General features: G+C 44.7%; 1 protein-coding gene and 1 pseudogene across 1 annotated transcript; both read right to left on the bottom strand.

Annotated features, from left to right (window-relative positions):
* Positions 1-17800: 17800 nt before the first annotated feature.
* Positions 17801-24360, bottom strand: Klf10 (KLF transcription factor 10). The gene is made up of 4 exons (XM_047523948.1): positions 24050-24360; positions 20858-21091; positions 19841-20753; positions 17801-19375 (listed from the first exon to the last, which is right to left on the bottom strand). Exons 1-4 carry the CDS (start codon positions 24215-24217, stop codon positions 19116-19118), a joined length of 1575 nt encoding a protein of 524 aa, XP_047379904.1. The 5' UTR covers positions 24218-24360; the 3' UTR covers positions 17801-19115.
* A 10339-nt stretch (positions 24361-34699) lies between these two features.
* On the bottom strand, positions 34700-35999 carry LOC124991743 (alpha-enolase-like; annotated as a pseudogene).
* Positions 36000-71815: the final 35816 nt, after the last annotated feature.

Below are 71815 nucleotides of genomic sequence, written 5' to 3'. Positions count from 1 at the left end.
TGGATTGAACCCAGGGCTGCTTTACCACTGAGTCACATCCTCAGGCTTTTTTATTTTGAATCAAGATCTCACTAACTTTAGGGCCTCCCTGAGTTGCTGAGGCTGGCCTTGAATTTGCAATCCTCCTGCCTCAGCCACCAGTTGCTGGGGATTACAGGTATGTACCACCACACCTCGCCACCTAGAGTCTTTCTATTAACAATCTGCTGTATATACAGTTGTTCCTCATGTCCACAGGGGATTGGATCCAGGAACCTTGAAAATACCAAAATCTGAGAATCTTAAGACCCTTAGACAAAATGGTGTAGTATTTGCATATAACCTACATATATTCAGTCCCCTGTACTGGGGATTGAACCCTCCTATATACTTTAAATCTCTGGATTAATTATAATATCTAATACATAGTAAATGCTTTGTAAATAACTGTTAAACTCTATTGTTTAGGCAATAATGACAAAAATATGTACATGTTCAATAGAGGACATATTTTTTCTTTTTAATATTTTCAATGTGAGATTGATAGAAGCAGTAATGCAAAACTCATGGATATGATTTTCTTCTTTTTTATTTTCTTTTGGTACTGGGGACTAAACCCCGGGGCACTCTACCACTGAACTAACCTCCACAGCCCTTTTTTATTATTTATTTTGAGGCAGAGATTCATTAAGTTGCCAAGACTGACCTCAAACTTGCAATTGTTACCAGCCAGCTCTAATACAGGCCAGGAGGAGGAGGCCAGGCGACAAACCCTTGCTGCTCCAGGAATCCAGAGTTGAATTGGTCGTAAAATAGATTTTATTCAAAGCCAGCTTTGAAGTAAGAGAGAAGAAGCTTTGGGGGTCAAAGTATTCCATCTCTGAAATTCCTAAAAGTGGACAGAACTTTTTTTTTTTTTTTTTTTTTTTGTGGTGCTGGGGATCGAACCCAGGGCCTTGTGCTTGCAAGGACTCTACCGACTGAGCTATCTCCCCAGCCCGTGAGCAGAACTTTTAAAGAGGAAGAGGCAGTGGAGTGAGACAAAAGTTAGGAAACGTACCTGTGTACATTTAGTTAGGCTGTGCCCAACAGGCCTGGGATGGCTGCATTCTCCATTTTAAAAAATTGGTATTATACTGAGAGAGTCAAGGACCCAATGACAAAATGACAAAATGACAGATACATTCTTGGACCTTAATTCATAATGTTACCTTCTAAAATCTTTCACTCTTGGGCCTCAATTCATACCCTTCACCTACCCTCCCACTCCTACAGTGTATGGAATGTTCCTTTTCTCACCCTCCTCTTAGCCAGACCAACCGTAAAGGCCAGGTGTAGGGCAATGTCGGGAGATATTCCTAGAGTTTTCTACAAGAAGTGCCTTAAAGAACTTATCATAAAAGTACTAGACCCTTACCCACTTCTAGCTACTTAGTAAGAGATTGATCTAACCTTCTGTCCTTCCTTCCTTCCTGTACTGGGGATTGAACCCAGGGGTGCTCTACCACTGATCTACACTCCCAGGTCTTTTTATTTTTAATTTTGAGACAGGCTCTAAGTAAGTTGCTCAGGTTGGCCTCAAACTTGCCATCCTCCTGCCTCAGCCTCCCAAGTCACCGGGATTGTAAGGGATCCCACTGTGGCCAGCTGGCGACTTCTTTTGCTGGGGGTGGTGCAACACGGGTTTCTCTCCCAATCCTATTGTCCCCCTTCTCATGGAGAAACTCTCCCCCGCTTTAATCTTTTCCTAATTAAAGCTTTGCCTGTATGTTCACGCTCACTTGACTCAGCCCTTCTTATTTTAAGACAGATCTCACCAAATTGCTGAGGGTCTCGCTAAATCGCCCAGGCTGGCCTTAAACTTGCGATGCTCCAGTGGCAGCTTGGGAGCCACTGGGATGACAGGTGTGCAAGAGGGCACCTGACTGAAGAGCGTGACTTTTAAGGACTCCCAGAGGCTGGCATCACTTGTCTGTGCCGCAGGCGCCATGCGGAGTGCTGAGTGATCTTCAGAGGTTTGGACACCCTGGTGGCTACTGGTCATTCTTATAGGCCTCTGTGGTCCCTCCGTGTATGTATGAACCTGCTTTTTATGTTCAGAGGCTTCTCCACCCAGCGAGACAAACCTGCCTCCTCCCAGATCAGAAGCTGGGAGCAAGACTCATTATCTGGTGTGTGTGTGTGTGTGTGTGTGTGTGTGTGTGTGCGTGTTACTGAGGAATGAACCCAGGGTCACTCTACCACTGAGCTACATCCCAGCCCCACCGTACCTGGCCTTTTAAAACTTAAAATAGCCAGACTTCATCTGTTGCTTATAACAATGAACTATGACTGATTAAAAAAAAAAAATTATGTTGTTTTGACATTTGACATTTTAAATTATGTTGTGGCCAAAATCCTTGATGCGACTCTGTACACAGCTATTGCCTTCCCCTGGCACAAATTCCTACAAGTGGAATTCCTGAACTGAAGTACAAACATTTTCCGGGCTCTTGATAAATACAACCAAATTATATACCAGAGAACCAGGAGTTTATAATGTCCTTTTGCGGGGAGGATACTGGAGATCAAATCCAAGGGTGCTTAACCACTGAGCCACATCCCCAACCCATTTTATTTTTTAGTTTGAGACAGGGTGTTGCTGAGTTGCTTACAGACCAGTTGCTAAGGCTGGTCTGGAACATGTGATCCTCCTGCCTCAGCCTCCCAAGACTCTGGGGTTACAGGCATGTGCCACCAGTCCTGGCTATAATGTCCTTTTTGTAGTTGTTTTTTAGAGTGCTATTTCTTTATGTAATCCCCTCCCCCCACTTTCATTAATTCATGCAACAAACACAATGTGTTGGGCACTTCGTGAGGCCCTTAAACGTAAGCATGTGTTTAAGTGCAGTAAGAAGTTAAAAGGACTGGAGTAGAGGTGTTGGGAAATTTCCAGTCTCAATAAATAGCAGCCACCTTCTCAAGTAAACAAAATGAGTTGTAAGACAAAGGAAGTCATATAGAGTACAAAGTCATGTAGAGAAGCTATCACCTCTATTAAAATCTGGCTTACACATGAATCCTCACATCAGGTAGGAAATGATCATGACATGAAAAAAAATCAAATTATGAAATACCATAATGCCAAATAGTTTTTTAAATTTCTGTGTATATAATTCCAGCAACTCGGGAGGCTGAGGCAGGAGGATCACGAGTTGAAAGCTAGCCCCAGCAAGTTAGTGAGGCCCTAAGGAACTTAGAGAGACCCTGTCTCGAAGTAAAAAATAAAAAAGGGCTGAGGATGTGGCTCAGTGGTTAAGTGTCCCTGGGTTCAATTCCCAGTTTTAAAAAGAAAAAAATCTGTGTAGATAGAAATAGAATCACAGACAGCAGACTGTTAACAGGAGAACTCTGGGCTCTTGTAGGGGAACTTGGCATTGTAAACCCCTTAAGGCAAGAATGTGCTCTGAGTCCCTGCTGTCTGTAGTTCATGGGAGACAGTGGTAGTGAATGGTGCTAAAATAGGAGTGTCCATGTTTCAGCACACTGGGAGTGAGGTATAATAAACACTGAGTGAAAGCAAAATTCAATATTAATGCTTGCTACATAACATTTCAACTTCTCACTCTTGTACTCCTCAACCCACTCCCCTCCCCACAGATCCTCCAAAGCTGGGACATGGTGTGGGTGACTGGTTTCCAATGGACCCCTCAGCAGTCTGGACGTAGTCTTTTGCTGCATGAGAATTGGCCAATGAAGACAGAGGTCACCGAGGGTAAGGATTGGAAGTGCCATGTCTGATGGTTGAAAAAAGTCCATTTCAGTCACACTGACAATGTCACAGCACCCTAAATGTGTACTCCATGAGTATAGGCACAGGACATCGGGCACGGGTGCCCGCTGGTGGCTCTATTAGCAATGAGCTCTGCCTCACAGCTAATGAGGAGGAGATTTCAGGACAGCAAGGTTCTTCTAGAATCAAGCTTTCCCTCTCTGCTCTTTTACTTCCTCTTCTTGTGTGTTCTGAGGAACAAGTTTGTGGTTCTTTGTTATGGCAGCCCTAGCAAACTAATACAGACTTTTTCTGAGTGGTTCCAGGATGGGTCCTTCCCCGCCCTGCCCAGCAAGGGGCATTAATAACAAACAAGCTCCATAACGATCAATGGAGAAGAAAGAGATATTTCCAGACAAGAGGAGTAATGTGAGCAGAAACAGGCACTGATGGACGGGACACTCTTGGAAAGGGAAGGGGAGGTGGGTGTTAAAATAATAATACTAACATTTATTAAGCACCTCCTACCTTAGAGCTAATTTGTACACAATACATCTACTCATCCTTTAAACAGATTTGTTTGAGGTAAATATTAATATCATGTCCATTTTGTACTTGTGAAAAATATGGCTCAAGAAAGTTAGTATGTCCAAGATTAGGTAAGTGGAAGCCATAGTTTGGAACCCAGGATTGCAGTTGTTTTCAACTATCCAAGGAGAGGAGAATGGAACTGAAGCTCCCGGGCTCTGGCTGATCCTCCCTTGGGATTTAGCCTGGGACTGGGCTGAGCCTCCTAGGACCAGCCTAACCTGAAGCAGTTCAGGCCTATTAATTTCCACCCCAGATGCAGCCACTGGGCAGATCCAGGGCTAAACTAGCCAAACCAGATCAGAGGAGCCAGGGCTAGGGCTGAGTTCTCTGGCTCCAGTTCTCTTCGCAGTGGCTGGAGGCCACTGCAGGGACCACCCAGGTTGCCTGCTCATTGGCCAGGAGAGGCAGGGTGGTTTGGGTGTGGCCACATGTGCTCCCATTAAATTTGCCACACAGCTGCTGGAGAGAGCCTGAAAATAAAACCATCCAAAAATCTTGCAGATTCAGAGAAAAAGTCAAATACCCTTTGCCCGGGCAACAGAGCTGGGAGAAGCCAGCTCCGAGTTCCAGCATGGGAGAGTCAGGGACTCAGCTGTCATACTTCACTCTAGAGTCACTAAGATCAAACGCCACTTGTGAAACTCCAAAAGCTGTTTCCTATCAAGTCCTCCATCAGAGCTCCCTTTTCTGCCCCTAAAGACAAAGATCCCAAATAGGCAGGTCAGTCTTATACCCAGACAGGATTCCGTGGCTATACCAAGGTGGCCATCCTCATCCTCGTTGTTACCAAAAGCTCTATCCTTGTTCCCAATGCTGACCCAGTAACGAGGAAACACTTTTGAGAAAAAGGAAAAAGAAGTTTTATTGCTTTGCTAGCAAAGAAGCAGCAGAGGGGACTCCTGCCCCAGAGGCTGTGATTCTCCCATCAGAGGGAACAGGGGTGTTTTAAAGAGGTGATGCAAAGGCTATTTGTTCTGTTCTCTGTCCGGAATTATAACTCACTCGTTAATCTGGGAGATAATAATTTCTGAGATTTTTCTAGTATCATTGCCAAACACTGAATTACTTCGTGCCTGAGGTGGGCGTGTGCTCAAGGATAGATATTTCTGCCTAGGGTGAGGAAGAAAAGTAATCCTATTTCCCTTTAGGCATGGGGAGAGACTACAGAGGAGGAGGAAAAGAGAAAGAAACTTGTCTTTTTAAAAATAAGTCTCCCCTTCAACGGATGGATGGATAAAGAAAATGTAGTATATATATACACAATGGAATATTACTCAGCCTTAAAGAAGAATGAAATTATAGCATTTGTAGGTAAATGGATGCCGTTGGAGAATATCATACTAAATGAAATAAGACAATCCCAAAAAACCAAAGGCTGAATGTTTTCTCTGATATGCGGATGCTAATTGACAATAAAGAGGGTGGCAAGGGAAGGGAATAACAGAGGTACTTTGGATTAGGCAGAGGGGAGTGAAAGGAGGGGAGGGGGTATGGGGTAGGAAGGTAGTTAGAATGAATAGGACATTATTTTTTATTTTTATTTTTAAAAATTTTTTATTTTATTTGTTTTAATTAGTTGTACATGACAGTAGAATGCATTTATACATTTGATAGATCATACATAAAGAGTGTAATTTCTCATTTTTCTGATTTTACATGTTGTAGGATCACATCAGTCATGCAGTCATACATGAACATGAGGTAATAATGTCTGTTTCACTCTACTATCATTCCTAACCCCATACCCCTTCCCCTCCCTTCACTCTCCTCTGCCTAATATAAAGTAACTCTATTCTTCCCCATCCCCTGCTTATTGTGAATTAGCTTCCTCATATCAGATTAATCAGACTTTATTACCCTATGTGCATCTGTGACTACACGACCGGTGTGATTCTACATCATGTACAACCAAAAGGATGAGAGATTACACTCCATGTACGTATGATGTGTCAGAGTGCATTCTACTGTTATATATAACTAATTAGAACAAATTTCAAAAATAAGGCCCAGGGGCAGAGCAGCCAGGCTGTCTTCAAAGCATGAAGTGGGCCACTGCTGCACCACGGGGACCTCCCGCGGGGCTCCCCATACCCCTGCCAGGTCCCCAGTGCTTTAGATGTGCCAATTCACTTTATTCTCAAACTCCACCCTCACTTGCCCAAAGTCACATAGACAGTCTGTGGGGGAATTAAAATTTCAAACCCAAGAATCCGGAGATGGTGCGTGCTTTTAACCTCTATACCACCCTGCCTTTCCTGCAGTGTTTGGGGAAGGAGATCAGCAGCTTACCCATTTAGCATTTGGAGTGACCCCCCATCACAAGCCGGCAGGCGGCAGCGCTGGCTCTGTGCCTTTCTTTCCCACTCCTTAAAGCAGCTAAGTGCAAACTGCCGGGAGCACCTCCAGAGGGTCTGTCCTCCCTACACATGAAATGCCTCAGGTGAGAAGAATGAATACCACCATGCAAAACAGGCAATCCCCAAATGAAGGCATGAATTCCAGAAGGCGTCATGAGATGGTGTCATCGTAACTATTAAAACCTTTACTTTGGCTCAACAGATCTCCAAGGTTCTGGTAGAGTGTGAGGGCCCGTGAAGGCAGCTTCCTTCTCTGGGTGGACTGGGTAGACACTACACTACTTGCTTTGCCACAGGGCTTCTTTGTTCAAGAGCCTGTGATGTGGAGCTTGGGCCTTCTTATTTATAAAAGGTAGGATGCCAACTGTCATGGGGGAGGAAGGAGTTTAACAGGTCTTTTTGTTCTTCAAAATCGGTCACAGTCCAATCCCCCTTCAATATCTCTTGATGTGCAGAAATGATTCCTGGAAGGAAGGAATAAATTCTCTTGGAGCAAAGCAGCTTATAGGCCACAAGAATATCAGTCCGAATGCATTGTATGAGTCAATTATTTGTGCTGTAACAAATAATCCCTCAAGCTGCAATGTCTTCAAACTACGAAAATGTAGTTCTCATTCAAACTTCCTTGTTATACTAGCTCTAGAATTAGGCTGACTGGCCAGAATATTGCTGGTCACCACAGTAAAGAGAAAGAGCTCTGAAGGGACTAACTTTGGAAGTTACATCCTGTGGCCCAGATGTGAACACCATTTTCATTCACATCCCATTGGCCCTACCTGAGTGCATGACCCTGTCTAGCCACAAGGGGGAAGTGCAATGCTGTCGTGTGTTTTAAAAGCAGAATGTGAAATATTTGATGAACCACCCAACGTTGGCCTTTTCCACTGTTGGGGACTCAGGTCCCTTTCTGTTTGAAAATCATTGTTAATAGAACCACACTGACAAATAATAGAATGGATGATGAATAGTATCAGAAGGCATCACAGCCAGGCTGTAACTACAAACAGCAAGGCTGAGTAGGGCCTTGACTAAAATCGTCTGTTATACTAGATTTATTTATATATTTTTTTATTTTAATTTATTTGTTCTTTTTAGATATATGTGACAGTAGAGTGCATTTTGACATATTATACATACATGGAGTATAACTTATTCTAATTAGGTTCCCACTCTTGTGGTTATACATAATGTGGAGTTTTACTGGTTAAATTTAAATTTGGAACAAGACAGGTGTAGTGGCCCACACTATAATCTCAGCTACAGGGAGGCTAAAGCAGGAGGATCATAAGTTGGAGGCTAGCCTCAGCAACTTAGTGAGGCCCTCAGCAACTTAGGGAGACCCTGTCTCAAAATTTAAAAATGAAAAGGACTAAGGATGTAGCTCAGTTGTACCTCAGGTTCAATCCTCAGTACTTAAAAAAAAAATGCTGTACAGTTAGAACGCTAGGGTCAGCGTGGAAACTGACAAAACTGAATATGGCCTTTCTGTCAGAGCTTGGGGTCTGATGCTTGCCCTATAGGGACACTTTCCTGCTTGGATTAGTTATCTATAGTTAAATCTGTATTAGCAAATTATTCCAAAGTATAGTGGCTTACCACAAGTATACACATTCATTATCTGGCGGTTTCAATCCTCAATCCGTAGGCTGAGGATTGAGGCTGAGGCTTAGTTGGCTGGTTCTGCATATTGGAAGCCTGGACCAAGGTTGGGGGTCTGCTTCCAATGTAGCTCTCACATGGTTGGTGTGATAGTGCTAGTTGTTGGCAGAAGGTCTGGTTCCTGACCATGTAGAACTTCCCAGTGATCTGCTTGAGTGTCCGAACATTATGGCAGCTGGCTTCCCCTGAGTGAGCAACCCAAGAGAAACAAGCTGGAAACCACAATGCTTTTTTTTTTTTTTTCTTTTTTTTTTTCCAGTACTGGGTATTGAACCCAGGGGCACTTTTGCACCAAGCTAGATCCCCAGCCCTCCCCCCTACCCCCAGACAGGATCTTGCTAAATTGCTTAGGGCCTTGATAGGTTGCTAAGGCTGGTCTTGAACTTATAATCCTCCTGCCTCAGCCTCCTGAGGCTCTGGGATTACAAAGATGAGCCACCGAACTTATTTATTTATTTTATTTTGCTACCAGGGATTGAACTCAGGGGCACTCAACCACTGAGCCACATCCCCAGCCCTATTTTGTATTTTATTTAGAGACAGGGTCTCACTGAGTTGCTTAGCGCCTTGCTGTTGCTGAGGCTGGCTGAACTCGAGATCCTCCTGTCTCAGCCTCCCTAACTGCTGGGATTACAGGCATGCACCATGGTGCCCGGCCCAGATTTATTTTTAAAATAGACTTGTTTCTTTCTCTTCCTCTTTCCCTTTTCCCCACTACTCTTTCCTCCTCCCTAATCTCAGGGGAAACAGGATTACCTTTCTTCCTCATCCTAGGTAGAGTTATCTGTCCTTGAGCATACACCCAGCATAGGATGAAATAATTCCAAGTTGGGGGATGGCACCAGAAGATCTCAGAAATAATTATCTCCCAAATTAACAATTGAATCACAGCTCTGGACAGGGAACACCTTTGAATCACCTCTTTAAAACACCCCGGTTCTCCCTGATGGGCAGAATCACAGCCTCTGGGACAGGAGTTCCCTGCATTTCTCCTTGCTAGCAAAGCAATAAAGTTTCTTTTTCCTCTTTCTCTAAACCATGTCTTCATTATTGAATTGGCATTGGGACAAGGACTGAACTTTCGGTAACACTTGTGATCCTCCTGCCTCAGCCGTCTGAGTTGCTGGGATTCCAGGAGAGTGCCGCAGTGCCTGGCACCAGAGTGTCTGATGAGCAGTTTTGGAAACGGCACATTCGAGCGGTTAAGCAGCTAAGCCCGAGTCAGTGCAGGGGAGACTTCACGAGCATATGAGCACCAACAAACAAAAATTGTTGTTTGGAAACAGGCACCACATGGCTTCATCCCAAAATTGTGAACACTGGAATTTGACCTTCCTTCCCAATAGGGACCACATCATGACAATTGCTTTCCTGACACTAGATTACTGGCCCTGGCTACAGGGGCCTTTGGTATCCTGATAATTGATCTGTACTGTGACTTGCAATGCCCACCACTAAACCTGGGTAACCCTCTCCAAGTTTACTATCTTTCCCACAGTTTCCAAATTAGATTTGGAAAGCAGATCTGATGAGCATTATAATCTCCACTTTATAGCTAATAAAACAGAATCATGAAATAGTTAAACTGCTTCCTTAGCTCATAATTACAGTCAGCACAGAACTGACATCAACACACAGACCCTGTGACCCCAGGAGAAGTTTCCTTTCCCGAGGCCACCCTGCTTTACTCTGTCTCCTGGTAATAAATACCCAAGGCTTATATTTATCTTTTTAGTGAGACTGTGCAAACTAAAAAGGGGTGCTTTTTTGAAATTGATATTCAAGGTTCTGATAATCTAATCAGAGAAATAGGAAACTACTTCTACCAAAGACTACCACTGGGTCATTTCTTTCTCACTTTGTGTTATTTCTGAACTTTTCTTTTTCTTTCCAGAATTTCATGCCGATTTTTCCAAACCTAGACGTTGCCTTCACGCAACCAGTAATTGAGTTTAAAATTAAAAATTGAATTCTTCCAAGAAAAACATTTTTAAAGTATTGACTTTTTATATTTTGGAGTATTGCCCCCTCTCAGTATCTTACTGCCAAGCAGGTCAATCCAGGTCAAACTGGGGTTGTTAGCATCCATTGAATAGAGAGCTATGAATTTCTAAATCTCTGTCAAGAGCAGGATGCCAACTGGCAGTGGAAGCTTAAAACAACAGATAGCACCATTTAGTTTCATTCTTTCTGCTAGAAAAAGTCAAAGACAAGAGAGCTGTGCTTCTTGAGACTTCTGTTTATCGAAGCCACATGATTTGGGCAGACCCCGTACGGATGTGACCTGATCATTTCCTTGGGGGAAAGATGTTTTTGTCACTCATGCTGATCCTTGTACCCCTGGGATTTTGACTCAGAGCTCTGGGCATAACTTCCTGCCATTTTTATATGAAGTTTGATGGAGCATCTGAGATTGGGCAGTTTATCATGAAGCAGCTATGTTCACACTTGGAGAATCCACTCAAGCAAAGGTCATTACAAGGTGAGCAAAGGGGACTTAGTGTACTTGTCATATATGGCTGCTTCTGTTGTAGCTCTGCCCAAACTTGCTGGGGTTTTTGTTTGTTTGTTTGTTTGGTTTTTTTGCAGTGGACTGAACTCAGGGACCTTTTACAACTGAGCTACATCCCCAGCTGTGTCCCCCTATCTCTCAACTTTTAAATTTTGAGAAAGGGTTTTGTTAAATTTCCCAGGTTGGCCTAGTTGGCCTCGAATTTGGGATTCTCCTGCCTCAGCCTCCTGAGTGGCTGGGATTACAGGCATGTACCACTGTACCCGGTCAAACATAGACTTTCTAATTAAATATTCATGGGAGAAGAGATGTCTCCAGAGACAGATCCAAGGAGTTTCCAGAGGAGAAGGGGAACTGAACTCAGGACCTGCAAGGTTCTTGGCCTGTGTTGAAAAAGAATTTCAGCACAAGTCAGACAAAGTCATAGACAGAGGTTTTTTTTTAAGAAGGTAGCTCTACATTCAAGGGAGAATATGGCCTGTCTCAAGAGCAAGAAGCAGCCCTGACTTGGGCTGGGTGTCCAATATTTATAGAAGGGCTATATCAGGGGCCAGACAGGAAGTGGATCTAGGTTGAAGCTGAACAACTTTGCCATTTTCCTGGTGCTTGCGTATTTCCTTCATTTTACAAGGGCATGGGCCAAGGGCATGTGGCTCGAGATTGAGATTTATGGCTATGCTCTATGTCTCAATAACTTAAGGGAGTTTCCTTTTAAATTCAGTATTTCTCTCTCCTTATCCTAAATCTCTACCTCAAAATGAATAGTATCCATGCTTTAGCTCTGCTCAGCAAATGACCATGCTTTACACTTTTTGTTTTCCTTTCCATTAGAGTCACTTAAACAATTAGAAATGCAGGTAAAAGTGTAGGAACCCTGGGTATCAAAATGATCTGGTCATCAGTTGGGCATGGTGGTGTACCCCTGTAATCCCAGTGACTTTGGAGGCTGAGGCAGGAGGGTTGCAAGTTCCAGATCAGCCTCAACGATCTAGCAAGGAGGCTGTAAGCAACTTAGCAAAATTCCGTCACAAAATAACAACAATAACAACAACAACAATAATAATAATAATAAGGACTAGGAATGTGTAGCTATATAATCATCCAATTCTGGGTCGCTTCCTTTTCCAGAATAGGTGACTACCCTAGATGGGCATTCCAGGGCATTCCAGTGCATTTGCTACCCTCAGGTGTTATGAGACATGGACACTACCACAGTGCCAGGAACACAGAATGTATTATACTTTCCAAGGGCTTTTGTGTACATAATCTTTGTGTGTGTGTGTGTGTGTGTGTGTGTGTATGTGTGTGTACATAATCTTATGTGAGTTTGTCAGTAGCTTTTTGAGCTAAATAAGGCAGATGTATTGTATTTGGTCCCGTTTTTAAAGATGGATACTGAGGCCCAGAATAATAAAGCAACTTGCCTAAGCAATAAACTAGCTACCAGTATATCTGAGATAGGAGGGCCCTTGGGGAGAAAGAGACCCTTACTAGATAGAGACCTGAATTTACAAGCATGACCAGCTATGCTTGTCCCTTTAGTTAGATGAACAAATCCTCTGCCTATGCTTGTAACAGATCAGTAAGAATGAAAGCACACTCTACTTGAATGTCACCAGATTCAAAGATTTACACAACATACCCGCAAATGAGTTATGTCTATACTGCTTGAACAAAGAGGAACATTCTAATCAAACCCAAATATCAAATGATTGCCATGGGATTTCAGTTTCAAAGAAGCTTGCCTGAGAGCCTGCATGTTTCTTCCCAGTAAAATCATACATGTATTCAGAGAGCTTACCCCTGGGTGCATCACCATCTTCTCTTCTCTAGGAGGTAAGGGGTATCCACACTCTGCCTTTGGGGTGTGTACTTTGCTGTCCTTACATAAATCTTTGCTTGGGCCTTGGTTGTTTTTTGTTTGTTTGTTTGTTTGTTTGTTTGGTACCAGGGATTGAGATTGAACCCAGGAGTTCTTAACCACATTCCCAGCCCATTTTATTTATTTATTTTTTTAATTTTGAGACGGTCTTGCTAAGTTGCTGAGGCCAGCCTTGAACTTGCAGTCCTCCTGCCTTAGCATCCTAAGTTGCTGGTATTACAGGCTCTTGGAGAACCTTTGTTGTTGGTGGTGGTGGTATTCTCAGTGCTGCGGATGGAACTCAGGGTTCCATGCATGGTAGACAAGTGCATTTGAACTGTACTCCCCACAACTGGCGTTTTTTAAGAGGTTAGAAGGTGGAATGTTCCTTCTAGCACTAGCAGAGAATGATGGGAGTTTAGAAAAAAGCCACCTTCAGTTTTTCCTTGCCTGTCTGTCCTGGGTGTCATGGAGCAACTTCTTAATTGTCTCCCTCTGAAACCAGAATTTCTCCACTTCTGCAGGAAGGTGGGGTTTGCATAAGCTGCAGGCCTCTGCAGGCCTCTGCAGTCCAGAATCCTGTTGCAGCCCAGAATTCTGCAGCCCAGAATCTTAATGGGCTATGCTCTCCAGTGTTGCTGCAGACCACAGCAGTTCACTGCCAACTTCTTTCCTGGTTCTTGTCTTGCAAATCCAGAGAAATATTCATGGACAAGGTAAGAGTAAAAGGACCCAGGCATGGTGGCACACACCAGTAATCCCAGTGACTCAGGAGGCTGAGGCAGGAGGATCATGAGTTCAAAGCCAGCCTCAGCCAGAGTGACTCAGAGAGACCCTGTCTCTAAAGAAAATACAAAATAGGGCTGGGATGTGGCTCAGAGGTTGAGTGCCCCTGAGTTCAATCCCTGGTAGCTGCCCCCATTCCCCCCAAAAAAGAGTAAGAGGAGAATTTATTCAAGAATAGAAACAGAACTGTCACGAGGTGAGAAGGGGGCTGATAGCATGTTCCCACTTCAGTGAACTAGTCTAGGGGTTTATATAGCACTTGGGTCAATGCTGTTGGTCCAAATTTATGCTAATCAGGGTTTGGAAGAGTACCAACACTGTTGATTAGTCTGAACTTTCTTAGAGTCTGAACTTTCATTCAGGTCTGCCCCATTTCCATTTTCTTGCTGTTCACTGCATTTCCAGCTTCCCAGGAAGTTGATGTCCATAGATGGTGGATGTCTGGGGGTTCAGAGCAGCTGAGCTGTGCAGAGCCAGCATTCACACTGGCCCACGGGCCACCACGGAGAGCCCACCCTGGCTTGCTTCAGAGCTGGCTTTTGGAACCTCAAGCCTGCCACCCTGGTGGGCTCGATGGGCTCCCAACAACCCTGGCCCCACCCCGGCCTGCCCCAGTGCACCTCTGGTGCTCCCCAGCTCCAACCCTGTTTCGCAGTGGGAATTAGTGACTGGCTGTGTTATGTGGTGGCTGGGGAGCCTCCCTACAATCACATGATTCCTCCTCTTGGTTCAATTTCCAGTTTGGCAAAAGTTTATCATTCCCTGCTATGTTGAGCACTATCTGGGCTAGATATTGGTGATACAGGAATAAGCAAGACCCACAGGTTCCTTGTCTTCATGGTGTTTCAGTCAGGGGAAAAAGACATTACACAATTTCACTAAAGGATAATGATAATTAGGATAGTGGAAATGTCAGGGTAAAAGGGCAGGGGAAGGGCTTTTTCACAGGAAAAGAAATAACATTTATGAAGATTCACAGCTTGGACACAGAGTAGAGGATAAGGTGGAAAGAGGAGTCAGAGATTTGTAGGAGCCTGTTGTGCAAGAACTTCAAGACCTGCTCAGGGCAGGAGAGCAGCCACTAGCCCCTGTGGCTACCAAGCATTTGAAACATGACTGGTCCCAACTGAGAGGGGCTGGATTCCAAAATCAGTGCCAAAAAGATATAAAATATGTCATGAACAATTTTATGTTGATTCGATATTTAAACCATAATGTGTTGGATATATTGAATTAAATTAAAATGCTAATTTTTTTTCTTTTTTTACTTTTCCAATGTGTCTACTAGAAATTTTCAAATTACATATGTAGCCTGCGTTCTATTTCCATTAGGCAGCACTGTTCTAACATGTTGAGAAACCTAGACTTTATCCTGAGAGCACGGGGAAGTTTTTGAAGTACTTTAAGCAGGGAAGTGACATGATCAAATTTCCATTTTTAACAGACTGAAGTGAGGAAACTAGATGGCAGGAAGACAAGACTAGAAGACAAGACAAGACTAGAAGGGAAGCCAAGGAGGATGCTTGTACTGGTTCAGGTGAGAGATGCTGGATTAGACTGCATGGTAGCAGGTAGAAAAGACTTTTCAAAAGTAGAATTGCTAGTACCAAACAGCTCTCATTTCAGTGAGAAAGGAGAGGTTGAACCATATAAAATTCCCATCTTTGCAAATCAAAAGTGGACATGGTAGTACATGCCTGTAAACCCAGAAACTTGGGAAATTGAGGCAGGAGAACCATAGGTTCAAAGCCAGCCTCAGCAATTTAGTGAGACCCTGTCTTAAAAACAAAACAAAACAAAACAAAACAAAACAAAACAAAACAAAAAAACGGGCTGGGGATGTAGCTCAGTGGCAAAACATCCCTGGGTTCAATCCCCAGAACGAGAAAATAAATAAATAAATAAATAAAAATAAATAATGAGAATGATTAGGGAATTAGCATTTGCATGTTAAAATTGTTAAAATAATCATCACCTCAGACAAAATCCAAATAAGGATACTAAAATGAGTAGAGGAAAGTCTAAGCAGAAAAAGGTGTTTTTTGTTTTTTGCATTAAGTATCTCCCTCCAAATATTAGTAATTACAAAGAGAAAAGTAGTAAGTTTATAGTGGAAAATTTCAGCAGACATCACGTTGGCCAAGTGAGGTTGGCAACATAGCAATGCAGATCTTCCCTGGTATGATGTGCTGAGGGCATTTTTGCTCTGTGGTGGCTTTCTCAATTAATACATAGCCTCAGTCTAATCATGGGAAAATATCAGACAAGACACAATTTGAGGGGCATTTTGCAAAATTACTGACTACCAGTCTGAAACTACCAGTCTGAAAGTTAGAGTCAGTACAACTATGTGGCATTATAGATAATTGTAGGTCCTGTAATAAGACAGTAGAAAAACTAATGAAATCCCAATAAGTTCTGGGTTTTAGTTAATAGTATATGGTTAATTTCTTAATTTTTCTTTCTTTTTCTTCTTTTTATTTGACTTTTGGTTTTTGAACACAGGGGTACTTTACTTTGCCACTGAACCACATTCCTATCTCTAGCCCTTTTTATTTCTTATTCTGAGACAGTCTTGCTAAATTGCTGAGGCTGACCTTAAACTTGTGACCCTCCTGCCTTAGCCTCCTCCGAGTAGTTGGGATTACAGGTGTGCACAATGCACCACCATATCTGGCTTAGTAGTTTTGGTAAGTGTGCTCTGGTTATGTAAGATGTTATCATTAGAAGATGAATGAAAGATATACATATAGGAACTATTTTTGCAAATTTACCTAAGTCTAAAATTATCTATAAAGACTTGTTAAAGTGGCTACCAACAATTTCACCTTAATATGTCAGACGGAAATCAAATCTGAGGTGATAAAGCTACACTAATACCTTAATATGTTAAACATGTACTTGTTTTCTGAGCAACTTGTTTATCAACATCAGAGCCTGCACCAACATTTAAATCAAAAATACTCTTTTGAGTGGGGCGCAGTGGTACAAGCCTGTAATCTCAGGGGCTAGTGCTGAGACCGGAGAGTCTGGAGTTCAAAGCCAGCCTCAGCAACTTAGCAAGGCCCTAAGCAACTCAGTGAGACCTTATCTCTAAATAAAATACAAAAAAAGGGCTGGGGATGTGGGTCAGTGGTTCAGTGCCCCTGAGTTCACCCCAGCACTGAAAAAAAGAAAAGAAAAACTTTTGATTTACTTACAAGATTCCTAAGGAGCTGGGTGTGGTGGTGCTTGTCTGTAATCCCAGTCACTCAGGAGGCTGAGGTAAAAATATCACAAGTTCCAGACCAGCCTTAGCAATTTAGCTAGGCCCTCAGCAACTCAGTAAGACCCTGTTTCAAAGTAAAAAGGGCTGGGGAGGTGGCTCAGTGGCAAGGTACCCCTGGGTGAAATCCCCAATGCCTCCGCCATCACCCCCCAAAAAAAGAGATTCCTGAGTAAAAATTCACATGCCAGCTAGGCTTGGGAAGAACACAGCACCAGGTAGCAGCTCCACTGGTGGTATCATCACAAGCACTGGGCATTGGGATGAGCAGTCTTTCAACCATTTTCCTCCATCCCCACTTCTTGAAAGCAGCCACCCTGAGGAACTCCAGGGGAGGGAGGCTGGTCCAGATCTTCTCTCCAGCAGCTGCGTCCTTTGTAGGAGTATAGTTTCCAAGACAATAAGTAGTAACAGGTGCATAGATGACTAGAACACTTGTCCCACAGACAGTGCTGAGTACAGCGACCCTGACTATGGTGTTCAACAGTAAACCAGACTCTAGGTCAGGTTAACTTGGGCACTATACATTATATTCCTTAGACCAACTAGCTTTTCCAGTCCCTAGCCTTCCTACTGATGAGTGGCTAACAAGCGTTTCTCTTCAGAAGTGGTGTTGCCTTTCATGCTACTTGAGTACCAATATGTTTACTGTGTTTTAGGTATTACTGATCTGAGTTTGACTTCTAGACTCTTGGGATAACAGGCCAGTCTTTCCAATTGCCATAGCAGTCTCATTACTTGTAATAATCAGATGGCATTCCTTTTACCTTAAATGCTACTAGAAAAGGTTGCTGAAAGTCAGGGGTAAATTTCAACCTCCAATCAAGAATGTTTCTTACAACTGGCTGGCTAACCTCATTCAACATGGATACGCAACCTCACTTTGTATATTAAATTGATTCATGTCAAAGACATACTCCTATAGTTTCAACTGAATGAGACCCTGAGAGAAATTCAGACCCGAAATCCTCAGATAGTATGATTAATATCAAAGCAAGAGTTAAGAATGGTTTTTAACAAATGCAATGAACCAATTATATATACCAAAGGAAATTTTTTTATTGTAAACAAGATATAAAGTACAACAAAAGAAATATTGTGCAAATTGTCATGAGGGTTTTTTTTTTTAAATGAGAAAACTATTTTCCAAGGGTCCCAGTCTTCAGAAATCTATACCCAACATATAGGACAATTTTAAATGGGAAGATAACAATGACATTTTCCACTATATTTCAAACTTACTTCTGTGTATATCATCCACTATACAACAGAATATAACAGAAATACTGTTAACAAAAGCGAATTTTCTAGTAATTTTTCTACCTACCTATTTCCATATCCCCCCAAAACTCCTATAAATTAACAGGACATTTGTCCATGTGTGAATAATGATCACTAGCTTTCTAATTCAATAAAGCACACTGTATTCTCATAAGGGTTCTTCACTGATGACATAAGTCATCTTTTTCAAGGAGTTATCTAAAATTCTTGATATCCCTTCTTTACAATATATATTTTCATCTTCAAATTTTTTTTCTAAACAAAGTGCAGTGTATCTTAGAGTCTACAGAAAACATGTTGGTATACAGTTTTCAAATCTACACAAGAAACTGCAGGCAAACTAAATTCCAAAACATAATAAAATGCCTAAATACAATCATTTGTTAAACTTTCAAACAAAAAATGCAAAAAAAAAAAAAAAATTGTTGCTATTTTTCAAAGCAATTAAATTAATGAGGATTCCAATTCTTTGGGCCCTCTTTAGCAATGTACAGCTGTTCAATCCCAAATATCAACAATAGTGTAAAAATGAGAGTTCTAAATATATTTAATAACTACACCCACAAAGTTGACTGGATAGACTAGGAATAGCAAACAAGATAACTCTAAGAAAAGATGACGGTATTTACCTAATAATACAAACTGATTCTCTATCTTCATTCTGTACCGTAATATTTCCAGTCTCTATATACTCTTGAAACCAGTGCTTTAGAAGAATCACATTGAAAAGTTGGTCTCAAGTATAAACAGCAAAAATAAAGTAACAAATGTGCACACAAATTCAAAATCTGTGCTACCTGTGTTGACCTCATCTGAAACCTTCAAAAAATACTCAAAGGAATAAAAGCCCTCTCATCTCTCTTATAAGAAATGAAACCTGCCGTTCTGTGACCTGCCTGTGGCTGAAAGCACTTCTTGTCATCTAACCCAGGCTGGGCCTTCACCTCAGGCTGTGTGACTTCTGCTTTCAGCCCCCACTTGAGGGCCACAGACTTGCAGTGGAAGCATTTGGACACCACCACTGGCTCTTGGCTGTGACCAAAGTTAGTTCTGATTCTTCTCCTTCCAGTCTATCACTGCGTGGGTGCAGGAGTTGGAGGCAGAGCAATGTCATTTAACTTGCTCACTTCCATTTGCCAATTTGGGAGCTTCTTGGCGGACAGGTGACGCCGGGCATGCTTGGTCAGATGGTCACTCCTCATGAACCGCCGATCACACATGGGACAGGCGAATTTCTTCTCCCCAGTGTGGGTTCGCCGATGTCTGGACAGTTCATCAGAACGTGCAAACCTCCTGTCACAACCCTTCCAGCTACAGCTGAAAGGCTTTTCCCCTGAGACAAAGAAATCAAGGTCACTTTTCCTATATGTTTATTAAATCTGTATAAATTAATGTTCAACCATGTCTAAAGGCAAGAGATACTTTTAGAATATTAAAAGTCAATAAACTACAGAACTAACACAAGAATTGCACTGCTCCATTTTCAATTTCCACTCATCACATTTATGAAATTTCCCCTCAATAAAAGCTGAAACCAAAAAGGTTTTCTGACCACAAATACGGTTTAACAGTTTTAAAGGTATTTTGTTAAAGAAACTACTTGGATATTTAAAGAATCATCATTTGAGAATTAAAAAAAACACTAACGAAGTCTTTCAGTGGACCTTGCACTGGTAAATACCACCCACTGAACTGGCTTCAATATGCCCAGTTTATATCTGTAATCACAGTGTTGGGGGACACCTCTTCATTTACACATTCACCCTAAAGACATAAACAGCGAATGGTTGGTACCTACCTGTATGTGTTCTCATGTGGGCCTTTAGATGAGAACTCTTAAAGTAGGTCTTGCCACATCCTGGGTGGCTACAGATGTGACTTCTTATCCTGGATGAATCAATCTGAGAAGTGACTTTAGCTGCTGATGGGGAAAAGCCAGGAGCAGGGGCAATGGGAGAGAGTCTGGTGCCATTGGGGCTCACCACTGGAGGCTTTGGGTTCTGCACAACAGGCTGGGGTACCACAAACATGACAGCACCTTTGGGCACCTGAGTACCCATGAATACCACAGGTGGGCAGACAGCTGGTGGCTGGCTGGGTGGAGTGCTGGGAACAACTGTTGTCATGACAGGGTTGCTTGCAGGCAGGGGAACCATCTGACAGATGACCGGCATAGGTGGCACTCCCCCAGTGGATACTGCAGGTGGAGAGACCAACACAGACTTCTGCTGTGGGGACGTGGGGGCTGGCTGAGACCTACAGATGACTGTCTCTGAGGAAGGCACAGAAAAGTCATAAAGTGCAGTGCCTGCTTTCTCATCAACATCTGCCACTGCATTTCGCTCACATTTGGACCTGTTTGGTGACACAGCTGCACAGGGTATGTTTTTTCTTGCAGTTTCAACATTTAGGTGGGTTCTTCTCCGAAAAGAATTGTCCTGATAGTTGAGGATGCTAGCTGCTTTCACAGGGCAGGATCGGTGGTTACACAGCTGGGCATCAGCTGTATGACGGATCACACTTGTCGCTTGGGCCTTGGGGAGTTTGGGGGCAGACACTGGACTCTTTTCTTCCTCTTTGAAAGGTGTAGCACTGTGAGGCTTGGCAATATCTGAGAATGATTTGAAGTGTCCGGTAGATGGCGCTGGTGCCATCAGATTTGACACTTGAGAAGGTTCAAAGTCAGAGGGACTGTAAGGCGGAGTCAAACACTAAAAGAGAAATGTACAAGCAATGGTGTGAGAAACTAAGAGTTTATTAGGTAAATGGTAAGAAATTCTATAGTTTACACCACTCTTAAGAACATAATACTTACAAATGCCGGGATTGTATGAAAATCAGGTGTCCCTGGAAGCAGATTCTCTTCCTCAGACATATCAGATACTGGTGTGACAGGTCTGTTTTCAAGGTATTTCTTAAAATCAGACTTCCAACTACAGCTCATTGACATAAGTGCTTCTACAGCTTCAAAATCACTTTTCTCTGCATTTTTGTTCCAGGAATACATACTCTCTTTTGACCTTTCAGAAATCATTTCCATTCTTTCCTCCTACAAAAACAAAAGAATATGATTATAGTCATACTTTATCTTTCAAATGAAACACAAAGGGATATACTAATACTTTTATTTACAACTCCACAACTCCAAGTTAGAGTTTGAAATATATGTACACACACACACACGCACACACACACACATATATATATATATATTTTTTTTTTTTTTTCTTTTTCCCTAATCCCTACTCTAATACTTAGAAAGTTTGGCTACACTTGTCAAGTGACCCAAACGTCATGGTAATAAAATCTTTTTCATTCTTCCCCTCATCTAGTTTGCACCAACACCGACATCCTTGTAAGGTAGAAAAGAATACCATGTTACCATTAGAGGGACCAAGACCAGAGTTGTCAATGCTTTTGTGTTCCAAAAGAGAAGCACTTGGCTTAGAAGAAAAAGTATTTTACAGTTTTTGTAGTCACCTACAACAAGGATCAGTCAACTAAGGAAGGTCTCTGCAAAAAGTTCTTTCTTTTCAATACTAAAAGTATGCTACAAGGCTTGTGAGGCATAAATTCCTAATAGGGGAAATAAATAAATAAAAGCCAACTTTATTATAAAGTATAATGGACAGAGCTCTGGCCTTTTGTTATGGGTTTGTCCTAATCAGGGATCACCAGGGTTTCTTCCAAGTTAACGTTATTTGAAGTCTAAAAGGGTTTGAAAACTTGATTATCTACGGTAGAGATCAAGTGAAATATGTGGGGAAATTTTCCAAGCGTAATTTTAGTCAAGTTTCAACCTCTTTATGACTGTGTTCCCTTTTACTGGATCTATATTTTAATACAATGGCTCGCTAGGGAAAAAAATCATGACCAGCAAACGCAATACTGAAAACTGGATAATCAGGTATTATTCTCAAAGCTTGTTTTTTAATATGCATGATCCCTTCATACTGATATCCTAAGAAAACGAGCCATTGCTCTTGAAGTATCACTTAACAATGAAATTGCATAATCGAGCTTGCATTTATGAAGGCTGTAATGGGCAGAGCATGTACGTGTAAAAAAGCCTTCTCCAAGACACCAATGCAGAGACAGGAAAAAAGATAGGCAAGTAGGAGGAAGGAGAGCGTGAGCCGGTAAGAGCTAGGAAGGGAACCGGAGGGGAGGAAAGGGAGTGGGGCGAGAGGCAGGAAAGGGAAGCGCGGGCGGAGGCTCGGATGAGGGAGGCAGACCGGGGGCGGAGGCGGGCAGCGGGGGAGATCCTCGCTGGCTGGGACCGACCGATGGGGCCGCCCCAACCTCAGTGAGGCTGCCGGGTGAGTCACTGGGAACATTCCTCACCGCGCGCACGTCCCTGCGCCCCTGCCCCCGCCATTGGCCAGCCGGCCGGCGGCCCGCGCCAGGATTGGCTGGGAGGCCCAGGGTGGGGGCGGAGGAGGGGGCGAGGCATGTGAACAAAGCGTGATCAGCGGCTGCTCGCGGCGGCTCAGGAAACGTGAACTGGGAATTGCCGCGCCGTCACCTTTCCCCTACTTCCTGAGCCGGGGCCCCCGCCCTTGCGCCGGCGGGGAGGGGCTGTGGGTGCAGCCGCCAACCGCCCGACAGTGCGCGCCTGGTCGCGGCGAGCGAAGGAGAGAGGCGGAGAGGGGAGGAGGGAGGGAAGAGGGAAGGGAGGGGAGGGGAGGGGAGGAGCGGGGCGGCGCCGGCTCTGGAGGCGCCCGCCCCTTCCAGCTCTCCCGAGCCGCCGTTCCCTTAGGAACAGACAGCGAGGCCGAGCCTCGCTCCCGCCCCTGGCGGGGGCCGGGGCTGGGTCACTCGGGGACGAGGAGCTCCCCGGGCACACCAGCTCCCGGCCCACCCCCGGCCTCCGCCTCGGCTGCGGAAGGAGGCGCTGGGTCCCCGCGGAAGCCGGGCCACCGCCCTCCTCTCGCCCGCAGCCCCGGGGGACCCGGCGGAGCCCTCGGCGCTTCCCGCCCACGCGGCCCGCGGGACCTCAGACCACCCCGTCTCTCCCCGCAGACGCGGCGCCCCCTCCCCGCGGTTTCCGGCAGCCTTCGCCCGCCACCGCGAGTTCTCAGACGTGCAGCTCCTACAGGCCCTGGTTCCAGACGCTCAGCCCCCACGGCCGCAGCTCCCGCCTTGACACGCGGCCCCCGTGTCTCGCAGCCCCGGCTCCCCCGCCCACCTTCCCGCCCAGCTGCTGGAGGCCGTTCTCCACCCTTCGGCCCCGGAGGCAGCTCCCTGCCCCCTCCAAGGAGTCGTCAGAAGGCGGCCACCTGTCTTCGCCGGGGATGGGTGTCCCTCTCGACGTCCGCGGGGTCTCTTCGTCCCCCTAGGCGACCACAGGCTCCGTGTGGCATCCCCCACGCAGATGCCAGGCACCCCTTCCCCCAGCCCCGGGCTATCTGTTGAGCAGCCCGCTCCTGGGGGTCCTCAGCTGGCAGTCTCCGTCCTGCAAGTCTTCGTTCAGACCCCCTACGATGAGCAGCCTCTTGCTGCTCCTTTGGACACCGGCCCCTCGAAAGACTGCGCGCAGCCGTTTCCCACCATGGGTCGCACTCCTGGTGCAGACAGGGGCATCTCTCCCTAGTGCCAGGTGCAGAGTGCCCCCCCCCTTCCCTCTCTCCAATTCCCTTCACATTTTCCCCAAATCTCGGTGCCAGGGCAGCAGCCCCTTCCCCACCACTCCTCGCCCCTCAGTAATCCTCCTCTTCGCCAGCCTCCTTAGGTCTCCCTGTGGAGCTGCCCATACTCCTCCTCAGTACATCTAGGAGCATAATTCCTCTTCCCGGTCTCCAGGTCCCAGTCGCATCTTCCGACCCTCTCTGCAGCTTACATACCCTCGCTAATGCCCACAGCCTGCAAGCAGAAATTCCCTTCCCTAAGACTCCGCTGCAGTCCAGGTTTTCAGGCGTGGCTAATGTCAGGGGCTAGGGGTTCGCACCCCGCTGGCCCCTAGACACCGCAAGGAAGGGAAGGACAGGGGCATCCCCAGGTGACTTACCGCAGCCTGCTGGAGAGAAGCGCCGAAGTTGAGCATGGTTGGCTGCCTGAACGCAGGCGGCGAGGTGACTGGCGGCTGGGCTGCTGGCTGCCTGGCCACAGACGGGCGCACAGAGACACTCGACGTCGCTCCCGCCGCTGCGCTCCGCGCCGTCTGCCCCCTCCCCATTCAGGTAGCCTCTCCGGCCACCCCGCGCCGCGGGCGGGGGCGGGGGCGGGGCCTGCGGATGGCCAATCAGCAGCAAAGGTGTGTGAGGCACCGGCCAATGGGCTTCCGGGGCCACGCGTGATCAGCGGCTGCCCGGCAGCGTGAAGCTGTGTCAGTGGAGCGTGTACACAACCCCCGGCAGCGTGTTCCCTCGGCTCAGCCCTGGGGAACTCCCGTGGCCACCTGACTCAGTGACGCCCCTCGCCCCATCTACACCCCGACAGCTTGTCTTCCTCCCCAGCTTGGGGGAGAGAGTTGGTGCGGGTGGGGGCCTAACGGGGAGGCGCGGTGGCGCGCCCAGGCACTGCGGAGGGCCGGGCCCACGTCGGGAGGGTGGGAAGGGATGCCCGCTCCGCCCCGTCCCCTTCGCGCCGGCCGGGTCTCAGCCCGCCACGGAGTGGGCGGGGCGCCGAGCGGGCGGGGGAGGCAGCGGCTGGAAGCCCAGGGGCCGGAGCCAAGATATTTGCATTGGAAGTGCCGTCCTCTTGCGCGTCTTGCGAGAAAGGGGAGCCCAGTGGCCAACTGAGCTGTATATCTGGAGCATTTGCTAGGTTTTGCCTCGCTAAGCCGTGGGGAGCACCAGGGCTGGGGGCTGGCGGGGAGCCCTGTAGCCGAACAGACACCTGCTCACGCACCCCCCGCCCACACCCGGCAGCCGGCACAGGCTCGCCCTCCCCATCTGCGGCGCCGGCAGCAGTGCCAGCCCCTGCCCGCCCCGCCCATCCCTCCTCCTGAGCGACCGGGAGGCTGGCTTGGGGACTGCAGGAAGCCCCGGCAACAGGGCCAGAGGCGTAGCCAAGAGCCGTAGACCTGAGTTTTTTTATCTTTCTCTGGCGCGGACACTCGGCTTGCGGAATCGAGTTTGGTTTCGGTGTAGTCGAAGTTTAAATTACAGTCTACAAGCTGTTTCAAAGGTAGACCTTCACCCCACCCCCACACCCCACACCCCACTCCGGGGCCTTCGGAAACGCCCTGCCTGAAAACCGCTTTGTGGGGATAGGGTGAGGAGGAGTCTGCAGCCTCCAGCCTGGGGGCGCCTGGAGGTGGAATTCCTGGCCGGGTCCAAGACACACCGCCCCCACCCCCACCCTAATCTTACCCCCCAGCCTGTCAGAGGCAGGCTGGGTTTCTGAAAGGAAAACTGCCTGTGTGTTGCAGCCGGTCCCGGTTAGACATCCATGGCTCGGCTTTGGTTCCTTATTCACCCCCCAACCCCCCGCCTTTTGACCATTTGTGCGGGTTCACAGCAGCTGTTGGAGAGCAGGGCAGTGATAACCCGGCTTAAAGCAAACCGGAGGTTTATCTTCTCCTCTGAACAGGCCGATTTTGAGTCGGGATTCGTTGCCCTTCCTGCTAGCTGTCTAATTTCTCTGAGTAATGGAAAGGCTAATAATGCAAGTATCCTTTCTCAATCACCTCGGATGAGCATAGAATGGAATTAATTTTTTTAGAAACCGATAAATCTATGTACAGCTTCCAATGACTCCTTCTGGTATGCCTAAGGCCCTAGCTAGCAACAGTAGTAATGATAGTAATAATACCATGGGCCAGGGCCAGAGAGGACCCCTGTGGAAGATGAGAACTGAGTGTTACCCCCTCTCCTGAACTGCTGGAGGAGTGCCAGCTCAGCAGCCCAGGCAGCTCTTCCTGCCTCACTCCACCCCATGCCCCTGCTTCTGTCGGCAGGGGTGTCCCTCCCTGCAGGCTTCCTTCCGCTTGGGCTGTCCCATCCTGTTGATCTGAGCCTGAGGGGCTGGAGCAGCTGGCCTGGGCACCTGCTGCAGCAGAGGAACCTCCTGTGTGTGCCCAGCCAGCAGGCCAACCTTCCTTCCTGTCAGGGAGCTGCCTCCCTGGGGTGGTCACAGCCAGACCCTCCAGGCCTAAACCTGGTGCCTTCCTCAGGAATGTGGGGCCTGCCGGCATGGTGTCCCAGCATTCTGAGCAGAACGGAGCATTCATGACTTGTGGGAGTGATTCAAAACCGGAAAGAAAAGAGAAAGGGGTAGGAGGAACAGGGTGGTAGTGGCACAATTCCTAGATATTCAGAGAAAGCCGTCCCCCAGGCACCTCAAACCCACTATCACCAAAACTAAAATTGCTGTTTCTACACCTGCGTGGGTTCCTTCTCACCCATCCAACATTCACCTTCCTCCCTCAAAGCCCTGGATCCAGTTAGTACCCAGGTCTCTGCAGCTTTGCCATAGAAGTGTCTCTTTTCTTACTATTTCTACCCTTCAATATTGTTTTAGGTCAGTCTGTCTTCAGTTCTTGCTTGGATTAAACGATCCAACCTCAACCTCCCCCTCCCAACCTCCACCCACATACCAGCTGTTTTTCCAGTGCCCTAAGTCCTTACTGAGAATGGCTTTATTAAGTCATATCCAATGATGACACTTCCTATTTAAAAATGATCCTTGACTCCCATAGACTGCAGATAAAGGGCCATCCCATTCTGAGTTATCAGTCTGTCCCCAAGCACTCTCCTAATTCTTCCAATGTCATCTTCCACCCAGACCTTCCCTTACCCACAGTCATAGCCCGCAACGCCTGTTTCTCTACCATATGGTACATTTTCACATCTCTATGAGATAAACATTGCATTGCTCATGCCTTTGTTCATTAATCCATTCCATTCAACAAATATTTGTTGAGCATCTACTATGTGTTCTAGGCACTAAGACAAAGCAGTGAAGCAGACAAGTCAGGTTCCTATTCTAAAGAAGCTTGGATGGGGAGACAGACAATTAGACAACATATGTGTCTGTGTGTTTGTTTATATATATACATACACAGAAGTATCCCTAATGCAGGTAAGGAAGTTCCCGGTGGTACATAGAATATAACTGTGATATGGTTGCTCCTGGGTAATGGGGGATAAGAAGAAACTAGCTCTGATATTTTTTTTTTCTTGGTTGTGATGGGAATGTGTGTTCTAACAATCCAACCTTGAGGAGGAGAGTTTTAAGCTGAAAATCTAATGACACTATGAAAGACGCAGAGAAAGTGCTAGTGGGTAGAGCAAACAGCAGCACATAGTAGGAAGGAGCAAGCCCTGTAGAGGCAGTGTAGCTGGTGGTAAGGAAGGCGCTGGGTAGAGCAGGGAACAAGGTTGCTTAGTGAGGCAGGAGGAGCCAGAATACTGCGAATTGACTGGACATAGTATGAGGCATTGGTTTTCTTCAGAGTACAAGGGGAGGGCATAGTGTCTCAGAAGATGCCACAAGAAATGTCATTTTTGTCTTTTTGTGTGTGTATGTGGTACTGAAAATTGAACCCAGGGATGTTCTACCACTGAACTACATCCCCAACCTTTTTTATTCTCTGAGACAGGATCTCGCTAAGTTGCCCAGGCTGGCCTTGAACTTGCAATCCTCCTGCCTCAGCCTCCCAAGTTGCTGGAATTTCAGTGTAGGCGAGCACCACTGCACCTGGCTTGGGTTTATCATTCTTATACTTGAAGGGCTCCTTTGCCTTCCTGGTCTTCACTGCCTTGCTACCCTGTTGAAGTCTTCCTTAATAACTCCAGGCTGAACGTGTGATTCTCTTCTGCTCCCGTAGTACTCTGTCCACGCCTTATGATGGAAGCAAAGCACTCATCACATCATGTATTATTGCAGGGCTTGCTTTACAACTCTGCACGCTGCGCACTCCACCCAAGGTTGAACTCCTTCTCCATGATGGCTATGTCATAATCATCTTTCTGATCCAGTGCTTGTTTTACAGTAGGCACTCAATTTTTTTCTTTTCTTTTTGGGATTTAACCCAGGGGTGCTTTACCACTGAGTTATATCCTGTCCTTTTTATTTTTTTTAATTTAAGACAGGGTCTCACTTAAATTGCTGAGGGCCTTGTTAATTTGCTAAGACTGGTCTGAACTCGTGTCCTCCTGGAGTCCTGGGATTATAGTCTGTGCACCACCATGCACAGCTCAATATTTTTTTCAATGGAGAAAATAAAATTGTAGTTTGTCTGTGAAGACCCCCTGGGGTCACAGAATGTGGGCAGACATGGGTGCAGAAATACAGGTCCTTTTATGCCTTGCCATTAGCTTGTGTCATTGCAGGCAGGCCTGGAAAATCATCACCTTGGGCATGATTAAAAGAAAGTCCTTAGGAGCAGGGTGCAATGGTAGGTGCCTACAGTGTCAGCTACTCAGGAGACCCCAGCAGGAAGATGGAAAGTTTGAGGCCTGCCTGGGCAACACAGTGAGACTTTGTCTCAAAATTAAAAAGACCTGGGTTATATCTCAGTGGTAGAGCACTTGCCTAGCATATTGCCCAGCACCCCTGGGTTCCATCCCCAGCACCAGAAGGAAAGAAAGAAAGGTAGGCAGGTAGGCAGGCAGTCAGTCCTTGGGCAATTATAAGTAAGCCATACCTCAGATAGATGCTGGCTCTGGCTGTTGATGGTGCTGATTTCTCCTTCAATCAGAATAATGAAGGAAGTGGGAAGGGGGCTGGCCTGTAAAGGTCCCAGTTCCATTATGGAAGTTAGAAGACATTGTACCCACCAGCCAACTTCTCCTTCCTCCTCATAGTCAATGGGTCCTGTCGCCATTCATTCATTTATTGCCCCACCATATGCCAGGCAGTAGCTGAACACTGAAGAACAATCATAAAAAAACAATTCCTATGTTGAAAGAACCTCCAGTGTAATGGGAAGTAAATAACTGATCCAGCCTATGCTGTGGAGTTTAGTAAATGCTAAGCTAGGGGTGTACACAGGGGGTCCTGGGAGGGCCTAGGAAGGACCAGGGAAGACTTCCCCAGTTGATCTCTCTCTCTTTCTTTCTTTCTTTTCTTGTTTTTTTTTTTTTTTTTTTTTTTTTTTTTTGGTACCAGGGATTGAACCCAGGGTGCTTAACCACTGAGCCACATCCCCAGCCCTCTTTTATATTTTATTTAGAGACAGGGTCTTGCTGAGTTGCTCAGGGCTTCACTATGTTGCTGAGGTTGGCTCTGAACTTGTGATCCTCCTGCCTCAGCTTCCTGAGGTACTGGGATGACAGGTGTGCACCACAGTGCCCAGCTCCCCGCGGTTGATCTCTAACCTGGGAGAGTTGATTGGAGGTGGAGAGTAGAGAACATTCAGGATGCTCTGACTTATCTGGATTACAATTTGAGAGGCAGGCTGAAGAGCTTAGTCTTTAAGGAAAGCAGCCCAGAATATAAGGGACCTTTGTATGCTATAGGAATGTCGACTATTTTTTTTCTTTTTTCTTTTTTTAATGTAGAGCTTTTATCCCAAGGACTCTGGGGACCGACTGACAAGTGTGAGCAAGGGATGATGGCATAGGAAGCTCACTGTGGCCCAGTATGAAGAATGGAGCTGAGGGGTGGGGGCCTAAGACTAGTGACAAGGCTTTTATAGTAATGTAGGCAGCAAAGATGATGCCTGAACTAAGAAAATGGTAGTAGGCATGAAGAGGCTGGGACAGAGATGTCAGGAGCAGGCAGGACCTGGTAGCTGGATTGGGGCATGAGGAAGAGGAGAATATTGAAGAATACTGCTAGGTTTCGTACTTGGTTCACTAGATGAAACAGGACACCATTGTCTGAGAAAGGGTCACAGAACTGTATTAACTTTTGGTGGAGAAGAAAATGCCAAATATTTTTAGGACAGGAAAAGCCGGGTTATCTGTGGGATATCCACAGAGATGCACAGGAGGCAATTGCAGTTTCAGGCCTGGAGCCCAGGAGAGAGAGATGTGAGCTGGAGAATAAAATGCGGGAGTCTTCAGGGTATAGTGGTAGTTGAAGCCAGGGAGCAGATGAAATCCTCCAGGAAAAGAAAAGAACCAGAGAAAAGCAGAGGAGTGAGGGTGGACATCTGGGGAACTGCACATGGAGGAAGAGGGACACTGAAGAGAATAGGCACGGGGACAAATATTGGCAAAGGGTAACACAGCAAGAACTTCCTTCCTATCAGTTGATCAGTATTTTCTGGAGAGAAGAGGCAAATTAGGGCTGATTCAGAAAAACACCCCCTTCCACTGGTGAATATTATCATCATTACCATGGTTTTAAAGATCATTGATAAAGTTTTTTAAATCTTGAACTCTGTTTGTTGATGAATTATTTCTAAAGATGTCCACAGCAACCTCTCCTGCCTGCATAACCTTTGCTATTTCTGCAGCAAGAGGGGAAGTCTGTTTCCCCACCCCTTGATTCTGAGTGTGACTTTCTTTGACCAGTAGAGTCCAGGGTGGTGCTGTGGGACTTGCCAGCCTAGCATTAGGACTTTGAAGGTTTTATTTTTGCCCCCTTTGGAACCAGCCACTGGGCAGAGGAACTCAGGCTAACCTGTAGAATAATGAGAGACTATTTGGAAGGGGAGTAGCCATATGGAGGAAATCAGGGCACCCTGACCAACAGCCAGTACCAAGATTCTACATGTGTGAGAAAGGTCACTTGAGACCCTGCAACTGTCACACAGGCCCATCTGATGCTACATGGAGCAGAAATGAGCCATTCCTTGCAGGCTCTGACCCACAGAATCATGGACAATAGATAGAACAGCAACCCAGGAGGCATTTCCTACTACCTCCGCCCAGTTTTTGTCTGCAGGAGTGGCCCAGGGTGGGAGGCCGGCAGCAGGCTATTCTGCAAGAGATAGCTGAAACACTGGGTATATGTTTGTTTTGGCTCTGGAGACACAGTTTTCAAAATACTCATTTTTTAGAGTAAATTATCTAAAACATCTGGGGGCAATACCCAGAAAGGAGGACTAGAAAAACTGATAAAGTAGAAAAGGAAGAAAAATTGAACAGAATAAGAAAAAAAAATTATAACTTAGAGAAATGGAGTGTGGAGATCTGGAAGGAAAATCTCCCACACCATCCTCAAGCACTAGTGAGCACTCAGAGGGAAATGAACTTGTAATCAGAAGGAGGGAGCTCATCTTGATGGAGGCCTGCTATGCACTGGTTATTGATTGTCTCACAAAGAACATGGAGGCCTTAATGTGACCCACTCCATAAAGTCCATGTTATAACACTTTACATGAATATTTGTTGTTGTTATTTTGGTGAAGAAACTAAATTCCTCCACTCTTCATTCTGCACTTTTTATCTCCCCAAAAGATGAGAAGCCAGTGAAGTAGTTAAGTAGTTCTGCAAGGTTCTAAGTAGCAGTAAAATGTTATTTAATATTTTGAGTTTTACAAAATGAAACAACTGTATTGCCTTATATTTTTAAACAAACGTAAAACATGTACATCAGAAAAAAGAAAAAGTAATACAAAATTTTAAAATGCCCTGTAAAGCCTGCTACTCAGAATTAACAATTATTAACATTTTGATGTGCGTATTTTCGGATTCACTTCCTTTCTTATATATACTATAAAATTGTGCATTGCAAAAATTGCTATTTTGTAATCTGCCTTTGTGTGTGTGTTGCTACGGATTAAACCCAGGACTTTAAGTATGCTAGGCAAGAGCTCTACCACTGAGCTCTATACCTCCAGTCCAGTTTGCTTTTTTAGAAAAACTTTATCATGACTCTCTCTGCACATCAATAATTATGAAGGTAGAATTCTTAGGGCTAGCTTAAAAGAATGAACTGTCATTTTCTCTAAGTAGTTCCCATTACATTTACTTGTTCAGAATCCTGTTATTTTTGCCTAATATGGGTATAAAGGGAGTGGTATTCCTTTTTTGGGTGGGTTTTTTGTTTTTTTGGTACTGAAAATCAGACCCAGGGCCTTGTGCATGCTAGGCAAGTACTTTACCACTGAGTTATATCCTCAGCCCTTTTAATTTTATTTTGAGACAAAGTCTCACTAAGTTGTCCAGGCTGGCCTTGGATTTATGATCCTCCTGCCTCATTTTCCCCAATGACTGAGATTCCAAATGTGCACCACAATGCCTATGTGGGGTATTTCATTTCAAAGCCTCTGTCTCCTTTGTGGACTCAGATCAAGATTAAGACATAAGGCTGTAGAAGGGTGGGCTGAGCATGGAGGCGCATGCCTATAATCCCAGTGACAGGAGGCTGAGGCAGGAGGATTGAAAGTTTCCAGCCAGCCTTGGCAATTCAGCAAGGCCCTAAGCAACTTAGTGAAACCCTATCTCAAAATAAAGAGTTGGAATGTGGCTTAGTGGTTAAGCTCCCCCAAGTTCATTCCCTGATTCAAAAAAAAAGTTTGAAACCAGAGAGTCACCAGTGGAAATTAAGGTTAATGATCACTCTGCTCTGCAGGTGGCTTTTTTTTTTTTTTTTTTTAATTTTGAGACAGGGTCTTCCCAAGTTGCTTAAGGTCTTACTAAGTTGTTAAGGCTGACCTCGAACTCGTGATCCTCCTGCCTCAGCCTCTCAAGTTGCTGGGATATAGGCATGCACTACCATGCCCAGCATGAGAGGCATTTTTAATCGAAATCTAAATGTCAAGAATCTTTAAGAAGGGCAAGGATCAGGCACACTCTCCCTTGGGGTCCTCTAGGCCACACTCCTCCAAACCTGGTTATAGGATAGAGTGTATGTAGCCTGCTCAGGAAATCCTTTCACTCCTGAAAAAAGCATGCAGGCCATTTCGGTTTTAAGTGCTATGTTGTTACTGATAACACATAAAATGAATATAGAGGATGAACCACTCCAACCCCAAACAACCAAAAACAGACTGGAAGATGTGCTTACGTTTCCAGAATTGGAAATTATCCTTTTGTTTGATTTTTGCTATAGCAGGTATTGAACCCAGGGGTGCTCTACCATTGACCTACATTCCCAGCCCTTTTTATTTTTTTATTATTTGCCCAGGCTAGCCTTGAATTTGCAATCCTTCTGCCTCAGACTCTCAAGTTGCTGGGATTACAGGCATGTGCCACGATGTGAAATGGTGTTTTAAAAAAGTTTAATAAGTGGGGCTGGGGCTGTAGCTCAGTGGCAGAGTGTTTGCCTAGCATGTGTGAGGCGCTGGGTTTGATCCTCAGCACCACATAAAAATAAGTAAAATGAAAGACCATCTACAACTAAAAGTTTAATAAGTTTTAATAAATCCCTTCTCAGAATAATATTTTAAGTTCTTAATTCATAAGATTAACAAGGAAACCATTTTAATGATATGCAGTTATGAAATATAAAAAAAGAAATGGTACTCTTAATACTATGGTGCTCCTTTATTAAAACATTTAATAATAATATCTAGCATGTTAAGGTTGTGAAGAGCATAAATGAGATTTGGAGGTGTGCAACAGTTGTAATACAAATATGGGGATATCTGTGATTTCCATTAGTGACAAAGTCAGGTCCTACCCACCAATACTACTGTGTTTGTTTCCTATCATTATAGTGAAGAAAATGCTGTTTGTTTAAAGTTTAGTGAAAATAAAGATGTTAATTTTTTTCCTCTCCAGTTTCCCAGGCCCCCGCTGTAGTCTATCCACAGATGCCTTGGTCTGGGGAACTCCAGGTTAAGCATCCTTGCTTAAACTTCTAAGAAGAAAAAGGGAACTGGGTAAACTTCACTCAAAAGAGGTGACCCGCTAGTATCTCCTCCCACCACAAACTCAATGAAGACCTGGCTGTTCACTGTCTTAGTCCCTTGGGGTTGCCATAACAAACTGGATAACTTATAAACAACAGAAACTTCTCATGGTTCTGGGGGCTGGGATGGTCAAGATCAAGGGGCCAGCAGATTTAGTGTCTGGCGATAGCCTACGTTTTCAAGGATGGCACTTTCTCACCATGTCCTTAAATGGTAGAAGGAGTAAACAAGCCCTCATGACCCCCTAATCACCTCTAGAAATGCCCCACCTCATACTATCACCTCAGGTAAGGTTAGGACTTCAACATAAAAATTTTGGGTACAAAAACTTTCAGAAAATAGCATCTTCCTAACTCGAACTTGCATTGAAAGCAGAGGAGAGCAACTGAGGCTGAAGCAGGCAGTTTGCACCCAGCATCACCAAAACCACAAGAATTGGAAGCCTTACCTCCAATGGACATTTGATGCATTCAAGAGTGCAGTAATGAACTCTTCCTGGTGTTTTCCTATTGGAGTGAGGGAAAATGGGGCATGGAGAACAGGGCATTAAACAAAATATGACCTTGAGACATTTGCAGAGTCTGAAAAAAAACATTTTTTTTCATGCATCAATGAGGCTTTTTATTTTGCACATGAAACCACTAGGGACCCTGCCCATCACCACACTGGAGATTACACTGAAGGCACACAGAGCTCTGGACACTTGGTGTGAAGCGAGCTGAGAATGACAATTCGGGCCAGTCACATGATTACAGAGCTTGGGTTTCCAACAGGGTTCCAAGTGGTCACCCTCGGCTTCTGCAGGAGTTCTAAGGAAGCAGTGGCAGGAAAGGGGAGCTAACTACCAAAGACCCCGTTGAGCACTGGTCAGGGGCTTGAACTGTCCACACATGCTAGCGTCAGGGGAAGGATCTAGTCGCCAGCCTGTGACTGCGGGCGCAGGCTCTCCTGCCCACAGCTTACTTGGCCAGGGGGTTTCTAAGTTCCTGCCAGCAAACTTCGCCTTGTCACCCAGTTCCTCCTCGATTCTGAGGAGCTGGTTGTACTTGGCCAAGCGCTCAGATCAGCAAGGTGCACCAGTCTTGATCTGCCCAGTGCAGAGTCCCAACACCAGGTCGACAATGAAGGTGTCCTCAGTCTCCCCAGAGTGATAAGACACCATGATGCCCCAGCCATTGGACTGGGCCAGCTTGCATGACTGGAGGGACTTGGTCACTGAGCTGATCTGGTTGACTTTGAGCAAGGAGGCAGTTGCAGAACTTCTCGCCCTCGACCTTGGCAATGCGCTTGGGTTTGGTCACAGTGAGATCATCCCCTACCACCTGGATGATGGTGCTACTTGTGAACTTCTGCCAAGCTTCCCAGTCGTCCTGGTTGAAGGGATCTTCGATAGACACACCAGGTAGTCACTGATGAAGGACTTGTACAGGTTGGCCAGTCACATGATGATGCACCTGCTGGCATCAGCAGGAGACTTGAAATCCAGGTCATACTTCCCAGATCTGAAGAACTCGGAGGCAGCCGCGTCCATGCCAATGACAACCTTGTCGATGTCGCCAGCCTTCCCAATGGCGTTCTTCAGCAGTTCCAGGGCTTCTTTATTCTCCAGGATGTTAGGGGCAACCCACCCTCGTCGCCCACATTGGTGGCGTCTTTCCCGTATTTCTCCTTGATGACGTTCTTCAGGTTGTGGAAGACCTCTGCTCCCACGCGCATGGCCTCCTTGAAGCTGGAAGCTCCCACTGGGAGAATCATGAACTCCTGCATGGCCAGCTTGTTACCAGCATGATCGTGGTGAACGCCGGAACCGGCAGGATGACTTCAGAGTTGCCAGCCAAGTTGGTGATGTGGTGGTACAGGGGCACCCCCTTCTCCACAGCGCCAGTTTTGCAGACAGCAAAGGACACCCGCAGGAGAGCATTTGCACCAAACTTAGATTTATTTTCTGTTCCATCCATCTCAATCATCAGTTTGTCAGTCTTCTCCTGATCCACAACGTTCAGTTGCTTGCTAACCACGGCAAGTGCAATAGTTTTATTGATGTGCTCAACAGCCTTTGAGACACCCTTCCCCATGTAGTGAGTTTTATCATTGTCCAGGAGCTCTAGGGCCTCGTAGATACCGGTTGAGGCCCCACTGGGCACAGCAGCTCTAAAGAGACCTTTTGAGGTGCAGAGATCAACCTCAACAGTGGGATTCCCAGGAGAGTCAAAGATCTCCCTGGCATGGATCTTGAGAATAGACATGGTGAATTTCTGGCTGTGGGGTCTCATCGCCCAGGAAGGAAGCGGAGAGTGCTGCAGACACCGAGAGGAGCTTTGAGCCAGCAAGGTGTGGCACCCAGAGTCTCAAGCTCTGAAAATCTTTTTGTGCCTGGTTCTTCTGGGCTCTGTCAGGCCAGTCACTTTAACCTGCTCCGCCTCAGTTTTCTCTGTGGTATCATGGAAGTTACATTATAATTATACTCAAGGAAATAAGGCATGTTGGAAAGACTTTAAATAAGACAATCCATGTGAAAAATGTTTGGCAAAGACTGAAGATGTGTTTTTTAAACTATAATGTGTATAGAACCCCTGGAACACCTTGCTAAAAATAGATTCTGATTCTGTACATCTGAGTCAGGCCCTGAGATTCTGTATTTGTACCTCGCAGAGTCCTAGGTGATCCCTAAGTTGCTACTTTGAGAATTACACTTCTTGAGTATCAGGTCCAAATTACTCTACAAATGTTCATCGTTATTTTTGTCAATTTAATATTCTACCCAGTTCCCTAACCCAAGAATGCCTGCTGAAGATAAGGAGGGAGGCACAGCTCCTCTGGTGAGGCCAGGCTTCTGCTGTGCAGGACGCTTTGGACTTGCAACTTCACTTCTTTGCCAACCACTACCAGGCCATGGTGAAGACTGACCACTGCTAAGTCAAATGTTTTAGACCAAGTCAGCACAAACTAACCAAGCATGGAGACTGGTAACAAAGATTGATTGTGCAAAAAAAGTATATGCAGGAAGTATTTTGCATTTGTAATGCTGAATTTATCAAAGACTTCCTAGAGAATACATTTATGTTTCATCTTTTGACTTTGTAAGTCAGATAATTCATTCCTGCACAGTTTTTTTCTTTTTGGTAGTGGGGATTGAACCCAGAGGTGCTTTGCTTCTGAGCCATATTCCCAGTGCTTTTTATTTTATTTTTTAAAGTTCTGAGATAGGGTCTCACTGAGTTGCTTAGAGCCCTGCTAAGTTGTGGAGGCTAGCCTTGAACTTGGAATTCTTTTGACTCAACTTCCTGATTATAGAATTATGGGATTATAGGTGTGCACCACCACGCCCAACTGAAGATATATTAAGTACATTAGAATAGATGTGATGATGGAAAAAGCAATATAATTAGAGTTTGCAGGTAAAAAGGGAAAAGAAGTGAATAAAGGAACTTTGCATGAATTAATGAAGTGCTTCAAAATCAAGTTTTTAGCTCAAATTTCTTCACTGAGATTTTTTTTTTTAAAAAAAGGAAAAAAGCAAATTGAATTCCTCTACACCCACCCTCCCAAAATGCCGCTTGTTCTATCAAACACATAATCCAGCCCTAATGAGTTTAACCCAAAGTTATCCCCATTTCAAATGCCATCTTCCTCACCATTACAAACAGGCTATGGACTTCCTTTTTCTGAAATTTCTTTTCATCTTGGCTTCCTGCTTCCTTCAATAGGTTCCTAACCCACAGGGGCCAAGCCCCAGTGTAATGTGGACAGTTTTAGACAAAGATGCACTAGGACATGTTAAACCAGGAAGTTTTGTTTTCCTCAGCTTTGGTGACACTGTTGATGTGACAGAGAATCTTAGAAGTCACTTAATTGTACTTCTTTCTCCAGTAGCATATGCCACACAACTCAGTCATCTGTATAAATCCAGAAATTTCTCTTCTTCTGGCCTGTAAGTTCATGGAGGTTCAGAACCTTATTTGCCTGCGTCCACTACCCCAGAACTAATCACATAAGATGCCTGTCTCAAATAATGTTTGTGAAATGAATGGGCTGTGTCGCCAGTCCCCTAAAGCAATTGGTGAAGCAATTCGATTGCTAACTAGCTCACACTTCTAATTAAAAATATTAATAGGATCTGAGCGTGCTGCACAAGCCTATAATTCCAGATACTTGGGAGGCTGAGGCAGGAGCATAGCAAGTTTCAGGCCAGACTCGGCAATTTAGTGAGGCTATATATCAGAATAAAAATAAAGGGGGTTGAGGATGTAATTCAGTGTTAGAGTATTTCTGGGTTCCATCTCCAGTACCACCACCACCAAGGGGTGGGGGAGGACAAAAGATAAAGCAAAGCAAACCTTTAATCGGTAGTTGTTTCAAAGTGCTTTCCACTACAGTCCTAGAATATGCTACAAAAATAATGTGTAACAAAAGTGTTGCTCAATTTATTGGCGTAAAGAATACCGATTTCTCTTCTTCAATACATCACGGAATGTGTGCACCAGAAATATGGGATGAAGCCACAGAGTCTAGATATCATTTTAGTGTTCAACTTTTGGATTACCATGATTTGGAGTGAAAAGCAGAATTTCGCTGGTGAACACCTGTGCAGGAAAATGGTAGGTATACATAATTGGTGCCTCAATGCTTTCGGAAAACCCAAGCTACTGCGCTGTCAGATCTGGCGTACACATTACGAGCAGAATCGGACACGTGGAAAAGCCTGCCCCTCTTGGGCTTCGGGGGATGACCACTGGACGATGCATCCCGCCCGCACCTGGGCTTTGCTGAAAGGAGGGCAACCTGGGAATCAGCCTGGCGGGGGATTTCAATGGGCCGTACTGATTGGTGTATTCTCCAGGAGGCGGGGTCAGGACCTCTCGCGAGATCTGGGAGAAGTTGGTCGTGGGCCGCCGAGGAGGATCCCGCTGTTAAAGAGAGTCATCCGCGGTGTTGACCCGTGTGGACACGAAGCCCAGTACAAGGTTTTGGTTTTCTGAACCAATTTTTTTCTCATTAAATCGATCACCTTTCACTGAAGGAAAGGTTAGTTTTTAAATTTGCCTTTTTACCACCGCCCAGCTCGGACAGAGGTCAAACACTCATTTGTACACATCTAAGTTGAATGAAAAGACTCCCAAGGCTAAGGAGAGAGCGACTGAGTGGTGAAACGGTTCCTTCAGGGTTTGGCTTCAAGGTCTCAGCACGGTAATGGGTGGTTTTCAGCTCCACGAGTCATTTGAATCATTTGCAGTCTCAGGGACTCAGGTCGGTTAACTTCTGCTGCCTGATGCCCCAAGGTAGCCTTCAGACTTCTAGCATATGCGGAATAAACTTGAGTCGGGGTATGTGGCCATGGTGGGAATGGTGTAGGCGCCTTGGTGCATTAGGCTTTGAAGTCCACTGTCCCTTTGTCACCAGGCCTGCAGGACTTGGTAGCTGCTGCCTTGCAGGTTTTCTCCCCTCTCTCCTCCTTTACTCCTCCACCCACTGCCCGAGGGCTGCAATTCACACAGCTCCTCCTTTTGGGGCATTTGAACTTCAGTAATTGTGGGAATGTGGCAATACCAGAGAAAGAATGGGATTAATTGGGAGGGAACAGTGAAAGGATAGGGGAGAAAGGCTATAGTGGAAGGTGTCATGAGTCTTTTTCCAAGAGCATAAATGAGAAATTATCAATGTATCTCAACCTTGCTGTGTGTTAGAAACACCTGGGGTGTTCTTAAATTTTCCCATTTCAGTCACACCCAAGAACAATTAAGTCAGCATCTCTGGGGGTGAGACACCAGACATTAGTAGTTTTTGAAGTTCCCCAGATGATTTCAATACGCCGTTAATATTAGAACCACCACTGTAAGTTCAGGAAATTATGGGTCTTGGTTATACTCAAGCCATTAGTAGCTAGTGTGGCATAAGGGAAGTCTTCTAGCCACTTTATTTTCAGTTTTTTTTTTTTTTTTTACTTGTAAAATGAAGGATTGCTTTGCAAATATATTTGTCAAAAGAAAAAAATACAAACAAAAAAACCTCCAATTCGGTGCCCAGGGACCATTTTCTTTCTGTCTTTTTTTTTTAATCAAAATCTTTTTTATTTTTACAAACCCAGGACCCATTTTCTAAAATGTTTTTCTAGTTCTGAAATTGTGGGGTGTGTGTGTGTGTGTGAGTGTATGACAGAGAGGGAGAGAGAGAGAGAGAGAGAGAGAGAGAGAGAGAGAGAGAGACAGACAGACAAGCAAACAGACACTGGGGATCAAATGCAGGGGGAATTTACCACTGAGTAACTTCCTCAGCCCTTTTTATTTTTATTTTTATTTTTATTTTTATTTTGAGACAGGCCAGCCTCAACTTGTGATCCTCCTGCTTTGGCCTGCTGAGTAGAGACTTTACCACCTTGTAGGCCTAGTTCGGAAATTCTAAGAATCCATTCAAATGGCAACTGAAAGTAACATTGAGGTTTGAATTCTGAAGTTTCTTAAGTATCTCATTTGTGAGTTACTGTCTACTTTTACCTTATCCCACAAACCCTTCCAGCAAAAGCCTTGTAAAAGAACTTGAGTAACTTTCTAGGATTTTCTCTAATAAGAGGAAATATCTTTCTCCCTCCCTTTCAGGAGACTTTAGGAAAGGACAGTGAATCTATTTGTATCTCTTATTGATAGTTTAGCTAAAAAATCAGGCAACCTTGGAGACAGATTGCTGGTATTTGCTCACGCTCTCTCTCTACATGTGAGGATAATTGCTACTAGGCAAAGGCATTTCATATGAATCTACTTAACAAGAGATTTATAGTTTTGTAATCAATGGGGGAAAAGTTCAATTGGTGCTTCCTATGGAAAAAATTAAGCTGGGTACAGTGGCCCATGGCTGTAATCCCAGCGACTTGGGATGTTGAGGCAGGAGGATCACAAGTAAAATGCCAGTCTCAGCAACTTAGCAAGGCCCTAAGCAACTGGGTGAGACCCTGTCTCTAAATAAAATACGATAAAGGGCTGAGGACGTGGCTCAGTGGTTAAGCGCTCCTGGGTTCAATCCCCAGTACCAAAAAATAAAAATAAAAAAAATTAAAAGATATTAAAATATATTTTCTTAGACTTAGCAAGTTTAGGTTATAATTGAAATGTACACTCAATGAATTATGTGCTATCTTTCTCATTGTATTTCTTTCTTTTTTTTTTTTTTTGGCAGTGCTGGGAAGTCAAACCCAGTGCCCTGCGCATGCTAGGCAAGTACTCTACCACTGAGCTACATTCCAGGCCTCAATATACATTTCCTGAAAAAATTATATTTCATAACATCTTTCACTTCACTTGGGCTTTAAAGACCCCATCATAGAAAAATTAAGGTTTTGTTTTATTTTGTTTTGTTTTGTTTGTGTGTGTGTGTGTGTGTTGCGCAATATTTAAGAGTTTATCAGAACTTCTCTTTGTCATTCAATATTTACATCATTTTGTTTTGAGGGATGTATGTGGCATCATGTTTCTCAATACTGTTCTTCATTTGCAAACGTGTCTAAATAGGCCACATCTCTGCAAGTGTTTTTATTTTAGAATCAAGCAATTCTCCAATATTATTTTTGTCAATTTCATGAAATCCTGCGTCTTTTGCAAGTTTTGCAGATTTTTCTCTGCAGGTAGTTTGCATAATATTTATTTATATTTGCTGAATTTTTCCAGTTGTAAGAGACCCACCCACAGAGATGTAATCGTGGGGTAGCAGTGTTAGCTGAGAAGTGATGTTTTAATAGGGACCAATTTTATTAGTGACTGGTTTGTTAGTGAATATTTTCACTACTCAATTTCCTAACTTAAAGGAATTGAATATCCTGCCTCCACCTCTCCAATTCCTGGGATTACAGGTGTGGTAGCACACAATGTGGCTAAATGTACATATACTTAACAACATGTCCCCATATATACCCAAGAGAGATACATGTACACTATGAACTATACGCTAGCTAACACAAGTTATTGTACCTTGTACTTGAATGTGGCATTGCGATGTTACTATTTCCTGTGCTTAGGGAAGTAGGCACTTTAACCAAGTTTTCGTTTCAAAATTCAAGAACTTACCTCTTCTGAGCCAACCACAGGGAGTTTTCATAGATTCCTGGTCATTTCAGAAGCAGCCTAATGACTGTGTCCTCAGAAAGAAAAAGACCACTAATTTTTTTTTTTTTTTTTCCAGTCCTGGGAATGGAACCCAGGGCCTTGCACATAGTGGACAAGTGCTCTTCCCCTGAGTTACAGCCCAGCCTTTTTTATGTTTTATTTTGAAACAGTCTCGATAAATCGCCAGGTTGACCTGGAACTTGCAGTTCTGCCTCAGTTGTTAGAAGTCCAGGCGTGCACCACCACACAGAGCAAGAACTGCTAATTTATTTATAGATATCATAATAATAATCTCTAACATTTCTTAAGCCAAGGTTCTGCTCCAAGCCTATTTCTGTATTAGAGCAGCTCTATGACCGACCTGCACAATTCTGTTTCCATTTTGTAACTGAGTTTATGTGCATCTTCTGCAATGCCAACCACCTGTTGAAATAACTAGAGGCATCTTCACATGCAGAAAGCCTCTTTCTGTACTCCAGTCTGAGAAAGCATTTTCTTGACTCTGAACAGGAAGATAAGTCAGAAAATAATGCTTCTAACCCACACTTCCATCACAGAATCCCAGGGTTGGGGGTGGGATTTCTCTGACCAGGAAGGAAAGACAGACAAAACTCACACTCTACCCAGCCTGGCTCCAGCCCCCTGCTTCAACACCTTTAGAGCTCAGATGCCCACCACCTCCTGACATACTTTGTTTTATGTTTTCATTTTTGGCGGTGCAGGGGATGGAACCCAGGGCTTATCATGCTAGGCAAGTGCTCTATCACTGAGCTAAATCCCCAGCTCTATTTTTAAATAATTACCATTGTTCGAAAGCTTCTCTTTATGCCAAGAAGAAATCTTCCTCCCAGTAGCTTCCACCCCACCAATGCCAGTTTTGCCACAGTGGGGTTACCACCCCAAACAAATTCAGTTCTCTTTCTGCAGAACTGCCTTCCTAGAGTGGAAGGCCTCTCACCTAAACAGGGTGAGAAACTGCCTGCTGTGGGTTTACACAACTTAATTCCTTTTTTAGTAGGCTGTCAACCTAGAACCATACGTTTTCCTGGAATTGAGCATCAATTAATAAAATGAATTAAAAAGGTTAAACTCAGGCCAACAAATAACTTGCAAAAAAGTGTTTGCATGATCCTCCCAAAGAATGGCTCTTTTCCCAGAGCCTAAACTTACTGACAAGAATGTAGTAAAGAAGTGTCACAAGGTTGATAATGTGCCTGACTGCTTCCAGTTTGAGAGACCCCAAAGGGTAATGGGTTTGTCTTGACAACTGACCTCTCTTTGAAGCAGAGTTCTTTAAGAAATGGTACTAGAGTTGTGTAGCCACTGTCTGGCTGACTTCTCCCTTTTAGAAGTAGAAGCAGCTTGATACAGCAATTTAATTTCCCAGGGCATGGAGGAGGAAGGTGGATGGACAGTCGACAGAAAAGAGGAGGCAAGCTTTCCATTTTCTCCTTCCTTCCTTCTTTCCTTCGTACCTCCCTTCCTTCTTTCATTCCTCCCTTCCTTCCTCCCTTCTTTCCTTTTCCCTTTGTTCTTTTCCTTTCCTTTCCTTTTCTTCTTTTCTTTCTTTTCTATTTATTTAGGACAGAATTGCCCAGGATAGCCTTGAACTTGGAATCCTCCTGCCTCAACCTCAGGTTTATTTTATTCTTTACTTGGCAGTGCCGGATTAAACCCAGGACCTTGCGCATGCTAATCAAGTGCTCTACCACTGAGCTACATCCCAGTGCCCCAGTCAGGTTTCTAAACCCAGCTGTTTTGCCCCAGATGGAATCTTCCTCTCTGGGGTTCATGATTGCCCAAAGTCTCATGAGCATCAGTGAAGCATCCATCATAGGCATCCAGTTCTCTGATGCCACATCTGACTTTGAGAGGCCAGAAAAGGATACAGAAACCTCCTTGGTGTGAAAAAGGTGCATAGGTGACACCAAGACTACCATGCTGGGCCCAGGCTAATGGTCCATGAGGACTATCCCCTCCAACTTCACCACAGTCTACCTGTGAGGGAACTGAGACGTGTAGAAGTTCAAAAATGAGTCACACAACTGACCAGTGTTCCAGGCTTAGGTGGGCCGCCTCTGTTCCCTGTCCTCAGGTGGTGTGTGCCTGATGATTGTGGCCTCTCCTCCAGGTTGGGCCCACAAAATGCTCTCCTGATTAGAGCAATGATTCCCTAACCTAGGTGACCATGAGCTGCACTCAGAGATAGAATACAGATAGATCCCTGGGGCTATAGGTCCTGAGTTCGTAGCTCTAGGGTAGGCATCAATATTTTCCAAACAATTTTCAGGCATTTTGTTTTGTTTTTTTTGTTTGTTTGTTTGTTTTTGATACTGGGGATGGAACCCAGGGATGCTTAACCACTGAGTCACATCCACAGCCCTTTTTATTTTTTATTTTGAGACAGGGTCTCACTAAGTCACTTAGGGCCTCACTAAGTTGCTGAGACTGGCCTTGAACTTGTGATCCTCCTGCCTCAGCCTCCTGAGTTGCTGGGATTACAGGTGTATACTACCACACTAAGCTCCTCAGGTAGTTTTGAAAATCAACCAAGTGTGAGCATTGGACTAAATCATTAGTGGGGTCTTTATGATTAAACCTAATTTCAGGCACCTGCTTTTCTGAACTTTGACTCATTGATCAAGCTGCATATCACACCAGTGTATATATCTGGAACTTTGAGACTGGTGCTTGCCATTCAGTCTCTGAAATGTATGTAAAATGTCCATGATGCTCCAGTACCATGCCAGGAGTGGGGATATGCCACCAAGCTTGCACTCTAAGAGATACATCCCAGCAGTGTCCTTTCTACCAGCCTTCCCGTGCATCTTTGACTTCAGGTCTACTGAGTTTATTAGTCCAGGAGCTTCTTTCAGAGCAAGTTCTATATCCTGTCCGTTTCTAGACTCATTTTCTCCTGAATTTGCCCTTTCACCCAATTACCCACATGTAGTGTCATAGTTTTCACTCAAGTAGATGACTATTAAATAAATGCATTTTTTTAGCTGGGCATGGTGGCACATGCCTATAATCCCAGTTACTCAGGAGGCTGAAACAGGAGGATCCCAAGTTCAAGATGAGCCTCAGCAGATTAGCAAGACCCTGTCTCAAATAAAAAGGACTGGGAATGTAGCTCAGTGGTAAAGTGCCTATGGGTTCAATCCTCAGGACCTAAATAAATGAATAAATTTATTCACTTATCAAATATTTTTAGAATGCCTACTGTGTGCACCTTCTTCAACTTTTTTCCTTGCCCACACTGGCTGCCCAGGCATGGTTGTTAGTGACAGGCCTTAAAGAAAGTGAGGCAAGCCAGGTGTGGTGGCACACACCTGTAATCCCAGTGGCTCAGGAGGCTGAGGCAAGGGAATCATGATTTCAAAGCCAGTCTCAGCAATTTAGCAAGGCCCTAAGCAACTTCACGAGACCTTGTCACTAAATAAAATACAAAAAGGGCTAGGGATGTGGCTCAGTCGTTAAGCACCCCTGGGTACAATCCCTGGTACCAAAAAAAAAAAAAAAAAAGAAGAAGAAGAAGTGAGTCAAGCTGGTAGTGGTGGCCCACACCTGCAAGGCTGAGGCAGGAGGATTGCAATTTCAAGGCCAGACTCTGCAATTTAGTGAGGCCCTGAGCATCTTATGAAGACCCTGTCTCAGGATAAAAAAATAAAAAGAACTGGGGATGTGGTTCAGTGGTTAAGTGCCCGTGTTCAATCCCTGGTTTAAAAAAAAAGAAGAAGAAGAAGAAAAAAAAGAAAGAGAGTAGGCTGGGGGAGGAGGGAAGGAGAGAGAGGCAAGTGAGGCCATCAGGGCTCAGAATTTTAGGACATACTCTCACTCCAGGTTATGCAAGTGCAAGGCCTGTTCCTGGGACTGAGGGCCTCTGAAGTCTGCCATACCAGATGTTTATACAGCCATTATGCTTCCACCCATCCTGAGTCCTAAGTGATCTGCCTCCCTAACTAGATTGTGAAGTCTTACTCTGATCCACTTCTTCCTCCTCTTCCTGCCCCACCTTCTCAGGCATTATGCCTTGTACAGTGTTTCCCAGAATCTTGTCCCTGACCAGGAATCCCTGGTAGCACTTGTTTAAAAAGCAGCTTTCCCAGTCCTACCTATTGAATCAGGTCTTTTGCGGGTGGAACTTAGAAATCTACATCGTTGACAAACTCTCTGATGGATGAGGCACACGGAGGACCCCTGACCTACTGATTTGTTCAGTCTGTATTGCTAACACCAGTACTAGAAGAGGGTGGGGGGAGAAGTGCCTTTGAATATGCTCCTGTGCCTTAGTGATTCTGTTTGTGAGGACAGAAAAGGAAGGCGTGGTCGGGTAGTCTGCCTGTACACATGCTGGCCTCTATAGGAAGGTCTCGCTTGGCTCAGCCTTGCATCTTGGCTGGGCCATTCTGGGTTCTGCCACACCCCCCCTTCAACTTTTTTCCTTGCCCACACTGGCTGCCCAAGAAGCTAGAGGCTGGCACTGTTAGTAGGTTTGGCAGCTGGGTTCAGGTTTCCATAGTGCTACGTAGGAGGTAGGTGGGCAAACAGGGCTCATGGGAGGGTCTGTAAGTCTGGTCATCCTTACCTCTAAGACAGGTACCTCTCATTTTCACTTGCTTCACATAGTACCCTACATGCATGCCCACACATCTGTGGTGTCGGATGCATGCTCTTTCATGGTAATCACCTGAAGGAGATAAATCAATCATGTGAGTCACCAGTAAACTGCAGGGTGGGGCACACCTGTGATTTCCCAATTCCTTAGCCCCTTGGTAGTGCCAGCATGAGAGTCCTTTGGCTGTCCATCCACACCCAGCTCAGGAGTGGGGCTCCCATCTCTGTTTTAGCTTGTTCTTGAAATGATTCAGGCAGGAAGATGGGGGACCCAAAATCCAGCTCAGAAGGCACTTTGGGGTTAAGCTTGGCATCTGGGTCACCATCCCAATGTCCCTGTGAAGTAGAGCTTCCCAGGGCAGGTCATGCCAGTTGATTTAATTAATAACATTTATTTGTTTGAAAGGTTGAGGGCAGAGGTTTTCAAGCTTCTGTGTGCCTCAGTATTATTATCTATTCAGATTGTGGAAACAGGTGCTCACCCTGTACTCTCAAGAGATAGGGGCAGGGAATTTGTCTTTTCAACAAATTTGCAAGCAATTCATACACACCACACACAAGTCTGAGAACCTCTGGTGCTTTGAACTAGGACCTCCTGTATTGGCCCTCTCTTAACTCAAGCAGGGCCTTCTGTCCCCTCCTATGCCTCTGCTTCAAGTGTGGTAGTTTGTATCTGTCAACCTGGATAAGATGAAACTTACCTTTCCCAGAGCCCATTCCCTATATGGTTCTGAGTTAGAATTGACCTGAAGAGAAAATTGTACATGATTTGGAAGACAGTGAAGTGGTGACCAATCCCCTCTGAAGGTGGTCAGGGTAAGACATGGTGACAGACACAGAGGGTCAGCAGTTTTCAGCCTGTGCAGATCCTCTTCCTGACTGCTGACACCAGGGCCCACATGGGTCCCAGCCTTCCCTCAGATGCTAGGTGGCATTTCACAGAGGAGAGACCCACAGGGCAGCCCCAAGACTTCACCACAGGCTTCTTTTTCCATCCCTCCACAGTGGTGGTGTGTGTTCAGCTGTCAGATCCACTGTCTGGGGCTTCCTTCTCTGGTCCTCCACTTTCCCCGGGCCTTCACCTCCAGGGTTCCTCCTACAGTTACATAAAATCTAACTCCTATAAGGACTAAAAGGGGTTCTGTTTCCCTGATTCAACCCTGACTAGTCAGTCAAGAAGTACTTCCCATGTCCAAAATAAAGCAAGACCTGGGCACTAGCCTTTCAGTTAGTACCAAAGAAATGTCCATAGGATATTGTTATGTGTCAACACCATGCAGACAGCTAAATCAGGTGACTAAATCAGACACTGTCATAAGTGGGTGGACAGATGTCAAATACGCAGTAACACTACAATATGGTGTGGGTTATGACAGGGAAAATACAGGGTCCTACCAGATCTTGTTCACATGATAAGTAGAAAAGGATGGCATTGGGGCAGAGAAAAATCATACAATGATTCAAAGAATTCCTGTCCTTTTAAAAAATACTTGAATGGAGTCATCTTAAGACCTGTCTATGCTGATGATACTAAGAGGTTACAGTCTGGACTCAGGACTTCTGCAGTAAGTAGCAGGACAGGTACCAAAGGTTGCTGCATGCAGCGGGGTGGGTTGTATCCTGAACAATGCTACCTGATCTAAAGAGAAAGGCAGGAAGAGCTGGGCACAGTGGTGCATGCCTGTAGTCCTAGTGGCATGGAAGGCTGAGGCCCTAAGAATTTAGCAAGACCCTGACTCAAAATAAAATACAAAAAAGGGTGTCGCTCAGTGGCTAAGCACCCCTGGGTTCAATCCCCAGTAGAGCAAGGTAGGAGGAAAAGAAAGGGTGATTTTTACTACTTATGCCCAAGGTGCTGTGTTTCCCAACAGAGAACTTGGGGGAATCATGCTTTTCAGTTACCCTATAATCATGGAAGGGGGGACTGATGTATTATCTTTTAGCTGTCTGCATGGTGTTGACACATAGCAATATCCTATGGACATTTCTTTGGTACTAACTGAAAGGCTAGTGCCCAGGTCTTGCTTTATTTTGGACATGGGAAGTACTTCTTGACTGACTAGTCAGGGTTGAATCAGGGAAACAGAACCCCTTTTAGTCCTTATAGGAGTTAGATTTTATGTAACTGTAGGAGGAACCCTGGAGGTGAAGGCCCGGGGAAAGTGGAGGACCAGAGAAGGAAGCCCCAGACAGTGGATCTGACAGCTGAACACACACCACCACTGTGGAGGGATGGAAAAAGAAGCCTGTGGTGAAGTCTTGGGGCTGCCCTGTGGGTCTCTCCTCTGTGAAATGCCACCTAGCATCTGAGGGAAGGCTGGGACCCATGTGGGCCCTGGTGTCAGCAGTCAGGAAGAGGATCTGCACAGGCTGAAAACTGCTGACCCTCTGTGTCTGTCACCATGTCTTACCTGACCACCTTCAGAGGGGAACGGTCACCACTACACTTTCTTCCAAATCACCTTTGGATCCCCAGTGTCCAGCACAGAACCTGGCAGAGAGGAACATGCAGTAAATATTTGTGGAATGAGTGAATGAGGCATGTAGAAGTCACATCTGGTTTGGAGTGAAAACTTTTTTATCTGGCTATATCCTCATTTGAAAGGATCTGGGATTAGAGACCAGAGCAGTGCCTCTTTGAGGGTGTGCAGCACACGCCCATAGCCATGTTCCAGCCAGTCACTAGTCACCATAAACCTGATTGTCTCCCCATGGTGCTTGGTCAATCTTGGCTGATCACAAACTATATCAAGACTGATAAACACATGAGACCCCATTCTGTTCTCCAGAGCCCACAATTACTGATCTGCTGTGGGACTCCAGCTCCCTCAAGACAATGCCCCGGACAACTCTTTTCCATAGATCTGGGTTGCCATGATGAATGAAGTCATTCTTTACCCCTGGGCAGCCTCAGAGAGCCCTCTTACTGTCATGTGGGCCAGCTAAAGCATTACCAGCATTTTAGATCATGGGGAAGTCTTTACCAAAGAACACCAACACGTGAAGCAGAAATTGAGTTGTAAATAAATGGCACCAAGTTTATCCAACTTAAACAACCAATAAACCAAACTTCTCTCTCTCTCTCTGTCTCTCTCTCTCTCTCTCTCTCTCACACACACACACATTTTCTCCCACCAGATCAGATGGAAAAGCCAAAATGACAGCTTTGTCTGTATGATATTGACACTTTAAGATGGGGTAGGGCTGGGCACAGTGGCACACACCTGTAATCCCAGTGACTCGGGAGGCTGAGGCAGGAGGATGGTAAATTCAAAGCCGGCGTCAGCAATTTAGTGAGGCTCTTAGCAACCTAGCAAGACCCTGTCTCAAAGTAAAATATAAAAAGAGCCGGGGGTATGGCTCAGAGGTTTAGGGCCCTGGGTTCAATGCCAGGTACCAAAAAAAGAAAAAGAAAAAAAAAAAAGATGGGGTGGGTAAGGATGGAAATGCCTGGAGACAAGGCTACTGGTGCTGGGGGCTCACCACAGCCCACATGCAGGCTGTTAGGAGTCTCCAAGACCCACCCATCTTCCTGGACTACAGTGACCCTGCTTTACCTATATATCCTGACATTGGGTAGCAGTGAATCTATCCCCGGCATGCTGGCAAGCGAGGTGAGGCACCACAGTGCAGTGGAGGGAGGTGGACCAGAGGCCATCCTGTGGCTTCCTGCTCCAGCTCTGCCACCTACAAACCATGTGATGTGGGACAAGACAACATTTTTGAGCCTCCATTGTCTCATCTGTGAAAGGAGCTGGGGGAGTAATTAGTTGCGGGTGTATCTCGTAGGATATTGAGAATGCCTCAGAAAATTGGGACAGCCCATGTGAAAGTGCTTTAAGTAAGGGAGGAGCAGTTTTTGTTTTGTTCACTACTTTGTGGTGAAGCAGTGGCCATTCCTCACAGGTCAGGGTTAGACGTGGTAACAAACACAAAGAGTCAGTGGGCTCCAGCTTGTCCTCACTCTCCAACCCAAGAATCCATCAGTGGCCTTTTTGACCACCGATGCCAGAACTGGAAGCAGCAGGCTCTACCCTTCCTCAGAGGCTGGGTGCCATTCCCATCAGGGAGGGACCCTGTTAGAGCATAGCCCCCAACACCTCCCCATAGACTTCTTGAGGACAAGCAGTGAGGACATAGCACAGAGCCTGACTCATAGTGTAGTGGGGCAGGTGGACAATTGTTGGTGAGTAAACAAATGTGAACACAAACATCTTACTCCCCTGGGGATAGAAGGGAGACTGAGATCAAGAAGGGGCACACAGAGGCCTTCAGATGTGGAGATGATACTTTATGTCTTAGGCCACAGAGGGTTACATGCTTATTGTCACTGTGTTGCATGTTGAATCTTTTGTATGTTTTCAACATCTAATTAAAGCATTTAAAAATTATTAATGCAGGACTGGGGTGTTTGAGCATGTGCTTAGTATAGGTAAGGTCAAGTTCTATCCCCAGATTGAATCACAAAAAAAAGAAAAGGAAAGAAAAGAAAGAAGGAAGGAAGGAAGGGAGGAAAGGAGGGAGGGAGGGAGGGAGGAAGGAAGGAAGGAAGGAAGGAAGGAAGGAAGGAAGGAAGGAAGGAAGGAAGGAAGGAAAAGAAAAGAAAAGAATTAAGAAAAAGTAGAAGGTACATTAGCAAAGGAAGACAATGTTAATGTCACTCTTGCTGTTTCCCCTCTAGCACTAAAACTGTTCTAAGTGAGCTCACCCAATTCTTACCTTATGTTTGGGTCAAGTGTTGCTAAAGTTGGAGGAAATTATGAAAAGCAGGTAAAACAGAAACTAGATTTGGCAGGACCTACTTTTAAAAGAGAGAGTATGCATGCTGATTTTTTTTGGTTTGAATTCACTACCTCTCTCTTGTGTGTGGGTCACTCCTGAGCCTCGTCTATATAAAGCCCAGGTAAGCCATCTTGTCTTTGCATGTGCAGTGGCCTCTGTATTGCTTCACCTTGCTGATCCTTACTTATCTTTCAAGAGCTGCCCCAGGTATCATCCTTTCCTAGAAGTTTCTCTGAATTAACACACTGGATTAAGAAGCATTGTGGCACTTAAATACATCAATGTCAACAATGCCTGATGGGAATGATTTTGTTTTCCCTGGGGACATCTGGCAATGTCTGGAGACTATTTTTGTGTGTGCATGGTAATGGTGATTGAACCCAGGGTCTCATGTATGCTAGGCAAGCATTCCACCACCGATCTAATCCCAAACCCTTTCTCTCTCTCTCTCTCTCTTGCCCTGGCTGGTTTCAAACTAGTGATTCTCCTGCCTCAGCCTCCCAAGTAGCTGGGATTACAGGCATGCATCACTACATCTAGCCCTGGAGACATTTTCAATTGTCCTGATTCTTCTGGGGGACTGTGAGGGGAAGGGCACATAATGTACCATTGAGATCTAGTGGATAGAGCCACTTAGTAGCAACCCAAATGCACAGTACGACCATCCCCACATCAAGGAGTTATCTGATCCAAAATGTCATAGTAGCACTGTTGAGACCCCTGCTTGATGGTTTGAAATTGTCTCTTTGTGTCCCACTGAGACCCAAGATCATGCTGGGCATGGGCCTTGTTGACTTAGCCTTTCGTCCTCAGTACCCTGCACACTGCTAGAAAACACTCCCCTTCTCCACAGACACACACACACACACACACGTATACATAAACTATATATCTATCTTTGGTTTTTCTTTTGTTCATTTCTTCACCTATTATATGGTACAATAGTTGACTGGAGATGCACACAGCTAAGATTCCTGCTCTCAAGGAGTCTTGTAATCAAATGGAGTAAAAGGTCATGTAAACTCCTAATTATTCACAAGACAGCTGGAAAACAGGGCCATAATAGAGGACAGGCAAAGCACTTTGGGAGAACTGATTATTAGGTTGAACCAAATGAAGTTGCTGACATCCTCCCTTTTTGACTGGGAAAACAACACTTTTGCATGGTTCACCCCCAAAATGTGGCTTAACCTAAGTACTTTGGACTGGACAAGGGGTGGTGAGCAGACTGGACAGAGGAGAGACACAGCAGGTGTGTTTCAAACCTTGCCTTCTCCACTGCATGGTCCCTCCCTCAATGCAAGGATCAAACATGTTTCCTTTGTATTTCTTCTCCCTCTACCATAACACACTTCCTGGAAGAGAACCTTACATTTATAAATAAGGCATTAGTAATTTTTGGTTGAGTAGAGTTTAGGTAACTGTGTTACAAATTGACTTTAACATTGTGACTGCACTTCCACCCCTGGAGAAATCTAAAGAACAAGGTTATTTAGGCACAAGTGATTTCCTGTGGCAACAGAAACAAGAAAACACAGTCCCCAGCATAAGACTGGGGATAGAGCTCAGTGGCAGAGCTACATGGGTAGTAGTGAGGCCCTGGATTCAATCCCCAGTATTAAAAAAAAAAAAAAAAAAAAAAAAAAAAAAGGCCACAGCCTTTGGCCATCATGGGAACTGTCAGGAGTCAAAAGCCCAGAAGCATAGCTGGTGGTCACCTGTATGGTCACGAGCCCCTGGCATGTCAGATAACCTGACATACCTGGCCCATGAGCCTTGGCCACTTACCTTGTGTTCTGGAACAGGTGGCAGAGGATAAACATTTCAAAGCTGGACTTAGAACTTGGCAGAGTCCTGCTTTCAACCATGTGCAAGCCAGAAAATTCTGGAAAACTGAACTGTTTATAAGGGTCAAACTTCGGTAAGTCTGTTGAAGTCTGGCTCCAGATGTCGATCTAGTCTCTTGAAAGGATTGCCCAAAGCTCTTTGCTTCCAGGTTGGATGTTACTAGTGGTGCTTAGTCTCTGCTTGTGAGTGGAATCCGACAGCAACCGTCTGCCTGACAGCTCCTGATGCAAGTCTGGGCAGGAGCTAGAAGCTTGCAGCCAAGAAGATAAACCCAGGATAGCCCTGCAGGCTATCCAGCCATCCGCCAATTGGACCTGCTCCAGGGCACTAGTGACCCCTTCAATGACACCAGATACCAGTAGCAAGAATGCCTAGGATTCAATGTGCTTCTCCTTCTAAGGGACTCCTAGAGAGTAGAGGCAGCTCTGATCCTTCCAAATGCAACAGTGACTCCAAGGATGATTGTCCAAGTGAATTGCAGTTGATGCTTGAATGTTGTCCTAACCAGACGCTCTTATCAGAGCCATGGACTGAAATGCTTGATTCTGGCCTAAAAACCTAGATTCTGGCTCTAGGTGTTGAGATTGTTTTAAGCAAAATAATTCAGACTGTGATGGTAGCATTTCTTTAGCTGCTTCATACACACACATATATGTGTGTATATATATATATGTATATACTTTTTTTGTGTATATATATATATATATATACTTTTTTATTTTTTGTTTTAATGCTACTTCACAGGGGAAATTTGTGTGAAAACTTGATCAACTGATGTTTGTGGACTTAGATTCTTTGGAATTTATCTATGAGACTTGGTAGGGCAGTGGGGCTTCCACCATTTTCCCGGGGGAAAGTTACTCAACCTTTGAAACCACGCAGCTCCCCAGAATTTGTTACTGTAAGCTCACAGTCCTTCTGATTCTAAAATGCTCCAACTCTGGTGATTACTCTGGAGGTCAGTGCTTCTCTAAGGTACCTACTTTCCAGTTCCTCCTATTGACTATGTTCTTGGTGACCTAGGAAGTGTTGGCTTATGACTGAGGGGGTTGAATTCATGTAAAATTGAATCAAATCCCCAATAAGGAAGGCTTTTTTTTTTTTTTTTCAGGACTGAGGATCAATTCCAGGATCTCATTTATGCTAGGCAGACATACTACCACTGAGCTACATCTCCAGCATAAGACTTTATTTTATTTCACATATTTGGACAGAGACAAATGTTCTTTCCAAATACTGTGATAAGTATTAACTCATAAATTCATCTTTCTTTCTTTTTCTTTGCAGTACTGTGAATTGAACCTAGGAGTGCTTTACCACTGAACTCCATCCCAACTCTTTTTACTTTTTACTTTATTTTATTAACTTATTGGTACTGGAGCTTAAACTCAGAGGTGTTTCTACCACTAAGCCACATCTCCAACCCTTTTTGTATTCATTTTGAGACAGGGTCTCACTAAGTTGCTGATGCTGGCCTTGAACTTGTGATCCTCCTGCCTCAACCTCCCAGAGTTGCTAGGATCGTAGGCATGTGTTGCCACACCCAGCACTTTTATGTTTTTTTTTTTTTTTTTAATATAAAACTACTCTTTCAACAGTATGTATAAAAGTTGTAAAAAGGGCTGGAGTTGTGGCTCAGTGCCTGGCATGTGTGAGGCAGTGGGTTTGATTCTCAGAACTGCATATAAATAAATTAATAAAATAAAGATCTATCAACATTTAATTTTTTTTTAAATTTGAACAAAGTCCAAACCCATAGTTTGATAAGTGAAATTAAACACTCCGTGGTTCATAAGGTTTTTAGCCTGAGTAGTAGCAGTGTCTCACAGGCAAAGAAACAATTTTTTGTTTGTTCGTTTCCTTTTGGTGGAGCTGGGATGGAACCCAGCGCCTTGCACATGCTGGGCAAGTAAGTGCTCTACCACTGACAGAGCTATGTGCCTAAGTCCCCACTTTTTTAAGAAAAACCTTTCTACTTCATCTATTCTGGAGGCTCCTGGGAATCCTATATTAACATGTCCATGATTTGTTGCAGTTAGCTTGTAGTCTTTTTCTCTAAAGTTGATGGGAATCGTTGCAGTAGTGTGCTGGAGGTGGCGCATACCAACTCTCAAGAGCAGGTTCACACACATTGTGGTGCGCAGGCTGATGCATGAGAATCAAAAGTTCAAGGCCAGCCTGAGCAACTAGCAAGCCCCTCAGCAACTCAGTGAGACTCTGTCTCAAATTTTTAAAACAGGAGGCTGAGGTATGCTCAATGGCAACGCATTCCTTTGTTCAGTATGTTGTACCAAAAAAAAAAAAAAAAACAAAAACCAATTATATGCTTCTCTTCCCAATTCTGTTCAGTGACCTCATGTTGGTGACTTGAAATCAGCGCTGGTGGAGTATTTAAGGAAATTGGCAAATGCTACAGGTCAGGACTTTTTATTTTCCTGGGGAGCTGGTTTCTAAATATTTGCTACCAATCCGCTGAATAATTGTTTCAAATATCATACAATTGTAGCTGATGCTCTGTATGTCATGATGTGTTTTATTAACTATTTTTTCATTGAAAAAGTCACCCATACATGTGTGTATAGTAGAAACGTTTGTTTAAAAGGGACCTTCAAATAGAATGGTTAAAATAGAATAGAAATTTATTTTTTTTCTCAGATAAAGCCTCAGAGGGAGGTCCCCAGAGTTGGTAAGGCAACTCTATTATCCTCAATATATTGTTTTTGTCTCTGGGCTTAAGGTGGCTGCTCCAGCTCACACCATCATATCTGTATCCCAGTGATCCATAAGAGGAATAAAGAAAGGCAAACTTTATTGCTTTTTAAGGGCATGGCCCAGAAGCTATACGTATTCTTTCTGGTCCATTTTACTGGCTAGAATGGCCACAGCGTTACAAGGGCTCCCATATGCACAGGATTTTTATAATCAAAGGAAGAAAGGGAAAATGGATATTGGTGATTGGCTGGCAGTCTTGGTCAGTACAGTGTAAAAAATTCTAGGGACATAAAAGGACAGTGAAAGTTGGCATCTATCTCTGCCACTCTCACTTCTAGTCTTCCTTCCTAAAGGGAGTTCCAGCAGTTTTCTGTATGTAATAGAACACAGGAATATGTTTTATCTTAGGGAAGGCATGTAGCCCTAAAGGGTGCAGTGTGGACTTAGGTATCACAGTAGTTTAGGGCTTAATCCTGGGTCTACAGCTGAGCAAGGGTGGGAACTTGGGCAGCACACTTAACCTCTGTGCTGCAGTTCTCTGTATGCAACTGGAGATGGTAATAGTACCTATCTCGCTAGGTTCTTGCAAAGACCAAAAGTGACCTCACACTTGATGCTTTGATCAGTTCCTGGAACATCCTAAGCACTCAAATATGGGCCGTTGTAACTATAGTTGTATCCATTGAATAATATGGAATGCTTATTTATTCAGAAATAGCAGCATTGATTTTATTCATCTCAACTTTATGGTCCCCTTGGCCCTTTTGCTCAGAAGTTATCAATTCTCATCATAGAGGAAATGAATGGGTTCCACAGTTAGAAGACCTGGATTTGAAGCTGGTTCTAATTTTATTGGCATTTGAATTAATCATTCAAACTCTCTGAGCCTGAATTTCCTAATTTGTAAAGTAGTAAAAATAATATGTACCTCCCAGGGTTGCCATGAGGAGCTAATAAGACTATGTAGGTGGAAATGTGTCATAACTATTAAAATGCTATTCTATATCAAATCTGAGAACAATCTAGTTGAGAAGAATTTTAGAGGTCATTTGTCCAGCTAGTTACATTGTCGAGACAATAGGATGAACGTCTTGATGTGCCTGATCAGTTCACCCACAGAGGCAGGTCACAGCAACCATCAGTGGAGATAACTCGAGAATGTGGTGCATGCCTATAATCGCAGTGATTTGGGAGGCTGAGACAGGTGGATTGCAAGTTCAAGATCAGCCTCAGCCATTCAGTGAGGCCCTGCACAACTCAGCGAGACCCTATCTCAAAATAAAAAATATAAAAAAGGCCTGGGAATGTTGTCCAGTGGTATAGCACCCGGTGTTCAATCCCAAGTACCTCGGGCCTGCACACACACACACACACCCACACCCACACCAAGAATATATACCAAGAACTACAGTCCAGTGGTGGAGCGCATGTCTAGCATGCAAGAGGCCTGGGTTCAATCCCCAGCAATGCAAAAATAAATAAATAAACAAATAAAAGAATACCTATTAAGGTGGTTTTCCCCTCACCACCACCTCTCCAGGCCAGGTTAAGACCCTTCCACACTATTACCATGGCTCCTTAAATGGCCTCTCTTCTTCAGATTTCACTCTACCCCCAACTAGTCAGTTCTACCATTCTATACCCAACTGACAGTTGTCTTTTAAAAAGCAAAGCAGAACAAAAGGTCGAATGTTATATGACTCTTCTGCTCAAAGAATATTCTAAGGCCTTCTGCTTCCAGCAGTACAGTGAGACAGGTTTCTGGACTGACCTCCGTGGTACAATGTGTGCTGTAAAAAGTACTGAAGACCTGGCAGGACAATGAGGGATTGTCCAATAGAGCCAAATCCAAGTCACACTGGGAACCCAGGAAGGTAAACAGAGGATGGGAGCTACATTTTTTTCTGAGATTTGTTGCAACTGCTAAAACTCATAATGCACATTATTATCTGGAAAGAATATTCAAATTGACATCCATAAAATCAAGCCTTGCCCAGATGTGACTCCAGACTACAAGGAGACTGGAGACTGTGGGCCAGGGAGGTGTGGAATTTAATTCAGGGGTGCTTTACTGCTGGGCTATATCCTCAGCCTTTTTTAGTTTTTAATTTGAGACAGGGTCTCACTAAGTTGCTAAGGGTCTTGGTAAATTGCCTAGGCTGGCCTCAAACTTGCAATCCTCCTTCCTCAGCATCCCACATCACTTGGATTAAGGGCTGGCTTCTGCCATTGCATTGGCTACCATTGTACTCCTGTTATTCACTTGCAGAGACTTCCAAGGTCCCTGGTTCTAGGTCACTCTAGTGTTTTAAAGGCTTCTGCTAGGCAGGTGAGAGACTCAAATCAGAGAAAGGTATGAAGTTATTTACCTGTGTTTTCTAATTCGCTTTCTTTTCCCTTTCTCAGTTTCTGAGTCATTTCTCTATTTTTAGGCAAGGTGCCCAATACCTAATAGCTCATAATTCCTCTTTACTTTTCAGGAAGTGCAAATATAGTCTGTGGAGCACATCCTTTAGCTAACAGAGTTGATGTTTTGTCTTATTTTGTTTTTTTTTTGTGTGTGTGATTCTGGGATGGAACCCAAGGCCTCATGCATGCTAGGCAAGTTATACCACAAGCTTCACCCCTGCGCTGACAGAGCTTTGTTCCCAGGGGTTTTGGAGCTGGATGGTGGTAGAGACACCCAGGTAGGCAACACCTGTGCTCACTGGAGGGCTCCAGGTTTTTAAAGTGGGGCGTCTTAGTGTTTCAGTGTCTCAGGACCCCAGCTTCATGTAGTATGTGACTTGTTGCTGTACACACAGGAGTATGTGGAGCTGTGTGAAGACTCTGTGTGTGTGTATAACTCAGTGATGAAAACAAGAACTAATATTTATTGGGAAGGATGTTCTGGACATTTATGTGGCCCATAATAAGTGCTCAATAAACAGAAGCTGGGGATGTAGATGGTAGGTAGATGAACAAACCGCAGAGAAGAGGAGTAACTCTAAATGAAATAATTAGGCAGCCCAAAGTGGTACTACCTTGGGGAAGAGCTGCATGCTATGCTTCTAGACACTGCAAGAAAGGACCTTGGACCACATAGGTCCAGGGAACTTTCCTCTGGGTCCAGAATGAAGAGGTGTGTCCTGAGGGCAGGCCAGGAAGTTGTTCATAGGTGACATCAAGGTGGTAAATTTAGTGCACTTAGCAGTTAGGTACAAGGCTCTGGATTCATCTCTACCAGTTACTAGTCGGGGCAGGTTAATTAAGCCCTCTAAGCCTTAGTTTCCACTTCTATAAAATGAGAGCAATGATATTACCTACCACAGGGAGCTGCATGCGGATTAAATGAGATAACTCCAGCAAAGCCCACAGTAAGCACTCAGTAATTATGATTCCTGGATCAAAGACACAGGATGTTGGTAAAGCAACTCCAAAGACGGCGTTTGAGCCTATTAACCACTGCTTCCATTCAGAAGCTCAGTGAGGACACAGATTTTCCATCAGAAGAAACCTGACAAGCACCTCTAAGACCCAGAAAATCCTGAATAGGAAACTGCAGGCCTCAAGGACCTGTTTCAAGTCCTGCGGGGAGATTTAGGGAGCAGAAATGAGATAAGAGACATGCATGGGGAGAAATATAGACATTGTTCCCAAATAGCTGGTGTTTTGGACCCTGGGTTAGTGAAGAACAACTGTCCTGTGGCTGAGACAGAAGGTAAGAGGGTGGTAGGGTGTGCAGAAACGGCCTGTGCCCACCCCTCATTTAAACCTTGGCCTAGCCCTGTGGCCACCTTCTAAGAGTTCCTCTCCCAGACAGGGTAACTCAGTCCAAAAGGCAGCACCAGGACTTGAAATCTTCTTACTGAAGCCAACACTCTTGGGAGTAGGACCAGAATAATACTGTGGTCCAATATTTATGTGAATCATAGAGACCTCAAATATGGGCTCTGTGAGAAGATTCACTTGGTTGCAAGAAGTAAAAATCAATCAGAGCTCCCTTAAGCAAAAAGAAAATAGTAATAGTAATATTATTGTTGTTTGGGGGCAGATTCTAGGAAGAGGTGAACCACAGAAATTTCAGAAGGTACAGAGATCAGAAAGAGTATCTGGTAGGTCCAGTTCAGCTTGACACATTGCCAGCTGGGACAAGGGCAGAGCCTAAAGGACCAGAATCTCTGGGCCACCAGTGCCTCTGGGCTGCTCCCAGAGGATAGCAGCACCCCAAGAGCACCCAAGATATGGTGGGTTTCAAGAATAGGGTCAGGCAATGGGAGAATAAACTCTGTGTGTGTGTGTGTAGTACTGGGGATTGAAACCAAGGTATTCTACTACTGAGCTACATCCTCAGCCCTTTTTATTTTATTTTGATTGTGGTCTTGCTAAATTGCCTAGGCTGTCCTCAAACTTGCAATCTTCCTGTCTCAGCCTCCAGAGTAGCTGGGATCACAGGCATATACCACACACCCAGGATAACTTTGTTATATAAATTTAAATGCAATTCAGATATAACACAGACTGTTCAGATACCATTGTCTAAAATCAAACTGTGGGTCTAGATGCTGATTTATGGAGTCCAGGTAGTGACTGTCTCTTGTGAACTTACTGTTCTGGTCTGGGAGGCAGCATCTGGGGACATCATCTGAAAATTTGCTTTATAAGGTTTTGTTTGTTTTTTAGTACCAGGGATTAAACTCGGGAGCACTCAACCACTGAACCACATCCCCAGCCCAATTTTTTAATTTTTAATTTTTTATGAGACAGCTCTAAGTTGCTGAGGGTGTCTTTGAACTTGTGATCCTCCTGCCTCAGCCTCCCAAGTTGCTGGGACTACAGGCATGGGCCACTGTGCCTGGCACTTTCTAAGTTGTAAAGGCATTATGAAAGTTAGACTACAGAACACCACAAGAATGGAAGTTATACTCCATTTATGCATAAAATGTCGAAATACATTCTACTGTCATGTATAACTAAAAAGAAAAATAAAAAATTTAAAAAATAAAGTTATATGACAGGAAATTTAGAAAGAGGAGGAAAACATCCCCCATAAGCCCACTAACTTAATTCCATCATGCTGTCACTTCAGTTACCATCATGGTATTCTTAATGATTTTTTTTTTACCCGCTTTTTTTTTTTGTCGTCATGAGCTTGTTTGGCTGCTGACGGGCTTCACAACTGTATCCTTTAACAGCAGTCTCATAGGAATGTGTGTTGTATAAAATGAACAGACTTGGCACAAGAGGAGGCAAAGTTGGCATTTTGTAAAGGAAACACTGATCTGTGTGAAAATTCATCGATCCGATGCCATCAGTTAATTTCCGATGGATGGAAAGTTCCATCTGCCATTTGCCAATAGCATGGCCATTCTCCTCCTTCCTGACCTACTGTGAGCATTCCAGCTCTGTGACTCCCAGGGGGGCACAGAGCATAGAAGGTAAAGTGGGTGGGCAGGAAGGAGCTAGAGGTCCTGCCAGTGGTCTGGATGTCCAGATGAATGGTTTTCAGCTGGTGGCAGTTCTGCCCACCCAGTGGACATCTGGCAACATCTGGAGACATTTTGGTTGTCACAACTTAGGATGGAGAAGGGATGCTGATGGCATCTAGTGGGAAACAGTCAAGAATACTGCTAGACATCCTTCAATACAAAGGACAACACCCACCCATGACAAAAAAATAAATAAATAAATAACCCCTCCAAAGCCTCCGTAGTCAAGGTTGAGAAGCCCCGACCTAGTACTGGAGTGGCATTGTATTTAGAGCGTAAGGAATGAGTACTCTGTAAGGTTCAGGTCTTCTGTCCTCCTTTCATTTGAGAAGGATTCTGGGACTTTTGCTAAGGGCGATAGAAATGAATTATGATAATTTGTGAGGTACTTGAAATATAGCATGAGGCAGGAGAATGGAGGGGTTAAACATGAAGACCTTGGGATTTGAGAAAATCAATCTGAAGTCCTGGTCCACTGAATAAACTCTCCAAGGCCTGCTTCCTGCTGCTGTGACAGGGACGTAAATGAAGTAGCATGTGTGAAGCACTGAGCCCAGGGCCTGGCTTAGTAAGTGTGGTTGTTATTGTGTGAAAACTCAGACTTTACTACTTTTCTGGTCTCTAGGTTGCAACTCATTCACAAATTTATATTTCCAGGAAAAAAAAAAAAATAGGTGTTAACTGTTCTTTTGTGACCCAGGCTTTAGAGAACCAGGTAAAGTATAAAAGATACCTGACCTAAATACACTGACAATATGAACGTTTCTGGTGAGAGTCATCTCATAGATATTGCAAATATATCTTCTCTGGTGGTTTTTCTTTTAAATAATTTATTATGGTGGTGGTTCTTGTTTAATTGGAAAACTTTTTTATTTTTATTTACTTATTTTTTTATGTTCTTGTTGGCTATTTTGATCTATTTGAGATGAAGAGAGGGCCAAGCTGAGGTAAAGGTTATTAGACATCCAGACAAAATTGTCCACGATGCAATCTGAATACTGAGTGCCAAGTCTGAATATCTTTGATCCCCATCTTGAGCCAACCATCAGATCAACAGGGAACAGCGGCAGGAGGCCCTGTGGTGTGAGGGCCTGGAATCCCTTTCTTATTACAGCCTGTTCTTGTGTGAGAACATACAAGGGGCATGGAGAAGTTCTTGCGCAGAGCTTCCTGGGCTTCCTGGAGAGGGCAGAGTCCTGAGAGCCAGTAGAAAGAGGAGGGCAGGCCTGAGTCAGCAGGGTGGAGGGGCTGCTGCTGGAGACTGTGGTGGACCCATCCAAGGGGCAGGGGTAGGGCACACTGGGATCCTCACTCCAGGAGAAGAAAGAAGAGAAAAAGGATCCAGGGGCTGGGAGATAGCTCAGTCAGTAGAGTGCTTGCCTTGTAAGCACAAGGCCCTGGGTTAGATCCCCAGCACCCAAAAAAGAAAAAAGAAAAAGAAAAAGGATCAGCAGTGTGGGAACTGCTCCTGACATAGGAAGAAGGAAGACCAAGCCAGGTGCGGTAGCACACACCTGTAATCCCAGTGGCTTGGGAGGCTGAGGCAGGAGGATCACAAGTTCAAGGCCAGCTTCAGCAATTTAGCAAGGCCCTAAACAACTTGGTGAGACCCTCTCTCAAAATAAAATATAAAAAGGGTAAGGGCTAGGGATGTAGCTCAGTTGGTAGAGTGCTTGCCTTGCAAGCACAAGGCCCTGGGTTCAATCCCCAGCACTGAAAAAAAAAAAAAGGGGGCTGGGGATGTGGCTTAAAGGTTAAGTGCCCCTGAGTTCAAGCCCTGGTTCAAAATAAAGGAAAAAAAAAAAAAAAAAAAAAGGAGCGGGGAAGACCAGACCCAGAAGCACAGGGGCACAGAGGGAGGCTTGAGGAATATTCCATCTTTGTCCAGAAAGGTGACCCAAAGCAGAGCACTTGCAACCCTTTCAAGCCAGTGTGGCCCCCCTGCCACCCACCCTCACTGTCATTAGGAGGTTTCATGCTGTTCCTAGGAGATCCTGGGTGTTGTGGGCCCACTTGGGAATTTGCACTGGGAAAAGCCACTGTTTTTTTCTTCTCATGGTCTGCACCTTGGGGCCCAATGAATGCAGCTCCTGAAGTAGCTTGAGCCTTTGCTGAGGGCCTCAAAGTACAATGTGTAGTCCTTATTCATGACTTTTGATCTATCACATTTCCTTGACTTTTTGTGGGTCATTTCTATTCTTCCCAAAATTTTAAAGGAGCTGAAAAGATAACTGATACACAACAATTAGTTTAGTTGCTATAAATAGTATGGGGGAGAGATAGTGTAATAGAAAACAATGTGTGGAAATGTAGATGCTGGAAAAGAGAAAAGTGGGGGTTGAGAGAAGGGACGACAATGAAACATATGGTGGAAGGACTGTGTGTCTGTGATTCAGCTTTGGAGGAATGAGGCTCAATCAAAACCAGAGGGTCGCTGGGCACAGTGGCACACACCTGTAATCCAGTTGATGGGAAGATGAGGCAGGAGGATCGTGAGTTCAAAGCAGCCTCATCAACTTAGTGAGGCCCTCAGCAACTTTAGTGAGACCCTGCCTCAAACTAAAACATAAAAAGGGCTGGGGATGTGGCTCAGTGGTCGAGTGCCCCTGGGTTCAATCCCTGGTAGCAAACCAAACCAAACCAAACCAAACAAACAAACAAAAAAACAAAAAAACCCCAGAGGGTCTTAGAATGTGTTCCCGAAATGGGGAAGGCAGCAGAGGGCCCCAGGCCAGAGGATCCTTGTAGGCATTACTCCAGCCTGGGGTCACCTGAAGCTGGAAAACTTCATATTACATAGGAGTTGGGGAGCCTCCTAATGTCTTGTTGGGAATTCCTTGAAGTTGTTGGAAGATTTGTGAGAATTGGCAATTTTTCTGGGAGGAGTATACAAAGCCACCTGTCTTCGTTCATTTTTGCTGCTATAATAAAATACCTGAGATTGGGCAATTCATACATTTTATAGAAATTACTTTCTCACAGTTCAGGAGGCTGGGGAGTTCAAGGTCAAGGTGCCAGCAGACTTGGCTGTCTAGTGAGAGCTGCTCTCTGCTTCCAAGTTGGTGCCTTCCTGCCTCATCTTTGCCGCCAGCGGGGGATGGATGCCTGTCCTCATGGTGGAAGGCAGAAGGGCAAGTCAAGTGGGCTTAACACTGCATGAGGCCTCTTTTATAAAGACCGTAATCCCATTCAGGAGCTCGAGAACGCGCAGGGTCTAATCATCTCTTTCTTTCATTCTAATTTGCAGTACTGGAGTTGGACCCAGGGCCTCTGCACACCAGGTGAGTGCTCTACCACTGAGCTGCACCTGTAGTCTGCAGCCCTTTTTATTAATATTGTTTTAAGATAGGGTCTCACTAAGTTGCTGAGGGTCTTGCTAAGTTATCCAGACTGGCCTTGAACTTGTGATCTTCCTTCCTCAGCCTCTGGAGTTGCTGGAATTAAAGGTGTGAACCACCACACCCAGCTTCCTAATCACCTCTTCAAGCCCCCCCACTTCTTTTTTTTTTTTTTTCCAAATATTTTCATTAGTTGTTGATGAACCTTTTTCAAATGTATGTATTTGTATGCAGTGCTGAGAATCGAACCCAGTGCCTCACACATGTTAGGTAAGTGCTTCGCCACTAATTCACAACCCCAGCCCAAGCCCCGACTTCTTAATGCCATTGCCTTGGCTGTTAAGTTTCCACGCCTGGATTCTGGAGGAGACATAGTCACACCCTAGCACCCCCTTAGCAACAGTCGTATGTAGAAGCCTCAACCTTGGAAGGAGCTGGACACTAGACTGGGAAGCCTGAACAGAGGGGATGCAAAAATAGCCAACAAGCTGGGAATTAAAACCTGAGAAGGGAGTGTTTTATGGCAACCAAGAGAAATGGGAGTTTCACAGAGAGCAAATAACAAATCCGATCAGGTAGGATAGAGGCCTAAAATTGTCCACTGGGTGTTGGTAACTGAGGTCAATGGCATCCTTAGTGGGAGCTGTTTCCCCAAACTGATGGAAAGGGGTGCAAGTGAATACAAGAAAGGAGCAGAGAGCAAGGGCCAACTGCACTTTGGGAAGTTTAGCTTTGAACAGAAGGTCCACAACACTTAGCAGGAGCTGGATGCAGAATCAGTTACTTTCTTTGTGTTTTTGTTATTTTTTTTAATAACCTAATCTTAACTATAGTTATAGGTTGATGGAAAAAAGCCAGGACAGGACAGGGGAGAAAGTTTCAGGAAGAGAGTGGACAGGGATGGACAACAGACCCCTTCAAGAGGGTCAAATGGGATGGGATGGGATGGAATGCAGAGCCCACAGTGGTTGGGAGAGGGTGCTTGGTTCTGGCGAGGAGGCAGGAAGTCACGTCAGTAAGGTGAGGAAACGCACAGAGGCCTGCTCACCAGGTAATTCCTGCCCAGGAAGCTCTCTTTTTCCCACCAGGTAGGAATGGTGGCCACTAGCTAGAGGGGATTAGGCCAGAGAAAAGGTGAATTGCTGAAGGGAATGAGGTGGGTCTACAGGCTGTGGTGGAAATCACACACTTGTAGCAGCACCAGGTGTCTTGCTTGGGTATTGGCTCCCGCACTGAAACTTCATGTTTCCATGTTCACTCCAGGCTGCCCCCATATTCCTCCTTCTCCAGCCCCCAGGACCCCACAACCGGCCACCCCTTCAGGAAGCTGAACCGGGCTGAGCAGGGTGTGTGTGTGTGTGTGTGTGTGTGTGTGTGTGTGTGTGTGTGTGTGAGAGAGAAAGAGAGAGAGAGAGAGAGAGAGAGAGAGAGAGAGAACAGTCTAGTCTATTCTGGGATCCCAGTTCCTCAGACTGTTCCAATGCCATCTTCTAAATTCAGACCAATGTAAGATCCAGTCCTATTTCTGCCCTTCACTATATCCTTGCACAGACTTTTACCTAACTGTTCTCTATCTCAATTTCCTGAACTGTAAGATTAGAATGACAGTACTGTCGTTTGAGGGTGTCGCAGGATTACACCCGAAGGTGTATAAAACATTTTGCATGTTGCCTGGCCTATGGTAGATCCATAAATGATCACCACAATATTAGTGACAACGCCTCTTCAGTCTTATTAATGTTAATAATTGCAATCATAAGTCTTCAAATATTTAAAACCAACTACGTTACCATGAAACTTTTCCCCAGTTCTTTTAACATTTTCTGCTAGGCAGGCTTCAAACAGCAGCCTGTCATGGGTAGAAAGTCCCATGTGCCTGGAGGGATTCAAGCAGAATGTGGAGGTTGCTTGGTTATGATGTTGTGGAGGGACTTGAACTTCTGATTAAAGCTTGAGCTGGAAAACCCTAGGGGTCCTTTCCAATTCTATGTCCTTCCAACTTCCTGAGGTAAAAACAAAGTCAGAAAATAAAGTTTGCAATAAATGCTACTCTGTCTCATAATACTTATCATCATTAAGACTGAGGTTGTAACAAGAAAACCTATCTTCTAGACTCTAAAATTAGTGGAGAGGGGGTCTTATTAAGTAACAAACCCTCAACAGTACCATGCTACTGGCAAGACCCAGATGCCATAAAATTGTACAAAGAGTTACTTGATAAAAATCATAGCACTTACAAAGTACTTATTTCTTAAATTCTGTATGTTTCACATATTTTAACTTCCTTATCCTCTTGAAAATCTATGCTGTTATCAACATTTTACAGAAAGGAAGCTAAGGCTCAAGAAGCCTTACCAATGTGACCTGACCAAGGCCACATGGCTGGTGAGTGTTGATTTGAGCTCTTGAACCTGAGCCATCTGACTTCAGAGTCCTTTCCTGACTGCCAAGCTATACTGCCTCTCTGGTGAGGACAGAAACGACTACCATCTCACTCAGAGTTGGGGTGCCATTTCCCAGAAGACCTCGAGCCACTAAAAATCATTATGAAGCTGGAAAGAAATCTTTGAAATCACTTTGCACATCTGCCCCCACCTTAGGACTGAGGACACTGGACTCCAGGGATTTTGGGGTCTTGGTTCTCAGCAGTAATTTCTCCACCCCCCCACACTATGCATCCCATCATTTCTCTTCAAGGGACTGGACCCCAGTTCTGGTAGGCACAAAGTCCCTTCTCTGGCCTTATCTGATGCTGGCCAAGAAGGCTGAGGAGCACCGTTTTCTCATCATAGACTGGTGTTTCTGAACCACTGACAACAGGCCTCATTAGCGGGCTCCCAGAGAAATAAACTCAGTTCCTTTCGTCCAATAGAAGCTCCTCTGACCCAACACCAAAGACAGGTCCTTCCAATCCAGGGCGGAGGTCTCTCTCCCATTTGCCCCATCCCCATCCGTTTGTGCTGAAATCAAATAAACAACCTCTACCGGGGAAGGGTTAGGGGCAAATTGGGAATTCTTTATCAGAGGCACAACTTGATTGGGAACAACTCCGGATGACTAATTATGACTTCGAGGGGAATTCACCATGTCGCAGCAGCTTTGGAAGAGGGACTGTGAGTGTAAACTGGGCCACCTCACAGCTTTGTGTCTAATAATTTAATTAGCTCCATAGATAGTTAGATGTTATCAAAGTCAGTGCAGCATGTCAAATAGACAGTTTTGCAATCAGCATGCGGGAGGCTTCAAGATCCGTGTGTGGGTACCAGACGGCTTGTGCAGTGGTGGGGAGGCTGCGGTGCTGAGCCAGGGCTCCCCAAGGTCGTCACCAGAAAACCCTCTTAGATTCTCACCAGGTACCTATTTTCCTTTTGATCTGAACTCGGAAAACTTAAGCTCTCAAGATTTTTTAAATTAATTTTATTCATTTAACTTTTGGGGGAAATTTTTAAATACAATGCAGTCAGAAGGGTAATGAAACCCCTTCTACTTGATACCCAACTTCAACCACGGCCAACATTTTCCTGCTGTTAGTTCATCTAGCTGTCCTCACCCCAAACAATCCTATTTAATTGTTTGGCTGATGTATCTTTTTTTTTTTTTTTTGCTTTGCTGTGAGTTTATTCTGTTTTGTTTTGTTTTTTACAAACAATTTTCAAGAAGCCATCTATTGAATACTCCAAAGGAACAAAATAAATGGAGAAATAATAACAAAAATTCTAACCTTGGCTTTTACAGATTAGAACATAGTAAATGCTGATGTATCTTAAGACAAATTCCTGGCGACATATCATTTCATAAATACTTCAGGATTTACCTCTAATCAGTAAGTTCTTTAGTAAAATATAACATGACACTGTTGTCACACCTACCATTACCACGAGCCCCTTAACATCATCTAATATCCTTTCTTTCTTTTCTTTTCTTGGTACTGAGGATCGAATCAGGACCACTCAACCACTGAGTCACATCCCCAGCCCCATTATGTATTTTATTTAGAGATAGGGTCTCACTAAGTTGCTTAGCACCTCGATTTTGCTGAGGCTACATTTAAACTTGCAGTCTTCCTGCCTCAGCCTCCTAAGGTGCTAGGATTACAGGCATGCATCTAATATCCTTTCTAGAGTCAATCTTCCTCAATTGTCTTAAAAAATGCCATTTAGTGGCACTTTTTTAGTGAACAGAATCCAAGCAAGTTTTGCACCTCACATTTCCTAAATACCATGAGCTCTCCTCTCTTCATGCCCTGTGTTTCTTGGAAAACCAAGTCATTTATATGCTGGGTTTGACTGATTGTGCCTTAACAGTGTCATTTAGCATGTTCTGTTTACTCTGTGTTTCCTATAAAAACCAAAAGACTTGGTTGGAGTCAGGTTGTTATTTCTTCATTGTTTTGCAGGAATTTTTCCTAGGCAGAATGCATTCTCCCTTTCATATCATCTCAAGAGGTACACAATGTCTGGTGGATCTAAGTGAAATTCGAATTGATCGGGGTGACGCCAGTCTGATCGATTCATGGTAAAGTAGCTATCATTACTTAGGTTCATCAAGGGTTTCCCCATCAACTAGATTTATCAGAGTCTTTAAAAAATAAACTAAGTTCCCATTATTTGTGTTTTTCCATTTCTAACATCAGATTTCTTTTCTAATTCTTTGTACTATTCTGACTGCTCTGTGCTCCTGTCCTTTTGAGAGCAAGTCGAACCTCTCACCTTTTCTGGGGCTAGTGAGCTGGGGTCTCCATTTGGAATCTTGCATTATGTGGAAGCTAAGTCTGCGGTGCTGTTTGTTTTGTCTGCTGGAGCAGCATGCCATTTGTGGAAAAGAGTTTTTGCACAAGGCGGCAAGGCATACAGAGGGGGAAAACAGGTCTCACATCCGCCTCCGTGAGGGGAGTTTTTGGGGTGTCATGGAGCAAGGCGATTGGAGGTTAACTGCAAGGGAAATGGGCAAGGCTAGAGGGTTTACTCAAGTTTTCCCTTGGTTTCGGCACCACCAACTCTGTCTAGATTGATTCTATTGGGAAATCGACTTTTCGAACATTTGATTTCCTCCCTTCTTTTTTCCTTTCTCTTCTTCCCTCCATTGGTGTTTTCAGATTGACAAGACACATACTTTCACAGAATGTCTGAATACTCAGGCTTCCATGTCTTTTTTTTTTTTTTTTTTTTTTTTTGGTATTGGGGATTAAACTCAGGACCTTGAGCTTGTAAGGTAAGCACTCTACCTACTGAGCTATCCCCAGCCAGGCTTCCATGTCTTAACCCACAGGTGAAGTGGACCCTCGTGGAGTGTGTCCCCACGCCTGACTGTGCAAAGCGTGCTCCAGGTATGATCTTGCTGGAGCCCCAAGATGTGACATCCTCGTGATATACAGTATTCTTGCTAGCCTTATTGTAGCTGATGTTGTGAAAGATTCAGGTTCTAGAGACTACCCTCTTAGCCATCATGTCACAGTGTCCCCCAGACTATGCCGGGAGCTCTGCTGACCTATGTTTGCCTGTTTTCTAGGAATGTTCCCTTGGTTATACATACCCAATCTAGCGGTCACCAGGGCTATGGAACCAGCATGGAATCAGGCAGAGTACCCTGCACTTTGACTTTTAATTAAAAATGTGTTGAGTGAGTGAATTCAGTAACTTCGTTTTTCTAATACTTCATTGTTTTTTGTAAAAATTGTTTTGTTTGTTTGTTTGTTTGTTTTTGCAGTACTAGGGATTGAACCCAGGGGTGTTTTACCACTGAGTTACATCCCCAGTCCTTTTTTATTTTTAATTTTTAGGCAGGGTCTCACTAAGTTGCCCAACTGACCTTGAACTTGCAATCTTCTTGCCTTAGCCTCCAGAGTCACTGGGATTACAAATGTGCACCTCCATTCCCAGCTTGCTCATTTTTTTTTTTTTTTTTTTTTTTAATGAAGATGAGAAAAAGATCTGTGCAAAGCTGTTAATGGGTTCAGTGAGAGGGCAGCCTGATAGCTGGCACAGAACAGGTGTTTCCTAACTGGTAGTTACTATCAGGCCAATGGGCCAAATTGACACAATTCCAATCACCCCTATATTTAGCTTTGAGAATGCATCGCTGTGGTCTGAGTGCTGTGTCCAAATTCATACATTGAAATCCTAACCCCCAAGTCAGTGGTATTAGGAGGAGGGCCTTTGGGAGGTGATCATGATTAGTGATCATGATTAGTGCTCTTTATGACAAAGAGCTAGCTAGCCCCTTCTGCTATGTGAGGTCACAGTGAACAGGCAGCCACCTCAGAAGTGGGTCCTCCAGATACTAGGTCTGCCCAAGCCTTGATCTTGGAGTTCCCAGGTTCCAGAACTATAAGAAATAAATTTCTGTTATATAATATCCAACAATTTTAGGGTATTTTGTTACAGCTCCAAATAGACTAAGACATGCATCTTCCGATCCTGATAGTGTCACTTTTCTAATTATGTGCCCTCTAGGCTAGTGCCATTGCAAGCCTGTTCCAGGGGACTCAAGATAATACACAAGTATATGGTTCTAGCCAAAGAGCATAAGCAATGTTCTGAGAAGGCCATCAGTAGAGAAAGCCATTTACTCAGAGTGTCCCAAACATTAATCATGGAACCGCTTTCTCAAGCCCAACTCATCCAAGTCCCTTGAAATTATTTTCTGTATACTGCCCTGGAGGCATGCTGGTTTAGCCAACTATTAAAGATAATCTTCCTCCCCTTCTTATCGCCACTAAAGAATGTTATATGCCCAGAGTCACCAGCGGGGCAGGCCCCAGGAGATAGCATTGATTAAGGTGGCCACCCACAAGCTACAGAGGATGAGAAAGACAGGCTGAGTATTTTACAGAAGACTAACAAAAGGTGGAAAAGGAGCATGTCCACAGGACAGGAACCAAGGCTGGATTTTCCTAAAAGCTGTCGCCTTCCCAGTCTCTGGAAGCCTAATGTTCCAGGACTGTCTGGTTTTAATTATTTCAATTTATCTGTTTGGAATTGACTTTTTCTCTGTGGGGTGCCTGAGTTTCTGGCTTCCATCCATGAGATATGAGCAGAAAACAATGCCACAAGGGACCATGACAATCTGCTCCTGCAGCAGGAAGCTTCTGCAGAATGGCCGCTTGTCCTTTCGATTAAGAATCTTGTTGTCGACGATGATTTTCTGTTATGGAGGAAAACATCCACAAAAACGAAACAAATGATGCTTGTTCACTGCGAGGGAGCAGCCATCTGGATTCCTCCT

This window comes from Sciurus carolinensis, chromosome 1, assembly GCF_902686445.1.
Source record: "Sciurus carolinensis chromosome 1, mSciCar1.2, whole genome shotgun sequence".
NCBI classification, from domain to species: Eukaryota; Metazoa; Chordata; class Mammalia; order Rodentia; family Sciuridae; genus Sciurus; species Sciurus carolinensis.
This window is presented reverse-complemented; position numbering and strand designations above follow the sequence as displayed.

Excerpts from the sequence above, each read along its gene's own strand:
- Klf10 (XM_047523948.1), bottom strand. The coding sequence starts at position 24,217 with ATGGGGAGGGGGCAGACGGCGCGGAGCGCAGCGGCGGGAGCGACGTCG. Across the intron at positions 20,754-20,857 it reads TTCATACAATCCCGGCATTT|TGTTTGACTCCGCCTTACAG; the intron begins GTAAGTATTATG and ends TTTCTCTTTTAG. Across the intron at positions 19,376-19,840 it reads CCACATGAGAACACATACAG|GGGAAAAGCCTTTCAGCTGT; the intron begins GTAGGTACCAAC and ends TCTTTGTCTCAG.